The sequence below is a fragment of the Tamandua tetradactyla genome, chromosome 10, assembly GCF_023851605.1.
Source record: "Tamandua tetradactyla isolate mTamTet1 chromosome 10, mTamTet1.pri, whole genome shotgun sequence".
NCBI classification, from domain to species: Eukaryota; Metazoa; Chordata; class Mammalia; order Pilosa; family Myrmecophagidae; genus Tamandua; species Tamandua tetradactyla.
Genome location: NC_135336.1, coordinates 42,014,314 through 42,086,402, shown reverse-complemented (window position 1 = coordinate 42,086,402; position 72,089 = coordinate 42,014,314).

Below are 72,089 nucleotides of genomic sequence, written 5' to 3'. Positions count from 1 at the left end.
CATTGGAGGCTATTTTAGAGATTGCCTACCGCAGATGATGTTGAAATACTGACACACTATCTAAAGAAGAGTAGATCTAGTTGTCTGTGGAATGCCACATTGAAAAATTATATCCAGATATATTAATAACCTACACGTGAAAGATACAGGGTTTAGAAAGGATTTCTTAAACAAAACTTTAAAAACATTAACCATAAGGAGGAAAGGTATATTTTGATTATATAAAAGACTAGGAACTCTGCAATGTGAAGGATATGATAAAAAGGGTTAATTATCAGATGACCAAATGGAAAAGATATTTTTAATAGATTAGTATCTAACATATACTATGTATACTACAAACTTATCTATATCAACAGAAAAAATTACCGAAACCTTCCAAAAATTAGAAAAGGATAAGATGATGCAATTCATAAAAGAGGAAACCCAAAGGCCGACAACATATAAAAAGATGCACAAACTTATGAGTAATCAATGAAATGCAAAATTTAAATGGTAATGAGGTAACATTTTAAACATCTTAAGACTTGCAAAAATCAGAAGGCTGCGTAATGCAAAAGTTGCGAGTTGCTGGTATAGAGACTTTCTTGTAGTAGAAAGAGCAGCATAGCAATCTGGTTATATTTAGTCAAATTAAGCAAATGCATAACTTGTCACTCAGCCATTCAACTCCTTCTTCTTTATACCCCAAATAAAGTCTCATAAAATTCCTGAAGTGGACATTATGAGGATGTTTACTGCAGGATTATTGTCATGGCAGATAGTCGGAAGCAGTCTGGGCACTCATCTTGGGAGAGCAAATCAGTAGCAGAACGTGGAAAATGCATCTTAAAGAGTATTATGCAACAGTTAAATGGAATAGATCAGATGTACACATAGTCAAATTGAGGGATCTTATAAAAGAGGCTGAGTAGAAAAACTAAGGTATAAATGAAATATCTAACATAATACCCTCTGACAAATTAAAAATAGATGCACTCAAAAAACATCTTTTAGCAGGAAACACTTGCAAATGCAAATATACAAACTAGACAAATTAGAATCATTACTTAGAGAAAAGGGAAGTGAAAGAAAATGTAAAATTATATACAATAATATGTCTGCAAACAACGATCCTGTATTCAAATTTAAGGTAATTGATATTGGAGAAATAAGCAGCCAACAAGATGCTAGTGATTTCCTCATGGGAAGTTAAGAATTTGTAAAGAAAATATAGATAGATATAGATAAACTTGTTTATAGTACAATGAGAATTTCATAGGGCACTGTGAGAGATTTTGAGTGGGAACAGAGAAGTAGGAAGTTAAGAAAAAGGGATCATTGACTATTTGAGAAATACATGTAGGAATGAGTTTGATGCCTGCAGGAATTCACATTTTGGTGATGATCAAGGCAAAGGGAAGCAGCCATGATGAATTTGATCTTAATTGTTTCTTAAAAATAGGAAGCAATCTAAACTGATAGAATTCAGCCTTAGCCTGAGAAGTAGCGGTGCTAATGTGAAGTCAATATTCCTTTTCTCTTAGTCTCAGAAGGGAGGATTGCAGTGGAACCTAATCAGCCAGGGAGCCTGAGCTTTGTGGTCCAGCATTTAGGGATGGGTGGTGACTGCAGCAACATCTTCAGAAAGTAGCATACTGCAGCACTAGTCTGTGATCTTTGCATTAGCACACCTCATCTGGTTGGAAGCCCAAAGAGAACAGGAAGAACAAAAACAACCTAAAATAAAAGCCATTCGGTGGGTGGCACCACCTCTGTGTTCAACACTATCCACAAACCCTAAAGCATCAATCAAAGCAATATGTATCTACTGGATAAATGAATTCAATAGAAAAAACTGGAAACATCTTAGAATGCCAACCATTGAGGGTTTGCTCAAATACGTTATGGTACATCTTTACAATTGACGTCCATAAAATAAAATTAAAATTTGGAGGTATATTATTGATATGAAAAATGCATATGTAAAATTTAATATGAGAGGAGATTACAAGTATGATCCTATTTTGGAAAAAAAATAAGTATTCATGGAAAAAAGTTGAGAAGAATGTTTATCAAAATATTAAGTATAGTTATTTCTGAATGTTGTTTTTTTCTTAATAATATAAATTGTCTAATTTTTCAACCATTAATATGGGTTCTTATCAAGTTTTAAAAGTACAAAAGTGTAACTGGATTTTGACAGTTGATACCTACAATGTGAATGAATCAATTAAAAAACAAAATTCACGGTACTGAGAATTTATATTTAAGCTTTAATTATATGAGTTAAATATGTAAAAAATGGTTTAATAGTCTTCTAATTTGCATTTCTTCACCACATGTTTCTTGGATTAGCAGCTGCAAGCTCCTTGAGGGCAGTGATAATATTTTTATAAGTAATCTGAGTATATAAGTGTTCAATAAATGTCTGTGGAACTAAGGAGCTATTTAATAATTGTTCAGAGGATTGAACAATTGGCAAAGTATACTCTAGTTTTTGGCTATGCTATTGAAAATTTTCTCAAATACTAAATGAATAATTTATGTAATACTGAAAAGTTAAAAACATTTTTTCACTTTTCCTGAAACTGAAACCACTTCTGTGGTTTGTATTTTAATTTATTTACAACCATTCTCTTTGCAATCAAATCAAAGTTGTCTATGGTCTAATCTGTGCTCTTTTGCTGATTTGATATTTTCTATCACTTCTCTGTTTACAAAGTGACCATTCTAGAGTACTAGTTAAGCCATTTTTTTCTTTTTAGTTTTATACTTAAATTTTAATATATCTGAAGTTATTATTTTCAAAACAGAAAACTACTGCTTTTATTTTAATCACCTTATTGTATATTTTGATACATGGGGTTAACTCTCAATTCCTTTTTTCAGAAAGCTCTTTGATATTCTTATCTATTTTTGCTCCCAGATGCATTTTTGGAAATTTTTTTGACAATTTATGAGGAAGATCATATTGATGCTTTTCCTGAAACTGCATCAAAGCTATAATGAAAGTTGAGAAAATCTGACATCCTTAGAATATTATTGTCCTCATATTCTGAAAATATGGTTGCCTCTCCATTTACTTCTGTATTCTCTCAATGAGCCTTAGTAGTTTTATGCATCATTTGCAATTTGTGAATTTATTCCTAAGTATTTGATGCTTGCTTTATTATGAATTGGATACCTTTTCATTTGTTGTTCCCACATAATTTCATTTTTTATTTTTTATCATTTCCTTTTTCCTATTTGCTTTTGTTGCATTATTTTATTCTCTTCAGTAGAGGCTTAGTTCATTGTTTTCCTCTTTTGTTCCATACAAATAGAGGGATTCTGAGTGATAAATTTTTCTTAAGTGCTATTTTGGCAGCATTCCATGCTTTTTAAATATATTGTGCTTGTATTTTCATTGTGTTTTCTTGTTATTACATTCTGGATTCCTTCTCTAACATATGCACTTTTAAAGAATACCTTTTTTGTTAAGTTTTCATGCATTTGGCACATATTAATTCCTTTCTCCTTATTTGTTTCTATTTTTGATGCTTTGTAGCCTAAATTGTGATCCACAGGCTATCAGCCTTTAAAAAAAAAATCTCTCAGGTACACATTCAGTCCAGCACATGATCCTTCTGAAAAAGATCTTAGTACACTTGAAAAGAAGCTGCGTTTCCGTATCTGGCTCCTCTGTTCTTGCCAAAAAATCATTAATTGTATTCTACTAATCATGGTATTCAGATGGAGCTTTTAAGATTAATTATTTGTTTCTGTGTTAGATTGCAAGCTGCAGGAATGCGATACAACAGAACTAGAATGACTTTTAAGTAGGGGAATTTAATAAATTACAAGTTTACAGTTCTAAGGAAGTGAAACACCAACAAGAAGTCACCTTCACTTACGAAAGTTCAATGGGTCAAAAACACCTCTTGTCAGTGGGGTAGCCACGTGCTGGCATCTGGTGGTCCCTTGCTTCTAGGCTCTGTCTCAGCCTGTTTCTCTGGGGGTTCCTCATTTTACTTCTCCAGGGCTGGCTTTCATCTCTTGGCTTCCCTTGGCTCTCTTCAGGTTCTGGCTTGCTTAACATCTTATGGCAACGTCTGCTAGGCGCCAAGCATCTCCAAACATCCATGTGTCTGTTCTCTACTTGTCTACATCTGTGTCAGCTCTGCTACAAAGTTTCTGTGGACTCTGAGGTTTCTGTCATTTTGCCAATATGTCTCCCTTTTTAAAGACTCTAGTAATATATTGAAGACCCACCTAGAGTGGGTGGAGTCACATCTCTAGCTCATCAAAAGATTACACCCGGGCTGGCCATGGTGGCTTAGCACGCAGAGTTCTCACCTGCCATACCAGACACCCAGGTTTGAATCCCGGTGCCTGCCCATGCAAAAAAATGACACCAACAATTGGGCGTGCCACACCTCCATGGAGATAATTTGATCAAAAATTTCCAACCTACAGTATTGAATCAGGATTAAAAGAAATGGATGCCTCGGCAAGACTGAATCAGGATTAAAACATGGCTTTTCTGGACTGAGTAATATTTTCAAACTGGCACAGTCTCCCTGCTATCAATCTGATTAATAGAATCTTGGCATGGCAGTTTCACTATTCTTCTGTCTCTTCGATCAAGTATCGGCTAACTTAAAGCCAATGTCCTACTGGTTAGCAGTGGCCTAAAAAAAGATAATTACGTGATTTATCATCTAAACTGGGAGAATTTTAACAGTGAAAGTGATGCTGCTGTTAATTAGACTGAATCAACAGGCATAATCCAAGTCTATCAGGGCAAACCAAGGATAAGTTTATCTTACCACTAGATAATCTAGTATGCGAGATCTATCCAGTTCTATCTAGATTTAACGATTTTTGGCGAATTAATCAAATAATCTCTTGATGGATTTGAATGTAAGATAGTAAAAAATAGCAGAAGGGTGAAGAGAAGCAGAGAGAAAGGAAGCTAAATATTTTGAGGCAAAAGAAGTCATAAGAAAGAAAAAGCAACAAAGTGAAGTAGAAAGACAAGAGATTAATTTTGTGCCAAACGAAAAAGTGGAACCAGAGGAAGAGGAGACTGAAAACTCTTCCAAGAAACTGTGGATTCAGAGCAGAGAGAGCAGCAGTGTCAGCTTCTGAGTAGATGCTTCCTAGCACTAGCATTAGATTACTAGCTATCTTTGTTCCCTGAACAATGTTCCAGTTTCACATGGAACTTAGCTGCTGAGATATTTTATATGATTTGCTACTGAGACTTTTTCTATGCTTCCTTGTTTTTCTGTACTCATTCAATAAGACATTATCAACTGAATTATACTGAATATGTATCTATGATTTGAAACCTGAAAAGGTCTAACAAAATTCTATAATTGTAAGTCTTACCATGTAATGGATGTCCAGTGGATGTCAACTAGGTGGTTCCCGTGTGTTTGCTTTGTTGCAAAGATGGCAGCAGTGCTTGTTTTTGGATGGGGACATTGTTGGTGATTTGTGCTTTCTTTGGCTTATCTGTATTTTCTAAATTAAATATAATTACTTTTTTGAAAAGAGGAAAAAGATTGTCAAAATAAGGAGGTATTTTGGCAAGTCTGGATACTTGGAGTACTTCAAATTCTCAATTTTAAAAGAGTATAAGGAATTCTATGAAAAAAGAAAAGAGTAATATTGGGAGACCAAAATTATCCAGAGGCAGGCCACTAGAGTCAGATTGTCACATCACTTGTTGGATGTGCAACAGTTAGACCTATCCCACTTCCTTTCACATCTGGCAAAATGAAGATAACAGAAATTGTGAGTATTCAATGAGGTAATACTAAATAAAACGCTCAGACCAGTATGAAGCTTGTCATAAATACTCATTAAACGTTAGCGACAAACTATTAGCTAAGGGCAAACAAGGGAGCTGCAAAGTATTCAGACCAAAAAAAAGAGAGGTGGCATAAATCTAGAAAAGCAATACTTTAACTGAGGCTGTCTTCCTTCCTTCCATTAAACTTTGGTCTTCAGTAGAATTCGGACTACTCTGCAAACCCATAAGGCAAGTTCAGAGAGAAATCGTCTATTCTCAAGTGCCCACCTCCCTCTTCCCCATTTTCCAGGCTAGAGATACTGTACCGTTCTGCTCTGCCCCAAGCTGCCAGCCAGCTGTTTTGCCCCTTGGGGTTGATCGTTTGCAGTACAGAGAAAGGAAAAGCCTGCTGATTACAGAGCTGTAACGTTTCATCAAAACAACAGAAACAGTTCCTGCATGTGGCATGTGTTATTTTCTTTCTTTTTTAGCAATAAGCCAAATGGAACAATGTCTTTAAAAATGTGCTGGAAAAGAATGCACAAGGAAGAAGTATCTGGTGTACATAAATGGGAAGTTGGGAGGAAGGGATGCAGTAACGATGAGCAAAATTAGATAGTGAATATTAATACCAATTTTTGGTGTTCTACTTAACATGTTGTTTTCATGTCTTATACTATCCATACTCGCACCTTTAGATGCCCATTAAATCATCTCTACATATGAGTAATGTTTATTTTCCTTAAATTTTCTAAACTGAACTTTTCAAGACACAACCCATATCTTTACCATTTCAATATTCCCAGCCTTTGGCACAATGCCTGGCACACAGCAGATACTCAATACATATCTGTTAAATAAAAGGAGGCATAAACACATCTTTAAGGTATAATTTACAAGGTATCAAAAGTCTTTAAGATGCTTTGAGGAAAATGGGAGCTGTAATATATCTGGGCCAACAATAAAAGCTGGCTGAAATAGTAGGTATTTAGCTGAATTTATTATAGTTGTCAGTGCCTCTAACTGCCTAGTTCTTAAATCTAATATTTGACTATAAAAATCCTATCTCGGGCCTTTCACTTTTCTCACTTGTTTAATTAGTTCCAGAATTCTCCACCAGAGGTTGAAGGCAATGCATTAAATAACATCAGCAAAGCAAACAAATGCTATTATCTGAAATTTTATTTAGGGTGTTGCTCTGGGCTCAAATTCCTTCTGCTAGCTATTAAACCTTATATACATTAGCTCCCCTTATATATGACTAACGTGGTTCAGCATCTTTCATTTAACCAAAATTACAAAGTACCCACCTGTATTAGTTAGGGTTCTAGAGAAACAGAATCAACAGGAAACATCCATAAATATAAAATTTATAAAAATGTCTCATGTAACCATGGGAATGTAGAGTCCAAAATCTGTGGAGCAGGCTGTGAAGCTGACAACTCCAATGGAGGGTCTGGATGAACTCCACGGGAGAAGCTCGCCGACCAAAGCAGGAAGAGAACCTGTTTCTTCTGAATCCTCCTTGAAAGGCTTCCAGTGATTAGATTAAGCATCATTCATTGCAGAAGACACTCTCCTTGGCTGATTACAAATGAAATCAGCTGGGGATGCAGTCCATGTGATCAGGATTTATCTATGAAATGTCCTCATAGCCACAGTCAGGCCAGTACTTACCTAACCAGAAAAACAGTTACTACTATCTGGCCAAGTGACACGTGGACTTGACCATGACACCACTATATGCCAAGAATTGTGCTAGGCATTTTGGTTTCAAATATAATTAAGGCATGACTTCACACTTCTTATTTGTCTCTTTTCCTTTGTATAATTGGATCTTGACTGTTTGGTTCAGTATTGCTGCTTCACGTATTTGTCTCTTCTCAGGGGAATGCTGGCTTCTATAATCAATCTCTAAATCTGTGTTGGTGTGCTCACATAATGTTCTGATTTGATGTTCTTGATCAGTGAATGACTTCCTCAGGAATAATTCACATATCTCTTCCAGTTTGGGCTCTTTAATATTCAACATGAGCCTTACAAAGTCACCCTTGAGGTTGTCATTGTTCCATCCAGCATATGAAGGGGAAAAGAACATGGAGGATTGTGAATGGAACTTTTCGTGCCAGCCTAAATGTGGTACATGAAATTTCTATTTGCATTACTGAGTCTACTACAACCCAGTACATAACCACAACTGCCTGCAAAGAATACTTGCAAATATCGCCTAGCTGTGTGCCTAAGAAGAAAAGAAAACAGGTTTCGTAAATAGCTCTTCAATCTCTTATATATCTCTGAAATCTATGTACTGCAACTGCAGACAAAAGCCACTGTATTCCCAGTTCCCCACCTAGGCATCTGAGATACAATCCATCAATTTATCTTGTCCCACATGACCATCCCTGCCTTATGCCCTCTATCCCTGGGCCAGGGTAAGACAACTTTCCTTTGATATTTCTCTGGGTATCATCATAAAAACTATACTTGTGTGATAGGCAGCCTCTAAGATGACTCCCAATGAGCTCCATGTCCTGTTATTTATGCCCTTGAGAAATCCCCTCCCTTAGCACCACTGGGCCTAGTGACTCACTTCTACAAATGTATTAAGGCAGGAGTGCTGTGATGTCACTTCTGAGATTAGGTTACATAAAGACTGATTTTCTTGGGTGCTTACTTGCTCTCTTGCTCTGAAGAGAGCCTGCTACCATGTTGTGAAATCCCTGGAGAGGCACATGTGGCAAGGAACTAAGGAAGGCCTCATCCAATAGCCAGGGAGAAAGTGATCACTGTCAACAATTACATGAGTGAGCTTGGAAGCAACTCCTACCCTAGGTGACCCCATAGATGAGATCACAGCCCCAACAAATACCTTGACTGCAATCTCATAAGAAACCTTGAGCCAGAGGCACCCACTAAGTCTCCTGATCCACAGAAACTATGAGATAATAACTTAAGCTATGAAGTTTAGGGTAATTTTTTACATAGTAATAAGTAAATAATAAATATAGTGTGGTAGTTAGATTCAGTTGTCAACTTGGCCAGGTGAAAGTGCCTAGTTCTGTTGCTGTGGACTTGAGCCAATGGTATATGAACCTCATCTCTTGCTAATTACATCTGCAGTTGGCTAGGAGGTGGGCCTGCTGCAATGAATGATGTTTGATTTAATTGGCTGGTGCTTAAATGAGAGAGCACAACGTAGCACAGCCTAAGCAGCTTGACATTCCTCATCTTAGCACTCACAGCTCAGCCCAGGCCTTTGGAGATGCAGAAAGAAGTCACCCTGCGGAAAGTTGTTGGAACCCAGGGGCCTGGAGAGAAGACCAGCAGAGACTATCCTGTGCCTTCCCACGTAAGAAAGAACCTCAGTGGAAAGTTAGCTGCCTTTTCTCTGAAGAACTAACAAAATAAATCCCCTTTTATTAAAAACCAATCCGTTTCTGGTGTGTTGCATTCCGGCAGCTAGCAAACTAGAACACATGGTAATAAGTAACTAATAAACTTAATGCCAGCTTGCATTTTCATCTTCTTAACCCTCCTTGTAAAAGACCCATATCCACATGCCTGCAAAATTATATTTCTATACCCTACTTTCATACATGGTCTGACATTGCCATACTTACATATATACATGCATATATATTTATATCAAATTTAAACATGTATAAAAGTACACATATATAGCTTCAAAAATATTCCAATTGCATGCTCCTTTATTCTATTTTTAATAAAACTAATTTGTTCAATGTAGAAATGGTACTTGTGTGTCTTTTGTAAAAGTCAAAGATGCCACAGTCATTTATCTTCAGTTTATCTTTGCTTATAAAAAATATGATCACATATTGGACTATTGATTTTGGACATTATACATGATACCCAATGAATGGAGGTGGCTAAAGGATGCACTGACTGAGAAGTAGATTGGTGAATGACAATATATGCATTTGATCGAATAGTGTGCCACTACAAGAAGGAATGAAGTTGTGAGGCATGCCACATTGTTAATGAACCTGTGGGACATTTGGTGATGCAAAATAAGCCAGAAACAAAAGAGGAAATATTGTATGGTCTCATTTAGAAAATACTGTAAGAAAACAGGGACTTAGATTGTAAGCTTTTATAGCAGTCACATTTAGTCCAGAGTGTCAATTGCTATTTCTGGATTTTGAGAGACTGTTTTGTATATTGGTATCTTGGTATTTAGAGATAAGAATGAAGTTAATCAGGTCAGGGTTAAGGTAATTCATATTTCATCATTTCAAATATAAGGGTAAGGAAGAGATTGTCTATATTTTAAAACCTCATCTACTATTTGAGACCAAAGGAAGAAATGTTTATTTTGTCTAGAACTTTAATTATCTGTAGCACATAATCTGACTCAACCTATCTGGATAGAACATTTAAACAATTCAAATACAGGGATCCCAGAATAAGAATAAGGATGTTTAATCCTGTATAGTTTAATTTAATGCCTATATCTCCCCAAGTATATTAAGCAGATAATTCAAAGGTATTGGTTAAGACCCTTGAGGGAGGAGAGAAAAAATATGGAACTATTAAGCATTACCATTGGTGATACCCCTGATACTATGGCAAACGTTAAGGACACCCAAATAAAATGTTCAAGCCCTTGATCTTGAGGCTTGCTCCTGTGACACTTATGTATGTAGTGTAGAAGCTTAGCCTACCTATAGGTATACCTAAGAGTTACTTCTGGAGGACCTCTTCTTTTGCTCAGATGTGGCTTCTCTCTCTCTAGGCCGAACTCTGCAAATGAAACCATTGCCCTAACCCCTACGTGGGACATGACCCCCAGGGAAGAAAGGTATCCCTTGTGGCATGGAAGATGTCTCCAGGGATGAGACTGGCCCTGACACCATGGGATCAACAATGCCATCCTGACCAAAAGGGGGAAAAGAAGTGTAACTAATAAAGTATCAGTGTCTGAGAGAGTTGAAATAGAGTTGAGATGCTGCTCTGGAACTCACTTGTATGCACACTCCAGTTAGACATTGCTACCTATCATAACTTGCCAAACCCCAACCAAAACCATTCCTGTCAATCCTAAAGAACACTTAGGTCATGATATAAGATTCTAAAAATGTTCCATGCACTAGGGTAACTTTCCAGAAACTTATAACTTTCAGATGGATCCCCAGACCAGATAAGTCCTGAAATGCAAAGAGGCCAGCCTCTCCAGAACACCAACTAGTTCCATCCCCATCCCATATTATCAATAGCCCCTTCCAATATGAAAAAGTTAGGATAAACATATCCCAGATACCCCTAAAGAGTGGGAGAAAGATCAAAGATGATGGTGGAGATATACAGAGGAGGTCGGGTTCAATAAATGAATGGGAGTGCTGAATCAAATTGGTATTTCTTTTAGTCTCCAGTATTTTAGAGCAGCTAGAAGTAAAAACCTAAAATTGTGGAATTATAACCCATACCAAACTCTGAAATCTGCTCTACAACTAATTGTTGCAACATGCTTTGAAATGTATTGCTTTTCTGTATATATGTTATTTTTCACACACACACACACACACACAGAAGTCCATTGTGATAATAAACGCACAACTAGATGATAATATTGTCAACCATTGACTGTATATTTGGATTATTACATGGTATGTGAATATACAGTATAGATAAATTTTTAAAAAATTTTTAAAAATCAAAGGAGAAGGTGGAGTTATAAAAGAGAAGATAGGATTTCACAATAAGTATGGCTCCTGAATCATTATATTGATATTTCTTTTAGTCTCCAGCATCTTGGAGAAGCCAGAAAGAAAAACCTAAAATTGTGGAACTGTAACACATATCAAACTGTGAAATTTGTTCTATAACTAATTGTTGTGGTGTGCTTTGAAATTTATTCCTTTTTTGTATTGATTTATTTTTCACAATTAAAAAAAGTCTAGGACGAGTTCATGAATAAGCTTGGAATACGTCTTAAAAATATATATATATATGATCGCATATGATACATTAATCTTTAAGCATAATACGCATATATAAGGGATATCTTGCCTAATTTAGGTTTAAATGAAAAAAACACACACACACAGATAATGCAAAGTCAAATAATTAAGGGTAATAATCTCCATGATTCATTATTATATTTCCCATAACACCTAGCACAGAGCTTGGCTTATATTCTTTTAAAAGTTAGTCTGGTTTAAGGTAGATTTTCTCCCAGATTCTAACAAACCCCTGATATGAAATGAATAAAAAATCTCAAGGCCTTGCTTTTTCATCTGCACAATGTAGAAATCACATATTCTTCTATCTCCTTAAGGGTGCTCTGAGAATTAATGTGATAAAATGTGAGACCAAAACTTTGGAGAAATACCTTCAGGACATTTTTGTTTAATATAAAAACTTCTAGAGAATTTGAAAATAGAGATGGCCTAAGAGGCAGCCTTATGCAATAGAAAGAACATGGACTTTTGAATCAGAATATAAGTGGTGTCTTGCACTGGCATTTATTTATGTATGATCCTCAATATGTAGCTTCCCTTCTTTGAACTAGTTTCCCTGCCTATAATACGAGGATTATCATATATCAAAGTAGTGCATAGTGATGTTGTGAAGCTCCAGTGAATTCATGAGCTATCACTTTATAAACCACAGGACACTATATAAATGTTAGTTACAAGTGTCATCAACAAACAAATGTGTTCCTGGATAGGCTGATAGGCACGATCATGTTTGTAATAATGTCATTCTTCATATCAATAACAATAATTAGCAAAGATATCTTGCTATGACCTAGACATCATATTAAGGGCTTTGTATATATTCTTTCACAGGTTAAGGAAACAGAGGAACACAGATGACACATAACAACCCAAAGCAGCACAGCTAATAATAATTGACTGAACCTGGATTTGAACCCTGGCAATCAGGCTCTAAAGTCTGCTTCTAACCTCTATGGAATATCACTTTTACAATAATTATCATTGCAACTGCAGGGATGTGTTGCACACAAGCAGATACACATATGTGCACACATGCAATAATATGTTTGTCATCTTTTTTTTTAATGAAGACTATAGTTTACTTAGATTATCTCAGTTTTTCTCTAATGCCTATTTTCCATTCCAAGATACCACATTATATTTAGTTGTTAGGTCTCCTTGGCTCTTCTTGGCTGTGACAGTTTCTTAGACTTTCCTTGTTTTCTTATGACCTGGTAGTTTTAAGGAGTACTGATCAAGTGTTTTGTAGAATATCCTTCTATTAGGATTTGTCTAATGTTTTCCTCATGATTAGACTGGGGTTATGTGGTTCTCGGAAGATGGCCAAAGAAGTGCCATTCTCATAACAGCATATCAAGGGTATGCAATATTATCGATATGACTTATTGGTATGGATATTAATCTTGATCATCTGGCTTGAAGTAGTACTTATTAGAGTAGTAACTGTAAAGTTACTGTCTTTTTTATCTCTTTTCCAAAAGTTTTTCTTTAGAAGAAAGCCAATAAGCAGAGCCCAGATTCACCAGTTGGGGATTTTGTTCTACTTCCTCAAGTGCAAAGTACCTACATAAATTATTTGGAATTCTTCTGGGTGGGTGATCTGTTTTATCTCCCCATGTAAAACAGATACAAAAATAACATAAATTTATTTATTTATGTTAATATGGATTTGTGGATATTCACAGGGCTACTCAGAATTCACAATTTATGTTAGTATGGACTTGTGGATGTACTTTGAGTTACAATCTAATATTATTAAATTTGTTGCTCAAATTATTCCATCTTTGGCCATTGGGATCTCCTCCAGTCGTTTCCTGTGTCCCTTTGACATGTCCCTATCATTGTGGGGTTTCATTTTTGTTGTTTTATTTTGTTTTAAGCAATTTCTTACTTCCTTGCACAATTTGTTTTCCAGATTCCATTAAAATCTTAATATTTCTATAAGTCCTAACTTTACAAACTGTCATATACCAGAAAGGAGGTAGGAAATGTGAGCCTAAATACTCCAGCTCCCCTCTAGCACATTCTGAGAGTTTTTCTCAAGATCTGTTCAAGCACAGCCTCTCTTATACTTCCCCTGAGGTCATAAACACATTTAAGAATCTGGTTTTTAAAAAAGTACAAAACCTGTGATTCTCAGAAAAATACACATTAGCACTCATAGACTAAATTTTCACAAGCTCTCCTGGCTCCACAAACCATCTGAAGCTTACTTACACTTGTGCAACTCTAAGACTGGCTTCTCAGTCCACAGAGGAAACATGCAAACAAGCATCCATTCTGGAGAACCCCTTATCAACTCCAGAGGTGGAAGAAACATAATCAGTCCCTATTTAAAATCTTAGAATGCTAGAGCTGAGATTATGTTACTACAATCCTATAGATAAGCAAATGAAAGAAAATGCAGAAAGAATTTGACCTATCCCAGGATATTCTGTTCCTACACTGCTAGCCTTGCCCTCACTTTTAACTCCAAGTCCATTGCTAATTCTGTTGTACCATATAGCAAAAAAGGATTTGATCTTATAGGGATAGGGTAACATAGCATTGTTCTCTTTACTTTTTCCCCATATGATGGTTAAGTTCATGTATTAACTTGGCCAGGTTATGGTGTCCAGTTGTTTGGTCAAGCAAGCACAAGCCTGGTTGTTACAGCAGGGATATTTCGTGGATTTAAATCATCAATAACTTGGTTGCACCAATGGCTTCTTACATCTACAGTCAACTGAGAGGATTGATTGTAGAGGATTGACATAATGATGTCTCATCCAATGAGTTGGAGGCTTAAAGGGAGAAGTGATGATTTCAGCAGTCAGGAGAAAAAATTTCCATCTCTACTTTTGCCAGCCAGATTCTCCTGGGGAATCAATGAAAACCTTCACTGGAATTCCCAGCTTGTGGCCTATCTTATGAAATTTGAAATGCCCATCCCCACAGTCATATGAGTTCATTCCTATTTTTTTAATCTAATATTTGCATATATATATGTAATTTTTCCCTAGAGAGCCCTGACTAATACACCCTAGCTGCTGAATGACGGTATCCATTCATTCTGATTGACTCATTCATTTCCTTCTGATTAATGTTATTATTTACAAACCCCTTTCATCTAATTCACTTCATGTGGTAAACCACCATTTTTAGAAAAGCAGACCCAGGGTCCAGGCTCCCCCTCCATATGGAGAGTAAGTGGCTGCTCATAGCCACCTACATGACGGGGACAGAAGTTGAAGGTCAACATCTCCTTAGGGAGGAAAGAATGAAGAGATGCTTACCTTACAGAGCAGTAAAACTCGTCTCGCTGACATGCATGTTGATAACAAATCTCCGGACCCCTGAGTCATGAGACCCTGCTGAAGTTCTGTTCTCATACCCTTTGGAATGTCCGTATCCTAAACCCTTGTAACCTGCTCCTTGTATCCCCCCCCCCCCCCCTTTGAGGAGAGCTACTTCCATAGCTCTCTCTTTGAGGAGAGGCCACCACCAGACTCTCCTGTTTGTAAGTTCTAATAAAACTCATGCTTGCCTCCATCCCCAGCCTGTTCTTTGGTCTAACAGCTGTCCTGGCCTGAGCCCTCCAGAGCTGGGTTGGAACAGCCTCATCCCAAGGCTCTGCTCCTCTCTCTGAGGTTCACATTCCCTTATTCCAGTCTCGCTCTCCTCCAACAAAACATCGTTACCTCTCTCACAGAAGCTCAAGGAGTTGGAATGGATCAAAGACAGTGAGGGTTTGGGGCATACTTTCCTGCAGAAGCATTAAAGAAAATAAGCCTCTCACTTCCCTTTCAAATTCATGCCTCACCCAGCTCCCACTGTGCAGGTAAACTCCTGCCCGCACTTGGACATTCACGTTGCTGTGGTTGCTGTCCCATGGGGGGAAAGTATTTACTGGGTTTGTCATTAACCCTCCCTTGGAATGGACTGCCATCCCAGATCTAAAAATTCTTTGAATAACATCATTAACCAGCAAGACCATTTGGAAGGAAACATTCTTCAAAGGGTAATTCCACCTCAAAAAGCACTGCAGGGAAGCTTCCCTGTGCACCTTTACAGATAAAGACTGTAAACAGCCTTGTACTTTAATGCATAGAACTATTTGAACCTACTCCAATGTAATTTTCAATGAGGTTGACTTATACTCACTGGTAGAGAAACATAGGATAACAATATAAATATGCTACACATTCCAAGACAGGGATTTCATAGGGAATATGAGTCTGGAATTCACCAGTTCCCTGTTACTAGATGAAATTTAGCATATCTGTGGACAGGAGCTATAGCTATCTATCAAAAATGCCACAATCATTTCCACTCTCCTATTAATCAACTTGAGCTTCCAAGGGTTCAGAGTTGCCTCAGACAGTGAAGGAAATAAATGCTACCTCACTAAGCTGAAAATGAAAACACTGGTTAGGGGACCATGTTGCAAATGCAGATTCAATACAGTTGTTCTTCAACTTTGTCACTTTATTTCAAATTGAAAACTGGAAGCCTTAATGCTGTGGAAACATAAAGATATGACTAATGCTAAATAAGTGTCATGGGTGTTATTTTTCTTTCAGTGAGGGTAAATAATATGAAAGTCAGTATGCGTATTAGTTTGCTAAACTGCCAGAATGTAATATACCGGAAACAGAATGGCTTTTAAAAAGGGAATTTAATAAGTTACAAGTTTACAGTTCTAAGGCTGAGAAAATGTTCAAACTAAGGCAAAAAAAAAAAAAAAAGGTTACCTTAACTTGAGAAAGGGTAATCCATCTCTGTCAGCTGAGAAAACACACAGCTGGCATCTGTTGTTCTCTTGCTCCTGGGCTCTGCTGCTTTCAGCCTCTGTTCCTGTGGGGGTTCCTCACTTCACTTCTCTGGGGCTGGCTTTTATCTCTTCACTTTCCTTGCCTCTCCCCAGGTTCTGACTTGTTTAACATCTCATGGGAAACAATATGGCAACGTCAGCTGGGCACTAAGCATCTCCAAACATCCGTGTCCCTGCCAACTAATCAAGACTCACCCTGAATGGGCAGTCACATCTCCATCTAGTCAAAGTGCCATACCCACAATTGGATGCGTCACATTTCCATGGAGATAGTCTAATCAAAAGTCTCTGCCCTGCAGTATTGAATTAGCATTTATAGAATCATCTGCCCCCACAAGATTGAATCAGGATTAAAACCTGGCTTTTCTGGGGTATATAATAGTTTCAAACCGGCACAGTATGTTCTATCCAAAGCATAAAAATACTTATCTGATAAGGATCCCTGCAAGAAATCACCTAAACTCAGCAAACGGATTATTTAGTATTTTAAGAATAGGTTCACTTGAGTTAAAATTGGAGATCATAGCTGTCATCAGTAACTTTTCAAATAAAAATACTCTGTGCTCTCTTTCTAAATCGGTATTGACAAGTACTAAGTTGAAATATGATGAAAAGGGAGAATGATATCCAATAGTTATACATCCTTAATAATCAACTACAAAATTTTGAAGTTCTCACCCTTTCCAATAAGCAGACAAAATTTAAGGAATTTTTTAATCAGAAACTGGAGTATTGGCCTGTTGAAATCATGTTTCTCAGAGGGCTTTTAGGATTTTCATAAGAATTAGCTGCATTACAATGACATGGTGTGGGGGGTGGATAAAATACAGATTCTTGGATCTTACTACAGGTCTATTGGATTGAATCTGTAAAGACTTGATATCCCCGGGTGATTTCTCTAAAATCTCAAGGTGGGCAGCCCCTGTCTGCCAACGACTAAATATGAATGTGTTCGAGAGGAGGAGGGAAGAGTGACTTTTCAACTGATGGTGTGCATTCTTAGGCAAAATTGGTTTTGAATTTATGATGTTGTATAGTTCAGTTTGACCAGTCACAACACACAATAAATTTTTACAACAAAATGATTTTTGTTAAGACAAGCAACCACTGTGATAACTGAAGAGTTTTATGTCTGGAGACTTTAGAGTAATCATGTAAAATAGTCAGCTATACTCTCGGCAAAATGCTCAGTGAATTCTTTGATCAGGGCACATCTATCTAAATTATAGGGAATCTTTAGAGCAGGTGGCCAAACTGCCTTCTTATATAGGTTTCTCTCTCCCTATAAAATATCTTCAGGTCCACGTTGGCCTGGGCTTGGAGTTCTGTTGATTCAGCAAACCAAAATGTGGTTAAAACTTATTGTACAAGTTGAAGATTTTAGTTTTACAATTTTCTAGGAGGCCTGATGGTTATCGGCACAAACCTCATGCACCCCAGACATATCAATCTTAAAAATTTGTTCTTTGGCATTTCTGATCCATTCAACAACCTAAATCATATAGAGCCAGTGAATGGAAACATAAAAGAAGCTGTAAAAGTATAAACAAATCTTTTTTTAAAATATCACTAGGTTTTGAATCTTTAAACAATATTTGTAGAAGCAAAATATTTTGTGCTCCAGGAACCTTTGCTTGTGGGATGAACAGTACTCCTTCGAGTCAGTGTCAAGAGCCACTGGCCCACTCTAAGCACAAGTTCTGCTTTAACCAAGGTGAGAAAGTGTGCATGCTCTTTGCATCATAAGCAGGCAAAAGAACTGTATTTTATGGGCTTTCACACTTTATTTGTAGATTATTATAGTGTGAGAATTTCATATTGTAAAATCTCTAAACAGTAAACCCTGAGTACAGCCTGCCATGCATCATAAATGCTTCCATGAAACAAGTGTTGCCTGAATTTCTCCTGCAACATAGAAAATATCAAATGCAAAGTTAAAATTCTGTATTTTGAAATAAAAATTATTTTGCAACGAAGAAAGTCCTCCAAGATGAAGCTTATTTACATTGATCCTGTCAAGATATTTTCCTTGGTTTTAAAAATGCACTGACTTTAATAACTATTATATTTTAATACACCATCCCATTAGTGGATTTCAAGGCAGATTTGATTTACTGCAGCTTTGTGGATGGAACTTTTCTTATCAAGTATGAAACTGGGTAACCAGTATAACTAGGGAGATGCACTGCTACACATATTTATTATGTTAGCACTTAACTGATCTGTAGAAACAACAAAATGAATTCGGTAATCAAGTAGTGTTACAGCTCATTAGAGAGACCCCACAGAGAAGCACCCTACATAAAAGGGAATGTCACATACCTCTCATTTATTAACGACAGTCATTATTAGCTGCTATTTAAGAGACTATACCTCCAATTTGCTTCATTGCTACTGAACAAGACAGCTAAAAAGTGGGCAAAGACGGTTTAAAACAAAATCCCTGCTAACGCATGAGGTAAACTAATCCCCACCTGAATGAATAAATCAAAGCTTTAAAGCAGTAGACAAAGCCAGTCCAAGGAGAAATTTAACTGGGGGAAGGGGATGAAGGCAGAGAGGGAAAGAGAACAATATTTCCTCAATGCAAAGCAACTCCAAGTTGGGCAGATAAATGGCAGGATAAATGGGCTTTGTAACAGCCCAGATCATGAAATCATCTAATGGAATAAAAACCTGAACAAAGAATTAAAACAAAGATGGAAGACTTTAATTGAAAACTTGATCAATTAGCAGAGCGGCCGTAAGAAGGAGGCAGCAGAGCATGAAATTTGATTAAACAGAACCATAAGTCCCACTTCATTTCCAGGGAGGAAGTGAAACAGATGACCTTGGAAAGGAGATGATTTGGCGAGTATGAAATAGACCAGAATGGTAGCTAAAACTCCGTTCTGATGGGAAGTTTGTACAGAGGAATGCTTTAAATTAAAATTCACATTTGTATTCAAAGGAGAAAGCATTGAGAAGTAAATTTGGTTAATTGACATATAATCCAAATTTATGACCCTATATCAGAGCAGATGAGGTGCAGGAAATGGTTTCATTTCATAAATGTGAAAAACTGAGCATAACGTGGTTTGTCAACTCATCAAATTTTCTCCCATTTTGCTCTATTCTCCTGCATTCTTCAGTGGCAGAATGAAGCAGCTCCAAGTTACAAGCCTGGGCCCAATTAGAATGAAAATGTGTGATAAACCCTTTCCCAGGGAGCCCTTTTCTAATGGTGTTCAAGCTTATTCTTTCAGAAGAAGGTGGGAAAGAAGGAGAATTAGAGCAAAACTGAAGTGTTCTTTTATGTCTGCTATAATGAGAATCACTCTTTGTACTGTCCGTTGTTAAGAATATAAGCAAAAGTAGGCATGCAGACCTTTACATTCATATTGGAACACATATCAGTTCTGTACTCTTCTTTTTCCCCAGCCTTAGGGGTGAGACAGAGGAAGGCTAAAATCTGGGCTAATTACTTATGACAGGACGAGGCAAATGCTGCTGGAGAGAAGATATGAGGTCAGTAAAGGTTGTGCTGAGCAGAGGTGGGGGACATATGGGCCACCATCACTGCTCCTTCACGCTCCCATTTCCTAGTTCCTCATCTCAAAAAAAAGCAAAAATCTTCTCCCTCTTAGGCAAAATCCCAGAGGGACACCAGCCTAGAATTTTCCCAGGGGTCTCCCCATCCTCACTTTATATTTCCATGGCAGAGGGACAGCAACAGCAAATTCACTGCAGCAGGAAGGAGTCCTTGGAGGCAGCAGGGCCTTGAGTACATATCTCTGCCCCTTCTCATTACTTATTTCTTCCTCGTATTTTTCTATTTTGTCTCGACTTTCTTCCTTCCCTTTAAATTTTCTCCTACGCTCTCTCCAAGTGCTAGCATCTGAAGGTGGAGTGAACATTTGCTGTCATCTTCTGCCTATACATATGAATGGACTGTTATTTTGGGAAAAGTTGGAGTAACCCCAAAATCTCTGAACATCAGGAAATATTAAATCTATAGAAACAGAAGATCTTTGAGGACTTAAAGAATTTTTACTTCAAAAACTACTAAGAACTGTAAGGAAACCGTTTTTTTACAAAAACTAAAGACGTTCAGCTTGGATAGGCGAAGAAGAAAAAAGCCTCTGCCACACTCACACACAGACTCACCAGGTGCCGTGGAAGTGGCTGTGACTCAGGAAGGGAGCCACGAAGGGAGACAATGGCTCAGATGCACGTACTCTGCTCTTAAGCCTACTACTTTCCTCAAAACAAAAGGACATATCTTCTTCCTTATTTCAGTTGCACTGCCTCTTTCCCCCCAGTGCCTTCTTCTCTGATTCCATTCACAGCTCATTGTTTCCCCCATGATTTTGCTTGTATAAAAATGCTGAAGTGAGTGGATAGAGCAACCTACACTCCCCAGCCTACACCCCTACATCTGAATACTGCATTGAGTACTCATTCGGAATACTAAAGGAGCACCCTCAAATTGCAACAGCTTATACTTTTCAATGTAATGAAGATACTGAGAGACCTCTGCAAGTCTCACAAGTGAATTCAATTTACTTTGGTACCTCCAAGAGATTTACCTGCTCAGCCCACATTCTAGGGAGAAATTTGGACTCTTAAATCAGACAACAGATCTTAAGATGAATTTTTTGAAGTTTCTCTCACAGTGATTCTCAAACTTTAATGTGACTATGAATCACTTGAGGATCTTGTTAAATCACTGATTTTTTAGCAGTAGGTGTGGGGTGGGACCTAAGTTTCTGCATTTCTAATGAGCTCTCAGATGAGACTTGATACTGCTGATGTGAGCAGCAAGGTCCTAGTATACATATTTTTTTTGCATGAAGTAGACATTCGATAGAAATTGGTCACTGATATGTTGCTATTGATGTTTTCATTACCACGATAAGTTTTTTCTGAGACAGTTCAGGTGTGCTCCTAGAATCAATATCTACTTCCCTCATCTTGAAGGATCTTGAAGTATCCATAGCCCTAAGCGTGTTATTTTCCACGGGATACTGGCCCAATGAATGTTAAAGTTTGCCAACACAATAAACAAGTTTAACTAGAATAAACGCTGCAAGCCTGACCAGCCACACACAGCTGCTTTTTGCCTAATGAAAACTGCCTTCCTTCTGACACTGCCAACACATACCGCACACTCATACTCCCAAGTAGAACCAGTGATGATTTCTACTAAACAGCATCTAGATCAGATGGACAACCCTTTTCCCACTTCCTAGATGTCTGGGTACGATTCTATAACCCTCAACATCATCCTCACCTTGCACTTACAATTAAAGTGAGCTATAGCCAGATAAATTCCTTTTTTTTCCTTCAGAATTTCACCATCCCTTTGATTCTATGTGATAAATATGCAGCCTACTTGACAGCTTATTAGTTCTCTGTCCCTCAGGCATGTCTTTTGTGCCCCCTTCTTCTTGTATTAAAAAGGTCTCTGCTAGTCAGTAACATGAAATGCATGGCACCAAGTGAAATGTGCACTTCAGCACCACCTTCCAGGACCAACAAGATGCTCATTGTTGCAGAAACCCATTAATATAATTAATACACGTGGTAGAGTCGACAGTACAGCAGTTTCCAGTTTAAACAAAGGAAAATCAGTGTCTTGGAAAAAAATAAGACAAAATAAGCAAAAGATAGTGGTAATTTTCATGCATTTTAATTGCAGAGCTCACAGGATGAGGAAGTTTTTAATGTGTGTGGGATTTTTTTTTTTAGACCCACTTATAAGATAACCAAATTAAAAGATTCAGAGTGCGAGCAAGCGAGAAAGCGACTTTGTGAAGGGTGCCGATCTAATTACAGCACGGCATGTCCCTCAAGATTCATTGGTAGCTGCATCATCACTTATGTATGTCACCTTAAACAAGTTAACTGGGATTTTCCCACCATCTGTAAAGGAAAAGAGCATCGCCTTAAAATTCCCCCTCAGTGGCAATATTTATATTTTAAGTTTAAAGGATAGCTCTTCTTCCTTCTATGGTCACACAAATCATAATAAAATAAAATTAAAAGACTATTTACCTCTCTGTAAGGCCCAATATAAATTTACTTATTTTCAATGCAATTGTTCTTACTACTCTAGTATTCATTTGTATCTTTATTGAATGATTTAAAAGACGTTAACTGAGATACTGTTCTAAAAATCCCCCTCTCACAATTTTCTCCATTCCTCACAATCTTTCCCACAATCTTTTTCGCTTTAAGACACCTTCCTCTATCTCACAACATTCAAAAGACTTCCAGTAAAAATTGTCTTTTGTCTTCAGGTTGATCACATTATCTTTTGTGTCTGTCTATTAATTCTTTGAGTTTCTTGCCTTTACTTTACTGTCAGAATCTGGGTGTCACGCCTATAGCTTTGACCTTTGGACTTTATCTTGGTGATGTGGCATTCTGATTCATTTGCAGAGCAAATGTTGGAACCAAAACAAATACACTACAGTTCTGCGACAAAGTTTGGGGACCATAGGCATTAATATCTTATAGGGTATATGGTACAGATGGTGATCCCCAATTTAAAGTCGTGTTACAGTCAAAAAGTTGGTTTCTGAATGAACATTTGTGTATGTATGTGTGTGTTTTCTTTTTTAACATTTCCTTTTGTAAGAATTCGATTTCAAACCGAGACTGTAAGAATACAGTCCAGGTCCAGGTCCCAAAGGGAGTTGAATTGATACAGATTTGAAATTTATTTTGCTCAATTTATTAAATCCTAGAAAAAAATTCCCTATGTTAGCAATATATGTTAGCAACTCTTTGCCAGGCCACTGGGAAATTTCTAAAGCTATTTCAATACCTTTGAAAATATCCTTTTTTAATTGTATTAATTTTCCAGGAATTAATCAGATAAAATAAAAGTATGGGAGAAGGAAAATGAAGAAAAACTGGAAAAGGAAAAGAAGATACGATCGCTGAATGGAAATGCTGGAGCAAAATAAAAGAGGCAGAGACAGAAGAATAAAAGCAGAAAGAAAGGGAACTAAATACAATGTGCAGTATCCTGTTGGATCTTGGAAGAGAAAAAGAATATTAATAGAAAAACTTGTAAAAATCCAATTAAAGTCTATAGCAATAGTAATGTGGAGGGTTAATTTTTAGTTTTGACAAAATAGTATGATTATATAAGATATCAACTTAAGGGGAAACTGGGTAAAGAGTCTATAGGAACTTTCTCTGCTATCTTTGTAATTTTTCTATATGTCTGAAAGTATTTACAAATAAAAAGTTTATTTAAAAAAAAAGAAGGAAAAAAGTCAGAAGAAGGTAAAAATGAAATACAATCAACTCTTTTTTGTTAGAGGAGGCAGAAGAAAACAGTGGTAAGAGGAGAGGTTTGGTTTTGGCAGCACCATTTTATAGTGACATTGCACACTGGCTTCCCCAATCTCAGTTTCTCCATCTATGAAATGACGATTAATACTTACTAAAAATGTTTTTGTGAGTTTGAAGTGAGGTTAAGAATGTAAAGTGCTTAAAAGAGTAACTGCCGGCTATTATTATTATTATTATTCACTTAAAAAAAAAGTATTGTGATTTATCTTTAAAATAAAATTGACTTGCTAATACATTTATTCTTCATCCAAACTTGTGAAGCTTACCATTTTATTTTCTCCTCAGCTTTAAAACCCTGTCCTCATAGTAAATCTTTTCTCCTTTCTATCTATTTTAAAGTATAAGATGGCATAAGTCATTACTACGCCTATTCCCTTGTAAGCAGATCTGGTATTCAAAATACTCAACAGCTCAACCAGTTAAAACAGAGGTTACTATTAATCAGAATGAACACCAACCACAATCAATCAGTTCAGGTATACAGGTACATTCTAGTGATTATCAGCCTTGATTATAAAAGTCACAGATTATAACAATTCTCTCAGTGCTTAAGACACTGTGTATTATTCACCACCTTTCCTTTTCAGAAGGGCTCTAGAAAGGGTTGTAAATTGCTGTTCTTCCCATTTGCCTGGCCATACGATAGGTCTAAAGGTGGACACCTGATCCAAACAGAGACAATGATTATACCTCATTGCCCCTGCAGCAGTGATAAGTTGGAAGGGGGGGACACATGACTTAAACTGGGACAAAGACGTTTCCTTATCCCTACTAGCCAGGGGATAAGATTCAGAGTATTTGGTCCAGGGTACAAGGACGTGAATCGAGTTAAGCCAAACAGAACTTTCTTCCAATTTTGTTCTCTAAATAGACTTTCCAGGATCTGAGCCTGAGAACTTCTGACAGCTCAAGTTTTGTTACATTTTTAAATAGAAATAGCCTCAAAGACTGAAATTGACACATAAAAGCAGAGATGAGAGAAGAGTGAGAACTAGCCAGAAAGAGAAAATGAGAGAGTATGTGCCAGCAATTTGGTTACATGAGTGAATAAATTCCTCCTCGTTTTTGGCTCTGACTACCTCAAAATTTGAGTTTCAGTCACTTGTAACAATGAGTTCTATCTAATACACCCCTCCATCTGTGTTCCTAATTCCATCCACTGCCAATTCCCTTGGGAATCTCACAGCCACCACTTCCACCATCACCACCGCTACCATCACTACCACCACCCCCCACACGCCCTCACTGACACTATCTTCTCACGAGAAATATGCCCTCTTTTTTTATTTCAGAGACTTCTTCTATCTCCTTTGAAATAGTCACTCATCTGGAGTCCTTATCCTGAAATAAATCTTCATATGATTCTTATGTCTCTGTAGTTATCTTTATATGTAGACATCTTTATATCCAAAATATGCTTTCATTTTCTCAATTCTTATTCCTTAACCCTCTGTCCTCTAACTGTTTTTTGGTATTCTACTGAAACAGGTTTTCAAATGTCCTTTGACTTGTTTTTTTTTTTTTTATCATTATGATAGCCCTATCAAAATGTATATCCTATCTCATAAAACATCAACTATAGCACCTCTACTGCACAGGAATCAAACAGTAGGCTTAGTCATGAGCAACAGTAAATTTTGGAGCCCCATCTCCAGCTATCTACTAAGTATTTCCACATGGATAGCCCACAATTACTTTAAAATCACAATGTCTAGAAAGAACTCAGATTTACTCTAAATTTACTCCATCTGACTTTTCTATTTTAATTCCCTAGGACAGGGTTCAGCCAACTTTGCAAAGAGCCAAATGGTAATTTTTTAGATTTTGTGGACTATATGGTGTCTGATGCAATTATTCAATTCTGCCACTGAAGGTTGAAAGCAGCTATAGGCAAACATAAATGGATAAAAGTGGTTTTGTCCCCAAAAAGCTATATTTACAAAAATAGTCAGGATTTGACCCATGGCCATAGATCCTTGTCTTAGAAAACCAGCAACTGATACCTCATGGGACAACTAATTATACCTTCATGATACCTTCCATCACCTTAACACACTACTCTTAAGAATTCCTATAGAATATTTTGCCTGTGCTTCTCATTGATCCCTTTTCATATCCTAGTCTGATACTGACATATTGCAATCCATATGAAAATTGCTCATATGAGAAAGCTCACTGTGCAAAATTAATAGATTGTGAGCTCCTTGAAAGAAGGAATTATCTTTTGTTCTTTCTGCATGTCACAGTTCATTGTACAATGACTAGCACAGAGTAGACAGATAGCAATTGTCCAGAGAAACATGTAATCCATTCATTCCTTGCCTTTTCTTCAGGTGATTCAAGCAGACATCATGAAGAAAAATATCCTAAGTTTTAGACCTGGGGTTTATGTGAGAATAATTTCTTAACTGCTGTGTTTTTCTTGCAGAGAGAAGAAAATAATAATCTTTTCATTGCTAAATATGGCTTGGAGAGAGGAGTTATGTAAAGAGTGACTAGTGAAGAAAAACTTAATTTGTAAGGGGGGTGTGGGGAACACCAGGAATTCCAATGCTTCTCTGCAGGTTTCAGGATCACCCACAATCTTAACTATACTGATTCTTTCTGATGACTTCATCTAATTTTCTTGTGTCTAGTTGGTACACTCATGGCAAGTAACCATAAGTTATACATCATAAGGGCTATTCTTTCTGTGATTGAAGGTCATTGTGATTCTTCATGCTTATAAAAGTCTACATAATAAGTTCTCTAATCCTTAAAGCCTCAACTTCTTCTACAATTGCTTATAATTTCATTTTCATTCTGGATGAAATCATACCTACATAAAACAACAAGGAAGATGAGTTTGTAACCCATTTGAACCAGAATTTAATGTAGTGGAAATGAAAAGAAAATTTCATCCTCGATCACACCAATGTGAGTGACCACACTAAAAATCTAGATGAAAAATAAATAAATAAATGAAAATTAAAATAGGCAGCTTTGTTTCCTGTTAGATTTTAATTTTGGATTTCTTTTAATCTATGGCACATGTATATGCTAAGTCCAGTCGCTATTTTTAAGCATCTTATCCTTAGCATTTCCAAGTATATTAACAAAATAAGAATACATGCAAATAATGATCCTGGAGTAGGAAGAAAAGAGGTTAAGTCTTTATCTTTGCAATTTTCTGCTTTTAGACTAACTACATAGTTATCAACAAATAAACCTTAAGATGCAATTTACTAATTGCTTCCAAATGGGATACAATTTAACATTTCTCTAAAAATCGACCAGAAGGTTACAAATCTTTAAAATATTAAATCATTTATTGGGCATCTGATGACCTAATCACATTGACAATAAAATTCTTTAGAGCTCCAAGTTGCTCAAAAGTTTTTATGTTTCAACAGACTGGAGGTGGGAATTTCTATATTTCCCAGTCATTTTAATAGCCTCTAAGTCAACACAGGTCTCCAAATCTTTTAATTAATATAACTCATATGCCAATCTTTTACATATATATATATATATACCAATCATATAATTCCTACTTCCAAGCATAAATATTAAAAGATTCAAATAATATTATATGAGAACAAGAAGAGGATTTTACAATGCAGTGTTCTGCCAAATATTCTGTCATTCTATAACTCTCAGAAATGAAGTCAGAATCTATAAAGCCTTAGCATACTCTGTGACAGATGAAACTAACTAGGATAGGACACCACCTTGTACTATGTTTAGATACCAGCAACAGGAAAGATGAATAGAATCAGAAACATGGCAGAACAATTCAGACTAAGATTATGCCATGTGCAATTGGCTTAGGATAAGTCAGGAAGAAATATTAGCTTAATTCTTCTGTGACCAAATTTCCGAACTGAGTCATATTATCAGGGGAAATAAGTATCTTGATTGTTGATTCCATGATGAAAATTTGGACAAAGGCACAATCAGCTGAAAGAAAGAGAATGGGAAAATTGTTATTTTTTCTCTGTTAAAAGGACAAAAGTCAAAAAGAAAACAAGTTTCCTCTTAAATTTTCAGTAAAAAAAGAATGAGGTATTATTGAAAGGCATGAGAAATATATTCCAGGTATAATCCAAAAAGTATATTTCCTGGCCTGGGAAGGGAATCCCAGAATGCTTATTAAAGAACATGTCAGAGAACTTTCAAGTATCCTATATGTTAAAGACTAGTTCTACTAGAAAGAGCATGGAAGACATTTGAATTGACCAAATCAGGAACCAACTGGAAGACTGGAAATAGGCCAACAACTTAATATGTTGTAGGAATTCACTGCTGGAAATAAATTTTAAAAGTTACAGTCCTCATGGAAAATGGCTGGTCACGGTTGTTCACTTTTTAGACATTGTATAGAGAGTCTTTTGCCAGTCCATGGTGCTTCCCAGGGTAGGGAAAAAAAAATCACACACAAACAAAAACATGAGTTTCCTAATAATGAAATACTGTCTTAATCCAAGTTGATTAAAACTGTGAGACACTTGCCAGGTGAAGACACCCAGATTGAAAAGAATATTTACATTCTATGTTATGCTGGAAACCAGAAAGAGTGTGATGTTTTCTTCAAATCATATGGATGAAATAGAAACTATAATTTAGCAATTTGTAATGAACTATTTTTCCATCTTAGCATAAGAGTTTATGCTTTGACAGGGTTCTTTAAAAATACATTTCCAGAGATATACTTTCATAATGAGTAATTGTTTTCTATAGGGTATTTATGTGAAAGATTAGTAGGAAAACTAGCATAGACTTTATATCATAAACTCTTCCTTCTTTTACCTAGAGATTTGTGTGGTTCCCTAACAACCACTGCAAGTACCAAAGCTGTAGACTTATGTCTTAGGCATACATGTAATAAACATACTTTGATGCTCTTATTGGTTAAGAAGAATATTTTCCAGCTGCGTTTTTTGCATTAACAGAAGTGACTTGATTAGCATAAAGCTTTAGGCCATTGAAACTCTTGAGGATCCTATAGCATATTGCACATCTTCAGTGGAATGTAAAACTGCAGGTGTGATCCCATGGTTTCTTCTATGTGGAAGTGCTAAATTTACTTCATACAAATAAATGTAAATGACTTTGCCAACATTTTGGCAATATCTTTTCGTCAAGCTGGCAAACAAAATTCAACAGATGCTTCCCCAGATGACTCCACACAGATGAGCATTATATGTGCAATCTATCTGATAAGATTGTGCAACATAGATCATCATAAACATTGCATGCTTCACTGCCTGTCTATCAACTGAACTGATTCTTGAGCCTTCCTAGGCACAAAATCACTGTGCATTTGACAGTCTGTCCACTAATCCAAGTAGGACAAAGAAAGCTTGTGATTACAGCCCGCTCTTCCCTGAGTTATAAAGACAGTAAAAAAGAAAGGGATGGTTTCTGAGAAAGCTTTCATATAATGGACAGCACAGAAGTTAGAGAAGGCAAAATGTAAAGGGAAACAGTTATTGTAAAAGTAAAACTTGAAAAGTCCAGGTAATATAAGCTTCTTTATTTTGTGGTTAAAAAAAAATAAAGGCCTGTCCATCCAATTGCAGAAGTGCACGTTGACCCATTGCTGGACAAGCGTGTATCTGACCTCTACATTCTACTCCCTCCAGTCCACCTGTGAAAAGTGTGGCACAAAAGGAAAAAAAATGCTTGATGTTGGAACTCAGGTGGTCAGTTTTCAAACTCCTTATGTGCTATTTATTAGTTATGTGACTTTTTTTGCCATACAAAATTTTATTATATTATTAGTTATCATTTATTTCTCATGTACAAAAAAGAAAGAAAGAAGGAAGGGAGGAAAGAAAAAGAAAGAAGGAAAGAAAGAAAAAGAATCAAAATGAACCAACGTGCTGAAAGTGGTCGAGGAGACTGGAACTGACCGGTGACCCTTCCAGGGTTCAGCCCTGTCCTGGCCCTGGGATAGTTATGTGACTTTTTGAGTGAATTTATTGATCAACCTTAAAAGTATAATAATAGTAATAACTAGCCTTTATGGATTACTTTACTATATGCTAGTCTCTGTGCTATTTCACTGTATCATCTAAATTAAACTTCATCCTAATATAAGAAATGAGCTAATATTCTATTTAAAAAGAAGAAACTAAAGCTTAGAGTATTTAATATATTTGACCAAGGTAATATGATTAAAAAAAAATCACAAATCGTTCCCAAACTGGTCTTCTCTTGTACATCCAGGCAACCTCTACTTGAGATCAGGCCCACAACATTTCTTGCCTAAATAACTGCATCCACCACTGGAGATAAAAAAAAGAGACGATTCAAGAATGACTCCTGTTTTTCTGCCTTGGGAAGTGGTAATGCCCATAAACAAAATAGGCTGTACAGAAGCAAGAGCCTATTGGTGATGATAGAACAGAGGGAAATGATGAATTCAGTTTGGGAAATTTTTTAATGTCAGGTAGTGAATATGTTAGTGGGTTATGCTCACTGGGCAGACAGGTATATGGCCTCTGGATTCAGAAGAGAGGTCTGTTTGGGATAGAGATTGACAATACATAAAAAAAAAAGAGGATAAAAGAAAATTCACCATGAAAATGTTACCATGAAACAGTTACCATGAAAAAGACAAAGAGCCTAAACTAGAAGAAAATAAATCTTTTGGAAAAGAAGGGCATTCCCCATAATTGCTCAATGTTATTAAAAGAGAATTTAATATACATACTAATTCATTAAAACCAAAACTCAAAAAATTGAGATGGTAAAATAAAATAATAAGATACAAAGGGTGACTTAAAACCCAAGGAGAAAAATGTAACCCAAAACTCCTCTACATAACAGAAAAATATGTTAAATTAGAATAAAGAAAGCCACAGACTAGAGGCACTTAAAAAGTCAACAACAGATAGAGGAAATAATAGTATCATCAGACTAAATGCAGATAAAAAAGAAAATGAGTTTCAAGAAATTAGAGAGAAGCAAATGACCTAAAACTAGACAATTATGATGATAAGTGTGTTTACAAAGTAAGGAGCCCAACCACACAGTTATAATTGCCAAGAAGACATCATTAAGCTAAAAAAATTTCCAAGAATACATCACCCATAAGCCCTTGTCAAAATAAAAATCCATCCAATTTAGATTTGAATTAATATACACAACTCAGAAATGGAAATACTATATTAAACGAAATTGAAAAGAGCACTGAATTCATTCTACAAAAGTATAGCCATTTATGCAGTCTCAGTGAATAGCTCCAAGAGAAATAAAATTTAATTCAATAAATATTGAGTGCCTGCAATGGTCTGGGTACTACTAGGTGCTAGGGCTAAAGCAGCTAAAAGAAAAAAAGAAAGAAAGGAAAGAAAAGAAAAAAAAAAAAAACCTCTGCATAGATGAAACTGAATCCATTCAGACATAAAATTACCAAACATCCAAGGGAATTTTGATTGTAAAACTAAACAAAAATTGTATAATTCAGGAAAATTCAAAACCAATTTTATAAGGAACAAAAAAGCAGGAGGTAAAGATAGAAGAACTAAGATATGTTGAAAGTGCTAACCTTCTTCTCTGTCACAGCAGGTCTTCAATTGTTTAATTTTTTTTTTTTTTTTTTACGTGGGCAGGCACCGGGAATCGAACCCGGGTCCTTGGGCATGGTAGGCAAGCACTCTTACCTGCTGAGCCACCACGGCCCACCCTCAATTGTTTAAATTTTAATCCTGTTGTTTTATAAGACACAACTCCACATTCTTAATTATTTTCATAATTTTTTCCTTAACTTGAAGACATTTTATTTATTTATTTATTTTTGCATGGGCAGGCACCGGGAATCGAACCTGGGTCTCCGGCTTGGCAGGCGATAACTCTGCCTGCTCAGCCACCGTGCCTGCCCTGAAGACATTTTAAAATAAAATAATCTTTTGTTTAGAACAAATTTTTCTGTTTCAACAATTGATTTAGTTTCATTTCAGTTACTTTTTCTTCCCTTGATTTCAAGTAAAAGCAAAATTAATCATCTTTTAATCTTAAAAAATCTATAGTACAATCCAGTATTTTTAAAATGATTTTTTAATCTTTGCCTGGATTATGTCTAGAATGATGTTTGCCTAGAGTAATGAGGATCATTCCTAAATAATGGGATTTTAATTTTTTTCTTAATTTTATTTTATACTTTTCTGTGCTATTTAAATTCTCTACAATAAGCATGAGTTATTTTTACAAGAAAAAATACAGTGATTTATCTTTCAAAATGGCAAGTTGTTATTAGGTGGTAGGAGTATGAGTAACGTTTTTTTTTTCTTCGCTTTTTCATAGTTTTAATTTCCAAAAAATAATTAACAATGTAAAATGACAAGTAAAATTAAATGTGAAAATGATTAAAAAAATAAGAAGAAAAAGGAATAACTAGCAGGCTGGTGGAGAAATAAGTCCCTGAGGGAACAGAGCAAGATCTACCACAATTACCTGGTGAAGGGTCAGGTAAGAACAATTCCGTCTCTGTTCAACATGGAAAGACGGGGAACTTTGCTAGGTGGTTAAACTTACTAGGGCTAGAATATGTAAAAATAAATGGGGGAACATGCCTTGAAGGATGACCTTTTGAAAGAAATGTTCCACGTCTGAGACCTAAAGATACTGAGACCTGAAATACTTTGACTTATTTAGGAATAATGATGGACCAAAAAACTGCGTGGCCAAGAAGGGCAGCTGGATCTACCTGTCAGGCTTGTTCCAAGAGCTCATCCGAAATATTAGTGTTTCTCACCAATACAAATGGTCTATATTGTCTCTATTTTGCTAATAGGATTCAAATTCTGAATTGGTGGACCAGACTAATAATCAAGCTTTAAAAAATAAAAGAACATCGGAGGAGGAAAACAAATAACTTCCTTTAAAATCTTACTGTTTAATATGCCTAAAAGATACTGAATGGAAACTTCTGCCCATATCTCTCAGAGATGTTAATGGCTGCAATTGCCTCTTCCAGGAAATAGTTGAAAGGAAAAAGGGAATGAGTCCAGGTTCCTTTTCATTGTTTTTGTCAACTGATAGCACAAATCCCCTTGAAACCTGCAGCCCATTCTGTTCATTATCTAAAGTGGAACAAAAACTGCCATTAGTGTTAAAAAAGAGAGGCTAGGGTGGGAGGGTAGAGAAAAAAGAGGCTTTATCATGTGGAACATTTAGTTTAGACCAGAAAGTGTCTAAGTAGGTTTAAAAAATGAATCGTAGTCAAAAATAGATTGCATATTTTCATAAAGTAAATTTTCTGGGTAAGATATAGATGTAAAAGGAAGAAGTTCTTGTTACCTTCATGATATGCCTTATGTTCTGAATACACCCGCTGTCAGATTTTGTCTGTACATGAATAGCAGCCCTTCAAATTCTATAGCTGTAAGAAGATTTCTTTTAAAACAATAGTGAAGTCATCAATTAGCAATAAAAAAAAATGAAAGCCATTCATCATCCAGCAGGGATGCCTTTTAATGCTTTCTTTTCAGACCCCTATGGCTTATGCACTCTGTCAGTTACTTTAGGTCTCAGACATGGAATGGTTCTTTCAAAAGGTCACCCCTTCAAGTCATGATCCCCCATTTATTTTTAGATATTCTAACCCTAGTAACTTTAACCACCTAGCAGCCTGAGATCTACCTCACATTATTGAGCTGAAGCTAGGGCTGGATTAAACACCCACCTTCATGGATGTTTTCCACATGACAGTTCTGTGGCTGCAACGACCAACTCAAAACATCACTTGTTTTCAAGTCACTGAGGTTGGTACTCTATCACAAAAATTAAGGAGTGCATTCTTTGAGTTTAAATTGATGCTCGAAGTGTGACATAATATAAATATGATGCATTTTTATCCAAACAGGAGTCAGTCATCACTGCTGAAGCATGAGCACGTGTACAACCCTGGAGCACTGCAGAATAAAATTTGGACAATTCGCCCTCTACTTCAGATGCACCTTGCCGGAAAGCTCACCTTTTAAGTCATTGTGAGTCTTTTCCATTGTAGAGAAAGGGAAGGATGCTGCAAAGCTTTAAATACGTTCCAAGGATTCGGGAACCTGAAACTACTCAGATCCTACTCGAGGACAGTGAGGTTGGGGAGGCTTGAGCTTGTAAGTCCATGCAGAATTTGACATCCGAGCTGAGACAAGCTCAAGAAATCTCCAGCCAATGGTTGTTTAATACACAGGAAAAGTCATGAGTTAACCTCTTTGTTATATTCTGAGGAGGACTAGAAGGAGCCTCTGCTCATAATGATTTCACTGTCAAGTCTGAAGTAGGGTCTAACAGCTCCATTGTTAATACACCTGTTTTGTAGCCCTATCTCAGTGTGTGTGCGTGTGTATACATGCATGCGAGGTATGACATGTTTATGTGTTTAAATTAAGAGGTAAGGCATGAGAAGGAGCTGGAAATCAGCACATCAAGAACCACATGTAATTAAACTCAGTAAATATTCATAAGGTAAGATGTCTGCATGTATACCATGTACAAGTACTACGGTTCATGCTGGAGGGAGTGAGGTACTAAAATATTTATGACATTTAAAGAGCTTACAATGTGAAGAAATGCAGGTAAATTGTGTTTTTATTTTAACAAGAAGAATTTATAATGACAGCTTAAATTTGTATTTACTAAACGTAAGGTATCCATAGCTCATGCTTTAGCATTATTAATATGTGGAAGAAAAAGTGAAGAGCAAAGGAAGGCAGAATGAGATGGAAAGAGAAAGAGTGAACAGAAGGAGAAAGGGAGAAATCTGAAAGACACACATGGAGAGAGGTTATCACAGAAGACAAAAGAAAACACATAAGAAAGAAGAAAGTACAGTAGATAAGAAAGAAGGAAAATGGAAAAGACAAAGGGCAAAAAAGGAAGAAAAGCCAGAATGATAGAGAAGACAAAGGTAAAAGAGAGAAATTGGAGCATAGAATCTGATGAAGGTGAAGGAGATATAGAAAAGTACAATAGATTCTGAAGTATTAGAGATAAGCTGCTCACGTCCTACCTTGCAATTCTTTCGTTCTGTGGACTTCATAATACATAATCATTTCCATGTTTCTCTTTGAAATCCTGACTGAGCCTTGGCCACAGCCCAGAAGCTATCCTCTGTATTTATTGCCACAGCAGGCCAGTAAAAAGCATTTTTTTTCTCTGGATTGCCAAAGGGTGGCTGGGTGAGATTATACTTCAGAGGGTACCTTCCACCAAAGAAAAGGCAGGATCTAGATTTGACTGGGGGAGTTCATACTTCTAATTCCAGCAAGGTCTTCAGAAGGCTCTATGAACAGGCATTCTTTCTAATTCAGGGTTTCTCAACTGTGATGCTACTGACATTTTTGACTGGATGCTTCTTTAGATGGTGGTGGGAGGTTTTTCTGCATATTGTAGGATGAAGGTAGAACCCCTGGCCTCCATCTGTTAGATGCCAGTGGCACCTACCAATCATAACAATCAGAAATATCTACAGATATTGCTAAAAGTCCATGGGGGATGGGGCAAAATTGCTCCTGGTTGAGAGCTACTACTGTAATGCCTTAACATCAGTGCAATTACAAAATTAGATATGAAAGAGTAGGAAGTGGTTGTTTCTTTGGTAAGGTGTCATACTACATGGAAATTAAACATATTTAAAATACGATTTTGTACTAATTTCTCCTCACCCACCTTTATGAACGCATAATGTTAGCTGAGTTTATGTAATCCTTCTAGGATGCCCTGGGACCTCGTGTCTAGCTAGAGTTTGGAGTAGAGTCTCCAGAGCACCCAACCCAGTTGCTCGGGTCCTTCTTATCAAATTAGCATTGAGGGTGCTGGCCGCAGATCAGATAGGCAAAGGCTTTAGAGTCAAATTAATTATGGGACAGCAGGGGAACATTATTTTCTGGCACAGAATCCTTCATTAGAGTGCCATTTTCCTCTTTCAGACCTTCTATTTGAAAACCCCCAGAGAATATTAAAAACCTTTCACTGCTGACTAGCTTTGCCTTCATCCTTCACTTAGGATGCACAACTTCTAAATAGCCTCCTTGGATACCAGCCACAGGCTGCTGAGACACAAGCCAGTCAGGAGGTAAGCCAGATTCTGAGGATGCAGGTTGATCCCATGAAGGTACTTTGGCCCCCAGTGACCCTTGAACTTTACCATAGCCAGGTCCTTTATTTAGTTCTGGTATTTTAGTTAGTGTTATGATGAGGTATGCCCAGCAGATGCTCCAACATCGTCTTTTCATAAATAACTGCTGTGCTTGTGTCAGTTTTATATCAGCTTTTATCTCCATGTTTTTGTTCATTGACTGATTTTTTAGTCCAACTTTTTTTTTTTTTTTAATATAGAGATGATCTAACTACCCAGATAACTCTGTTGTATTTGCTAGGGGGAAAAATAAAAGTAATAACATGTGTGAGGTTAGAAAGTTCAAACTCAACCAAAAAGCTATAAAATGAAAAGTGAAAATCTCTCTCCACACACTCCCTTATCCTTCTTCCCGAGGGCAATATCTGTTTACAGTTTCTAGTGAATCTGGCCGTGGAGCATACTGTACATGAATACAAGTTTTTTCATGTATTTTGCATTATTACAAATATTTTACGTTATGAATCCTCTTACCTACTTTGCTTTAAAAGTCTATTTTTGAAATTATACAATCTGTATATACAGTGACCTAGCTCATTCTTTCCAAAGACTGTTTTGCATGAAATCATGCAGAGATAGCATAGCTTATTCAATCACTACTCTATTGAAAGAAATGTCCTGTTTTTTTAATTATTTCTGTTGTTTTGGTTTTGTTTGTGCCATTACATACAAAGCAACAATGAATGCCTTTGTATATAAATACTCAGTGAAGTTCTGCAAGTGTATCTTTAGTAAACTTATTTTCTAAAGATTTCAGAGGGATATGTCTAGGTCCTCTGCCAGAATCATTCATTCTGAGAAAATGTCGAAGAGAGCTTTCATTTCTTCAATAAACAAGAACTTACTGAATATTGTATTTTGTAGCAATCTGATCCAGCAAAGATCTGGAAATTCCATATCATAATGTTTGAATGTATATTTTAAGTACTTGCTATAATATGAACATATGGGGGAAAGCTTGTTATTTTAGTAGACTAAGTGGAATAAGTTTGTAATCCTTTCCTAAGAAATCGAACATACTAATAACTGTAAGCATCATTCATATCAAAAATGTAAAAATATGTTTTATTAAAATATACCTAATACCTTATATATTGCTGTAGAATGGCGCATCTGCTTTGAAAACAATTTGGCAGTTACTCAAAAAGTTTAACACAGAGTTACCATATGACCCAGCAATTCCAGTCCTAGCTATATACTCAAGAGAACTGAAAACATATGTCCAAACAAAAACTTGTATCCAAATGTTCATAGCAGCACTTCACATAACAGAAAAAAAGTGGGAACAGTCAAATGTCCATCAATTAATGAATAGATAAACAAGTGTAGTCTATCCATACAATGAACGCTTATTTGGCCATAAAAAGACATGAAGCACTGATGCACGCTAAAACATGGATGACCTTAAAAACACTGTGCCAAGCGAAAGAGGCCAGAATCAAAAGGCCACATATTATATGACCCCATTTATATAAGCTGTCCAAAATAAACAAGTACGTAAGGACAAAAACTAGATAAATGGTAGTCAGGGGTTTGGCCTAGGGGAATGGAGAGTGTCTGCTCATGGGTATGGAGTTTCTTTTGGAGGGGATGAAAATGTTCTGGAATTATAAAGTGGTGATAGTTGCCCAACTCTGTGAATGTATTTTAATATACTTTAAAAGGGTAAACTTTAGGGTCTGTGAATTAATATCTCAATAAAGGTTTTATTAAAATTAATAAATAGATGTATATACTTACATATATTTCTTCAGAAATAAACACGCAAATATTTTGGCAGAGAAATAGGAATAAGAACAAACTTTGAAATCTCGACCTGGTTGGCACTAGGGAAAATTGATACTGACCCCATCTACAGAAGCGATCAGCCTGCATTCCAGGACCCCATACGATCTGTGTGCGTGTGTGTGTATGGTAATCATGATTTTCTGAACCATTCCTCAGAGACCAGATACAAATGGTACAGGTTTATTACACAGGGATAATCAGACAGAATGCTTGGGAATAGATCTGCTCTGGAGGAACCAAGAAGCGAAGTTTTAATAAACATGTAGATAAGCCTTTTAAAGCCAGTTTTACACGGATAGTAATAAGAATTAGTACTTCAAACTAATACTAAATGACTTCTTATTAAATGTCCATAAGGAAATTCTAATTGTCTCCTTCATTTAGAAGGAGCAATTGAGATACAGACATGTTAAAATAAAAGCTGCCCAAGCCACAGCAGTCAACACAAAGATGAGGTTAAACATCGGGATTAAAGCATGTATATATCCCTGGTATGTTATTTCAGAAGGACATTAAAAAAAAGATTCTTTTACCATTATTGTGAAAGTCTTTGACAGTCATTTGATTTACATAAAATCAAATTTGGAAACTGAAAAGAAAGGCATAATTATATGCAATTACTTTGCCATGGAATATGGTTCCTATTACTAAATAGACTTAATTTTCTTTTTTTTCCCCAATTATCACTACCTGAAAAGAAAAAGTCCTTCACATTAACATTCTTGTGTAAACCGCATTTATTCCAGAATAAAGGAGAGATCCTCTTGCAAGATTCACTCTCAGCTGATAATGAGGCTTTGAACACACTGCACATTGTCAGAAAATAAAAGCCAGTTTTTTACTATTTGAGGTACACGTGCTGTTTTGGATCAGGTCTGTGCTTCTTAGATCAAGTACCTATTTCTAAAGGTGTTTTAATGGCTGCAAGGTGATAAAGGAGTGGGTTCTCCAACAGTCTTGCATTTTCTCCAGACCAGAAGATTTCCTGAATCAGAGGAGGAAAAAGTTACCATATTCTTTATGGAGATTTGAAGAAGAAAAGGAAACAATAGCAACAATCTGAGAAAGGCAAGTTTGGCATTATTACAATTTTAAAAGATGTAAAATGATCTTGAAATCCAAGGAATACATTGCATGTACATGTTTGTGTATGCATGTGCTAAAATTTTAGAGATATTTTCCTTGCTCATTGGAACAAGTTTAAAAGCTTTTTGCATTCTATCTGGATTAATTATAAATTATAAATAAATCTTTTAAAACTATTTATTAATAGATTACACACACACAATCAGAGTTGTGAAATGACTTCTTTCACTAAGAAAAAAAAAGATACAGAGTATGCCGTGTTCTAGATTATGTTCTTAAAAGGTTATCTCACTGCTTACAAACCAGTATAACTCATATATCATGCCTTATAATTTATATGAAAATTACAATTACACTTTTCATCCATATCCCAAAGGGTTAAGTCAATAACCTATTCTTTAGTTTTTAGAAAATGAAAAACTATACTTGCATGGAGTTCATTGAATTAAAAAAAATCATTATCATGTTTTAAGTTTTTATTCTTTCCAAAACTGAGTTGTTTGAAATTTGGAAGGTGAACAGGGAACTCAGAATAAAGCAAAGAGAATAAAGTTAATTTAAAATGCTTAATCTGATCATAGAAAAATCTACTATTCTTAATTAAGTCAGATCAAACATAGCTTGATTTTCCCAGTCATGGGGAAGCAACAAGAGAGGGTAGAAAGAATAAGCAATCAGAAAACAAGGCTAGACTCTTGAAGCGTCTTATGTTGTGTGGGGCAAGAGAATGGTTTCCCTAATCCTGGGCATTGTGCATTTATGGAAACTAGACAGTCCCCAAGAATAATCCTGGCCTTGAAACCAGGTCCACAGAGGGTAGGGGAAGAAAAATGAATTCTTCAAGCTCTACTTTCCTTGACTATGAAATGAACTTTCTTTTCTAAGAAAATTCCAAAGAATTCCATCCTGACAGTTATTCCATAGTTGAAATTGGACTTCCAATTTCAATTTACAGGCATCCCTGTAGTATCTTTATCAAAGTTTTGTTCCCCTCTGTACTAGCCTCAAATTGATATATACATATATATAAATTACTTAATTTATCATAGATATTTTGTGCGTATATATTATATTAACTTATCCATGCTGATATCATAAGTTAAGTCAGAACAATTAGACTGAAACATCAAGAAGATTTTCATCTGTCAGGAAAATCAGAGAACATCTTTCCATTATCATTATTATCAGTATAACTTTTTTTACTAAATTATTTTATTCACATGAGATGAAAGAAGGTAGCAGTATTGTTGCCGGCACATAAGGGCAGATTAACACAGCCTTGAAAATTACTACAAGCCTATAGTTGCAGGGACACCACCATTCATAAGCAAATTAAAATTTTCATAAATATGGAAAATGCACAAATTCAGACTTCTTCACTAAGGCTAATTTAATCATTGCTTAGATTCCAATAAGTGTTAGAAGCATCTACTGAGAACAATCGGTTATGTTCTACCAGGATCAATAATAAAAGTATATTTTGTGAGAAAAACGATGAAGATTTGTAAAATACCTCACATTTTGTAGAGCAATTCTGTCATATGTTCTTTCTTCTTATTCTCATACAGAGAAGGTTATTATACCTAAATTGTGCATAAGGAAATGGAGAGGTGGTGTGATTTGCTCAAGATCATACAGCTATAATGATGGCTTCATTCAAGATCTCAACCCAGGACTTTTCATTCCAAATGACATATTACTAAAAGCACTGAAAAAAATGTGCTTTAAATATCAGTTTTTGTACTCTATACTCATATATATAGCATCATAGTGGTCATTTTGTAGAATAGACATCACCAATTGGCCAGAAATGGTTACTAAGAAATTATTTGAACTGACATGTAAATTCAGCCCCAAATTGGAAATTCCTTTTTGTCTGTGGGAATAGCCTGAATCACTGCTCTAAATTCTCAGAAAATGTAATAGAATCATCATCTCACAAATTTAGGCAAAAGAAGTTGGTTTTCTTTCTTGTTGGTTAGGAGTTACTTGAAACTTTTTAATGACATTGACTTTCAGATAAACTTCAAGCTAAGAGGATGGTATCTGCAAAGACAGAAAAGGAAGAGAATTCAGAGTTATCCAAGACCTAAAGGAAAAGCCTTCACTCTAATTTCAGTTTGACTACTGAGTTCCCTTGGATTCAGTTTTCCATGGGACCATTTCCCCAAGGTGAATCTCAGACATATTATACCCCCTTCACAACTGGGAATACTATGAATAATAAATAAGAGTTGTGGACACTTAACAACTAAGTGCTAGGTAAGTAAATGTTTTTAAGAGGAAGAAAAATGTTCATGTTCATCTGGGAATGGAATAAGATTTCCTTTTAGTGTCATGTGGTGATTAGTGAAAAGAATAACCTTATTAATTTTTAAATTGAAATAAAATTTTGGTTTATTCAAAACAGGATCACACTACAATGGAAATAATCTAGAATATCACAGCAGCAAAAAATAACTATAAGTCACCGGATAATATACATTGAAAGTCATGAATTCAAACGTAAGAACAACAACACGATTAGGATAGAAATGTGACAAGGTTCCTGTATTAGTTAGGGTTCTCTAGAGAAACAGAATTGACAAGAAACACTTACAAATATAAAATTTATAAAAGTGTCTCACGTGACTGTGGGAACTCAGAGCACAAAATCCGCAGGGCGGGCTGTGAAGCCAACGATTCCGATGGAGGGTCTGGATGAACTCCACAGCGAGACCCACCAGCCAAAGCAGGAAGAGAGTCTGTCTCTTCTGAATCCTCCTTAAAAAGGCTTCCAGTGATTAGATTGAGCATCAGTCATTGCAGTAGACACTCCCCTTGGCTGATTACAAATGGAATCAGCTGTGGATGCAGCTGACATGATCAAGATTTAATTCTATAAAATGTCCTCATTGCAACTGACAGGCCAGTACTTGCCCAACCACACAAACAGGTACCACCACTTGGCCAAGTTGACACATAAACCTGACCATGACAGTACACATCCAGAGTAATGAAATTTCTTTCTATAAACCCCAAAATAGAAATTGTGTCATTCACACAATGTGTGTAGAGTAATTCTTGACTAAAAAGGAAGTAAATCATAATTATTACTAACTCATAAAGCAATAAACCAAAGAATGAGTTCAGGAGATTGCTTTCCCGGTGTGATTAGGTTCAAGGTACCTTCTAGTAAACCAATATTTGACTAACTCAAATCATTACATTTTAGGGATGAAGAGCTATATTTTTAAGCATCACCCAATCTTTTATAGGTTAAGGACACATTTAAGAATCTGTGAATTGATTCCCAATGAACACAATAATTAACTTTTGGATATTATTTCAAGGGACTCCTGGCACCTGTAGTGTATTTAGGAACCATTAGAAGTCAAAATCCTCATCTAATGCTTGCATTCTCTGCCTCACCTACCCTCCTCCTACATAATTAGTGAAGAATGGCTCAAAAAGGGCTCAGAGAAGGGGAGCAGTGAAAGGACAAAAAAGATTAATAAGATATAAATTGCTAACTAGTATATGCAGATTCAGAGAATTAAATAATTAAATAGTAGTGATCCAAGCCACTGTTGCCTGGGAGATGCTTAATAGTGTTGCACAAGCAGTGTCAAGGTACTTTACAAATGGAGAAACTGCTTTCATCTCCCACTCATTACTGACAAAGGAACTTTTAACCTTCTCTCTTCACAGCACACACACAAACTAGTTGGTAGCAGAAACTTTTTGTTCCTGAAAGGGAATGAAGTGATTCAAAGCACTTAGATAGAGAGCACTCAGATATGAGTGACAGAGTTATAATATCACACAGCTATTGACGAAGTTAGCTATTAAGGACTAAAAAATATCAGTTTCCTTTTAAGGGTCCAAAAGCTGGAAGAAGACATGTCACCATACACAAGACATCATGGGAAAAAAAGAAGCCAGAAGAGAATTTAGGTAAGATCAAGTCAGTGACTGTTCCACTAACCACACTAGTAAGGAAAAAATACAACTTCATTTGAGGGGCAGAATTACAGACTGATACCAGAGCCCACTGCATATTCTTTAAAACACACTGGGTATTGTATTTTAAGCTATGTTTTATATAGGCATAATAAATTGTGTAGTTTTCAATAAAGTGTTGGTTCACTAATTTTCAGCAAATTCTTTGTGCCATCATCATTAAAGATTTAACATCATTAGGTGTAAAGAATGCTTTGAAGTATTGTTATAGTTGAATGCTTTTGTTAACTGATCCATCCAACTTATATTTCCATTTTCCTTAATAATTTCTTCATTAAAATTATTTAGATCCTTCAATACATGCATTTAATTTTGAGTTTTTTAAATCTTTTAAGCCGTAGAACTAAGATGTCATAGGTTCATAGCTCTAATGTATAAAATCTTACAATAATTCATTGGAAAAATCAAAGGCAACCTAAAAGGATAATTTTCTACCTACCTGTTATTGACCTCTACTTTTAAGAGCCTAGTTTATATCCCTACCGAATGTTTTTTTCAAATGTAATAGCACCAAAACCACCTTTAGGGGAAAAGGAGTGAAAAATAATTACAATAGGAGATAAATTGAATACACAGAAAAGAAGAACAGCATAAAATACCATTATCTGTAATTCTTTCCACTTTATGTTTTATCAAATACACTAACCTTTTGTTCTCTATTCATGAGTTTTTGTAAAAGTAGTGTCATTATTTGGATCAGGTCCATTCAAAACATCAAGAAAGTGTATGCAGACATCTTTTAGAATTCTGTAAGGACAATAAGACACTAGTGGTTTTCAAAAGAATTTACACTAGGTCTTAAATAAGAGGAAAATTAAGTAGTAAGTTTAATTCTTAAAATTGGTATTTTAGCTCTTGAAGATTATATTTTTCAATCTCTATAGTAGTGGAGGGTGATTTATTTTCTGTCTTCTATCACCTTCTTAAGTAATAGAATTTCTCAGAACCTCCCATAGGGAAATCCATTACATATATTTTGAAAAAAAAAGTTTATTTTGTGAAGTTAGAAAGGTAAAATAGCTTTACTAATCATCTTAATTCGCTTAAACTTCCATTTTTACTCAGGAAAGTGAAAAGAAGAAACAAAAAGCAACTGAGGCAGGCTGACATACCAAGGATCCTGTGTGGTGCTAATTAAGACCGCTGCCTCCATGGGGAAGGAGGAACTGTGATAAATAGGCATGCTAACACCAGCAATTCTGCTTATCCTCACCAGATAAGCCTATTCCTACATAAACATCCTGGTGAAGTAGTTTTTGCAAATTTATGGTCCATGACCCAAAGACGTCCTGCCCCAGATAACTCACATAGCTCCCATCTTCCTTGCCTCCCCCTCCTCATTCCCCCACACGCTTTCTTTGTTCTAAGCAGGTATATAAACTGTTTTCCTTCCACTTGGCCTTGCAGTAACTTTCTTTTAGTTCTGTTCCCATGCGTGCTGCTTAGCTCAATAACTTATTCTACACCATGATTTTCAGTCTGTTTTCAATTTTTACAATCTTAAGCCACTATCCACCCCTAAAGCACAGTAGACTTGTGAGTATGTTTGGCCAATCAGAATATTTTACCCTCCTTGGTAAATTAGCTCAAGGTTTGGTATATGATCTCAAGCAGAGCGAACTCACAACTTTCCCACCAGAGCTGTCAGAGAGGTACTTCTTTTGCTTGCACTATTTTGAGTTGAAAATCTATTGCTTGCAACCCAGAGATTTGACTAATACCTCAGTTCAATCTTTTCTCCATGTAAAACGAACACATTGTTATGAGTTGGATATTGACTTTGAATAGAAGTGAAGATATTGTTTTGAATTATACATAACTTTAGTCCATTTTCTTTTACAGCAGTTGGTGCATATTTACAAGATAGATAGTTGGGGGTAAGAGCACATCTGTATTTATGGGATTTTTGTTTTATGTCATAAGAACCAGCATTCTAAGCCACAACCAAGAAATCAAAAGAATATAAAATCCTCACCGGCACGTCAGTGAAAATGAGCACACATCTGTGTGGTAATGAATGTTTGAGACATCAGTGTTTCAAATTGAGAAGGTGAATCATCATAAGCACCCACCTTTGTTGCAAGCACTAAGATGTTTTATACAAATCTGTAAAACTGGTCACCTATTTGTCTCATTTTAAAATAATAATGAATAAAAAATAAGAATATGTTAAAATATATAAATTAAAAAATGAACAAAATGCATTACTCTGAGTTCAACAAATTAATGCAAGTAAAGAAACTCATGAAAATATAGTAAAAAATGGGAAAGGAATTTTTCAAATTTCAGTTACTTAATAACATGAACTATACATTGGCTTGGCTCTCTACCCCAAAATATAGCCAATTCTTTATTGACAAATTCAAATGCATTTTTCATTTTGTATTTTGGAAACAGCAGTCAAATGCTGCCTGCTCTGGCAAATGAACAGATAAGCTTCTTGGAGAAAAATTATGGAGGGCTGGCTGCCACATTCTCAGAATTGATGCTTCATAAATTGGTGAGCATAAGTCAATTTGACGAAGAAATGCCTTTTAATCATAAGATCTTCCACTGTGGCCCAACATTATTTTCAAACATATAGTAGACATTTTCAGATTAAGAAGAGAAAAAAAATTGTTTCAATTTCTTAAAGCCCAAACATGGCAATAGATAATTTGGATTTCTCTGTTTAAAGCAAACAAGATAAATTGTCAATTAATAAAGGTAGTAAGAACAACATTGCCAAAAGCAAAAAAGTTTTTAAATTTGTTTAAATATATAACTTTCAAAAAGTGTTTTAAGCCTAGCATGTACCATCTCATTCTGTCCAAAATGAGATGTGAGGAAGCTTCAAAAGTGTGAACACCAGTTTACCCACGTGGCAAACAAGTCTTTCACAGTGCATTTTGAATAAGTCCTTTTAGAAATAACAAATTTCTCTGATTCAGATAAAGACTACACAAAATGAGTACACTCAGCATTCAACGTACACGCAACAATTGCACTTTAACAATTTGCTTTAAGAATTGTCCAAGAAAGCATGAAGTCTAAAATAAAATGAATTAAATAAAACAGAGAAATTAAAAGGAAACTGATAATTATGATTCTTTTCTATTAATAAAATTAGTACAGTGCCGAGCATATTACAGAGGTTAAGAAATGGTGAATGAATGAATGGATTAGTGAATGAATAAAATTACTCAAAGAAACTTGGCCATATCTGAAGAAAGAAGGTGGAAGAAGATGATGAAGAGAGAAAGAAGGCAGAAGAAAAGGAGAAAAATTTTACTACTTTAGAAAAAAATAGATGTCATGCTTACTTTAATGAACATTTAAATTAAGTTAAAAATCAATATTACAACTTTTTGTGAAAACATACAACATTTGTGTGCATATTTGTGTATGTGCATGAATGTCTGCCTAAGGGTAAAGACTAGAAGATGATATCTCTGATATTGATCACTATAAGGATATGTGTAACAAACTCATACCAGTAAAGTATTTTGCCACAAAGCATACATAGAAATGTGTATTGGCCTTGAAATTGTGACTACAGCTAGTATCACATAGATGGAAGTTTCCTAACTGGTTTTTCTGGGTCCCATCTGCCACCTTCTAATCCACCTTCCACATTGAGTTTGCATTTTTGAAATGCATATTTGATCAAAAAGCTTTCCAGCTTGAAAAACTATATTAATATGCCCATTATACTCAGTGGTGATATTTGTAAGAAAGTTGGATGATGTTTTGACGAACACCTTCTGTTTCAGTGCTTCTATTTCCATTGCGGCTGGGATGAAGATGGTAACTGTGGAGTCGGAAGGACAGGACAGATTACACCGAGATGTTGGCAGTAACCTAGTTTAGAGAATTATGCACTCATTCTTTGTGTGTGGAGGTTCAGTCAGTGGCAAGGATTTGGCCTGGGAGCTCAAACCTAAACCGCCCGTGTTGTAGATTGTGGGAAAAGTGGGTCAACTGGTTGACAAGGTACCAAAACTGGAGTTGATAGAAACTCAGCATAGCCCCAGCAGTGGCCTTGTCTTTTCCTCTGCCACAAATCCCCGGTTATGTTAGTATGACTTCCATTCAACATATTTGGCACTAAGATCTGGTTGTTTCTTCCTCCACAACCCTATTTTCACCTGGTCAACCTAGGGCAGAGTATTTGCTCAGCAGTGGCAGTAGTCCCACCAAGCACATCCAGGCTATTACTACATGCTGAAAAAATGAGTCAACACAGTCCTGCTACAAACCAACCCTGACTTCAGAAAACTGGTTCTACTAAGTACCCCAGCACTGATATTAGCTCTTTTAAAAACCACTAACTTTTTTTTAAGAAATTTTAGATACTCCAAGAGCTCTTAAAATTGTTTATAGGAATTTGGGTGTAGAAATTTGCAGAAATGTTTGTTCCTGGAGAAAGGACTCACAGAATTCATATAATAATTGATTGAGTTACAGAGCCTAAAAGTTTAAGAAGCACCCAGGTGCTTACTGTTAGAGATCTCTTTCCCACAGCCTCTTCGTAGTTGTCTGTGCTCAAAGCAGGGATGAACCTGAAGAGCTCCCCTTTTCTCTCAGGCATGGGAGGGGAAAGACTCTCTAGTCTTTAGTGTAATTTTAGTTTGCTAAAGCTGCTCGAATGCAATAAACCTGAGACAGATTGGCTTTTATAAAGAGGATTTATTTACTTACAAAGTTACGGTTCCACAGAGGAAAGGTAGCTTGCTTTCCTTTGGGTTTCTCTGTCACATGGGAAGAGACACAGATGCCTGTTGGCCTTCCCTCCTGCCTTCTGGGTTCAAATGGCTTTCCCTACTGCATCACAGAATCCCTGGGTCTGTGTCAGCTTTGAGTTCTGAGTTGTGCTGGGCTGTGCTGAGTTCCTGAGCCCTCTTTTTTTTAATATTATTTCTTTTAAATATTTTTTTGTAAACAACAAACAAACATACAAATTTTTTTTTCATACAAACATTCTTGACATGGTTACAATCAGTGGCTCATAATATCATCACATTGTTATGTATTCATCACCATGATCATTTTTTTAACATTTGCATCTCTCCAGAAAAAGAAAAAGGAAAAACTCATACATGCCATACCCCTTACCCCTTCCTCTCATTGACCACTAGTATTTTGATCTACTCAATTCATTTTAACATCTGTTCCCCTTATTATTTGTTTATTTCCTATCCTTATTTTTTACTCATATGCCCATACCATAGATAAAAGGAGCATCAGACACAAGGTTTTCACAATCACACAGTCACATTTCAAAAGTTAGATCATTATACAATCATCTTCAAGAAACATGGCTACTGGAACACAGCACTACAGTTTCAGATACTTCCCTCTAGCCAATCTAATAAATCATAAAGTTAAAAGGGGATATCTATAGAATACATAAGAATAACCTCCAGGATAACCTCTGTGTTTGGTTGGAATCTCCCAGCCACCGAACTTTATTTTGTCTCATTTCTCTCTTCCCTATTCTGGTCGAGAAGGTTTTCTCAATTCCTTGATGCTTAGTCCCAGCTTGTTCATTCAGTGTACTTACATTATTGTGCTACCATCAGGTAGTATTGTGCCATTGTGCTGGTTTGAAAGGAAGTATGCCCCCTAAGAAAAGCCATATTTTAATGTAAATCCATTTCTTAAAGGTAGAATAATCCCTATTCAATATTGTATATTTGAAACGGTAACGAGATCATCTCCCTGGTTGATGTGATTTAGTTAAGAATGGTTGTTAAACTGGATTAGGGGATGACATGTCTCCACCCATTTGAGTGGGCCTTGATTAGTTTCTGAAGTTCTGTAAAATTGGAAACATTTTGGAGAATGAGAGATTCAAAGAGATTCAGAGAGTGCAACACTACAAAGCAGAGTCCACCAGCCAGCGACCTTTGGAGATGAAGAAGGAAGACACCTCCCGGGGAGCTTCATGAAATAGGAAGCCAGGAGAGAAAGCTAGCAGATGATGCCGTGTTCGCCATGTGCCCTTCCAGCTGAGAGAGAAGCCCTGACTGTGTTTGCCATGTGCCTTCTCACTTGAGAGAGAAACCCTGAACTTCATTGGCCTTCTTGAACCAAGGTATCTTTCCCTAGATGCCTTTGATTGGACATTTCTTTAGACTTGTTTTAATTGGGACATTTTCTCGGCCTTAGAATTGTAAACTAGCAACTCATTAAATTCCCCTTTTTAAAAGTCATTCTGTTTCTGGTATATTGCATTCCAGCAGCTAGCAAACTAGAACAGCTATGCATTTCTGAATTTTTATAATCACTCCTGTTGCACAATTTGTATCCCTTCAGCATGAATTACCCATCTCTACACTATTTCTATCTCCTTCTCCATTACTGTTAGTTCATATCAGTGAGACCATATAGTATCTGTCCTTTTGTTTCTGGCTAATTTCACTCAGCATAACATCCTCAAGATTCTGACCTCTCTTTCAAGCCCCCAGCTAATTAAATTAAAGGTCACTCATTTCAGAATACACTCCCCTTAATTGACTATAGACGTAATCTGGCATAGTTGAATTTCACATGCTAATGATTTAAATCCACAGCAACAGAACAAGTAGGCACCATCACCTGGCCACGTTGACACCTGAACCTAACTACTGCAAGGTCCAAGGGGATCCCCAGGGTGGTTATCTCAGATAACCTGACAATATAAATACGGACTTGCCCCTGTCCTTCAATCAGACTCTCATTCCTATTCTTCCTTGGGCTTTACGAAAACAACGAAACAAAAAAGGTAAACTATATTACTTAAATAACTTGATCTTGTAATAAATTAATAAGAGAACATATTCTAACATCTGAAGCTTTAAAAGAGGTTTATAAAATAACAATGAAACTACTGGTGTTGTGCATATGGTCACTCACAACTTGGCCCTAACCCGTGTTACAGGTTCAGTTGGAACCATTTGTCCCCTACCTTTGAATAAGCAGAATTCCCTGAACAGAGAATTATTTTTTCATTCATTTATGTATATGCTCATTCTATTCTCTTTATGGTACGTACTTCTCTACTTTCTACCAGAAACATCTATCCCACCCATGATATAAGCTCAATTATGGAATTTCCCATGAAGATTCTTGAAAATTCAGACAATTGGTTGTTAATCTTCTATGAGCTCTCAAATGTCCATACATATTTCTTTTATAGCATTGATACTATTGAATCATAATTTTTATTTTAATATCTGTTTCCTGCAGAATTCAGGTGGTGTTTTGAGAAGTTCATCCCTAGGGTTATGAGTTGGTTGTGTTCTATTATTCTAGCACAAAGTTCCTAGGAAGTATAGAAATAGAAATCTTCTAGAAGATGAAGACTTTGTTTCATTAATCTTGGGTATCCAAGGGTCTAAATCAGTTGTTCTCAACCACAGCTGAACATTAGAATCACCTAAGGAATTCTGCAAAAAATACAGCTTCCGTAAATTTAACATCATCCCCACCTTGATATCCTGCTATAACAGATGTAGGGTGAACCCAGATATTTGTATTTCTTAAAAGGTCCCCAGGTAATTTTAACGTGTAGCCAGGATTAGAGATAAGCAAGGATAAGCTTGGTTTAGACAGACTTATAGTAAGTAGCTACTCAACAAGTTTTATTTAGTGAGTAAACAAATAATCAATAAAAATAGAGCAATATATTGCATTTTCCCAGAACAATGCTCCTTACAGCACATTCGTTCCTAATGATGCATCACTTTGCACAACTATATTTAGATTTGTCCTTATTGTCCCCTGGTAGTCACAATTATGCTATATCATATAACATGATAAGGCAGCATGTTTTCAAGTAGTCCTTCTTCCACCTTGATTGTGACTATCCATTGTCTGCCAATATTATGCTCATGGAATGAGAACATCATGGATATAATTCCCACTTCACAACAGACAGGAAAATTATTAAAACTACTGCTCTCTAAAAGCTTGAGAAAATAATCATCTGTCTCAGATACTAGGACTGGGAACTTCAGTTTAAGAAATTAAAGGAAACATAATTTGGGGAGAAGTGATGTTGCAAAAGAAAGAAAAATATCTCCCACACAAAATTACAAAATCTTTGAGTATAATGACCATGGTTTATTTGCAAATAGTAAATAAATATTTGCTAAAGTTAGAAAGTAAAGGAATGGAATCTTTCAAAAGGATAACCATTCGGTCTAATCTAGATTTCAAAAAATACATATTTAGAAATTAAAACATTTCAAATTTTATTTCCATTTAAAAATACACTATATATTTTTATAGATATACTAATTTACATTAAAATTCTTATGCAATATTTTAGAAGAGAAAGCAGTGTTAAAAAGAACCGTGACCAGCAAGATAGTCCATCATTAAGCCATAATATTGCCTTGGTATTTTTCCACTTAGATGGATAACAAAGCATTTCACTTTATTTCTTGGTCACCAAATATGATCTCATAGTTTATGTCGTCTTGTACAATGCAAGTCAACAAAATATGCCCTGATCAGCTATGCCCATCCATCTTATCTTTCCTTGGACTTGGGATAGTTTTTTGTCTTTCTGTCAACCAAATGTACAGCAGCAGCCCAATATTATGAAACACACTCACCCTCTCAGGACAACAGTTGTTTTCAAAATGTTAAAATGTTCAAAATCATGCAATATACCCAGCTGCAAATTAATGTCAGGCTAACATATTTGTACAGTAACTAAGTTCCCATACAGAAATGCGTGCTGGTACATATATATATATACACACACACATGCATATACAATTTATGTGTGCATAGGTGTATGTGTTACCTGGGGACCTTTTAAGAATACATATTATTTTAGAGTCTCAGAACTTAGAGAAACAGTCAAAAGAATGATAGAAACCAGAATAGCCCCTAATGGCAAAATAAAATACAGGATTATAATTTACCTAGTTTAATTTGTAAACTCTCTAGATTTCTCTAATAAAGAAGTCTTCCAAATACCACCAGGGAAAAAAGAAAATTTTAAATCTTCCTGTGATTCTCTGCTAATATGAAAATATTTCCAGTGATACTTTGATATGAAAAGCCCCTAGGGCACATCTCTTTTATATGAAAATGATATCAGCTATATCAAAAAACAAACTCTTCACAAAACACATAAACGCAGACTTTCCTCTATTTGAATTTGTTTGAAGAGATATGTGTGTATATTCAAAGCTTGTTTTATCCTAGTCCAGGGAAATGTAGACAAGATTCACCCTAATCAAATTTATTAAGTCTTTAAAATTTGTCATCTTTTTATTTCAATTTATCCCAAGTATGAAAATCTCTTTTCAAAATAAGTATCCATGCACCTCACCTTTTTACCCTTTTTCCTCTGCTGAAGAAGCAAGACTCCACAATCAATCACCTTTGGCTATTAGATCCTTTATACATTCAGCAACTTGTGAATTTAAAAACTGTTTTCAATTGTTAAAGGAATGGCAGTTCTCAATAAGCAGATGGGAAAATTTTGTAGGCAAGGAACCTCTCATAAATACCACAAGTTTAATATTCTTAAGCATGAGTAAAAGCTGATTAATATATTTTATGGACAGGAGTTCTAATTTGCAGTCCATGGACCCTTAAATTGTATAAGAATCAACCTCATTGTATTGAGGAAATTCCCAAACCTGAAGCTTCTCATGTTTTTTTGCATGCAAAAATTGTATAACTGGAGAGTCAGAAAAGTAGCAATAGCTTAATGATATTCTCATAACTGCATTTGACCTATAAAATTTAATGTTTGCTATTTTTTTTCATATAGACTACACAATCCAGGTCAAAGTTTGTGTAAGTTTAATCATATTTAATGGCCTTTTTTTTTTTTTTTTTGCATGGCCTGGCACTGGGAATAGAACCCTGGTCTCCAGCGCGGCAGGCAAGAACTCTGCCTGCTGAGCCACCATGGCCTACCCTTACTGGCCTTTTTAACAGTTTTTGTTTTGTTTATTTTTTCCTAATTTACATACAAAAAATCTCAATTTTTGCATGTGTGTAACTTTGTGAATTTTGAAAAATGCATAGTCATGTCGCTGCCACCACAATCAGGATACAATCAGTTACCTCACTCCCGCAAATTTCTTCATGCTGCCCCTTAGTGACTAAAACCTTCCCCCATGCCTACACACTGATAAATCTGGTGTGTTCTGTATCACTACAGACTGGCTTTTTCCAGAATGTTGTAAAAATTTAAAATGCATTTTGTCAGCTTTTGTTTCTGGCTTGTTTCACTTAGCATAATATGTTGAGGTTAAGCGATGATGTTTATAGCAAGAGTCTGTTCCTTGTTCTTGGTGGGCATGATTCCATTGTATAAATGTACCAACTTTTTTGTTCATTCACCTAAGAAAGCCACTTCATTGTTTACAGATATTGGCAATTATGTATAATGCACAGTCATGCATGGGTAAATACACAGGAGTGAGATTGCCAGATTATATGGTAAGTATAGGTTTAACTTTTTAAGAAACTGCCAAACTGTTTTCCATAAATCTATACAATTTTTCATTGACATCAGGAATGTAAAAGAATCCAAGTTAACTCACATCCTCCTCAGCAATTGATATTATCAAGTCTTATATTTTAGCCATCTGATAGTGTGTATTAGTTTCACATTGTGATTTTAATTTATAATTCCCTAATGATGAATGTTCTTGAACATCTTTCATGAGGTATTTGCCTTCTCTTTGGTGAAGTATCTCTTCAAGTCTTTTACTCATTTTTTTACATGGTTGTTTCCTTATTATTGAATTGCAAGGGATCTTTATATATGCTAGGTACAAGTCCTTTTGTGAATATATGGTTTGTAAATATGACCTCCAGTCTTCTCAATATCTTAACAGTGTCTTTTGCAAAGCAAAAGCTTTTAATTTTGATAAAATCTAATATATCTTTTTTTTTCTTGCATGAATATTGCTTTGGGAATATGTAAGGACTCTTTGCCTAAACTTATGCACAAGAATTTTCTCTTTTTTTTGCGGGGGAGGGATTGCATGGTTCAGGAATCATACCTGAGTCTCCCATATTGAAGGCAAACATTCAATCACCTGTGCACCCAAATTTTCTTTTTTATTCTAAAAATTGTAATTTTACATTCCACATTTAAGATATCATCATTTTTAGTTAATTTTTATAAGGCATAAGATGTATGTTGAAACTCATATTTTTGTATACGGATCTCCAATTGTATCAATACCATTTGTTGAACACTATACTTTCTGTTTTGAATTGAATTTACATCTTTGTAGAATTTTAGTTATATTCATTTGTATGGGTCTATTTCTGTACTTTATTCTGTTCCATTGATCGTATATCCATTCCTTTGCCAATACCGCACTATCTTCATTGATGTAGCTTTAAGTAAGACTTAAAATCAGTTAGTGAGGCTCCAGAACCTTACTTATTCTTCAAAATTGCTTTAGATCTTCTGATTCTTTTGCTTTTCTAAATGAATATTATGTCAGTTTGTCAGGAAGTACAAATAAAGGTGCTGACATTTTTGTCAGAGTAGCTTTCAATGGATTGATCAATTAGGAAGAAATGACATCTGAAAAATATTGAGACTTCCAAAACATAAACATTATATATCTCTCCATTTATTTGGTCTTCTTTGATTTTTCATCAGTTTTGTAGTTTTTGCAATGCAATATACAAATGCTGCACGTATTTTTTTATATTTCTACACAAGTTTTTTCTGCATTTATTGAGAGCTACTGTAAATGGAACTTTAACAATCTTTTATTTCTGTGGTAGATTGAATTATGTACCCCCAAAAGACATGTTCTTATCTTAAACTGAAATCCTGTGGGAGTGAACTCACTTGTAAATAGGGCCCTTTGAAGATGAATTATCAGTTAAGGAATGGATGTATTTGTGAATAGGATTTTCTAAGATCCTATTTAGGTGTGACCAAACTGAATAATGGTGAGCCTCAACCCATATGACTGGAGGCTTATTAGGAGGGGAAAAGAAGATGCATCCAGGGAAGCCAGAAGCCAGAAATGAGCAGAAACCAAAAGAGCAGGCAGAGTTGCACTCAAGGAACCCCGGAGGATTATGGCCAGCCAGCACCGGGACACTGCAGACATTGTGGAGAAAGCATGATCCTGCTCAACACCTTTATCTGGGACTTCTAGCCTCTGAAACAATGAGATAATAAATGTGTATTGTTGACCAACTCATTGCGCGATTTGTTATAACAGTGAACTTAGTGAACTAATACGTGAACTAAGTGAGCTAAGACAGCTTCCAATTGTGCTTTGCAAACATATAGAAGTATGATTGATGTATTTTTTATCTTAACCTTGTATTCTGTAATGTTGATAGGCTAAATAATAATAAGTTCTAAAAGGCTTTGTAGATTCCTTGGACTTTTCTATTTAGACGTTCATGTCATTTGTGAATAAAGACAGTTTAATATGTTTATTTAGTATCTGCATGACTTTCCCTTCTTTTTCTTTCTTTATTACACTGGTTAGGACTTCCAGTAGGATTGGAGAGCAGTGGTGAGTGTGGTCATCTTGTTTATTGATTTTTCCAAGCAAAGAGGAAAACAGTCAGTCTTTCTCTGTTGAGTATGATGTTAAATATGAGTTTTGAGTAGCTACCTGTTATAAGGTTAAGGAAGTTCCCCTAGTCTGTTCCTATTTTACTAAAAAGTCAATTGATATGATGATATCTTTTCTTCCTTATTCAGCTATTATGGCATAGATTGACTTCATACATTTTTTTTTTTTTTACCAACGTTACATTGCTGGGATAAACCCCACTTAGCTATCAGATATAATTTTTATGTATCATGGATTTGAATTCTAGTATTTTATTGAATTTTATCTATGTCCATGCACAATGTAGTTTTGTTTCCTTCTGTTTTTATCTTGTTTTGATATTAGGATACTTCCATCCTTGTAAAATGATTTGGGAACCATTTCCTCCTCTTCTATGCTCTAAAAGAACTTGTGTGGAATTGGTATTATTTCTTCCTTAAATTTTGGTAGAATTTGCAATGAAACGAGGTTTTCTTTGTTGAAAGGTTTTTAACTAGGCACTCAATTTCTTTAATACATATAGAACTATTTTGTTTATTTGTTTCTTCTTGAGTGAGTTTTGGTAATTTGTGTCTTTCAAGGAATTAGCCCATTATATCTAAGTTGTAGAATTAACATTGCAGAGTTGTTCATAGTGCTTCTTCATTGTCTTTTAGAGTCTATGGAGTCACTAGTAATATCCTTCTCTCTTCTTGATGTTTCTTGTGTCTTCTTACATGCCGTTTTTTCTTGATCAACCTGGATAGAGGTTTATCAATTTTATTGTTCTCTTCAAAGAACTAGATTTTAGTTTATTGATATTTTCCCTATTTTTTTCTGTTTTCAATTTCATTGATTTGTGACATAACTTACCTTCTGCTCAGTTTGAGTTTAGTTTGTTCAGTTTACCTAGTTTCTCATGGTTGAAGCTTAGATTATTGATTTGAGAAGTTTTTCATTTTTTTTCATTCTTAATATAAGCTTTCAATGACATAAATTTACCTGTAAAATCTTCATTAGCTGCATCCTACAAATTTTGATGTTATATTTTCATTTCCATTTACTTCAAAATATTTTCTCAACTTCTTGAGAAAGTTGAGTAGCACTGCCTCCCTGAACCTAGATTATTTATATGTACGTTGTTTATTTATAAATGTTTGGGGAATTTTCCTATACCTTTCTGTTATTTAGTTCTAATTTAAATCTGATATTGTCAGAAAACATAATTTGTATAAAGTAAATTCTTTAAAAATTTTAAAAATTCTTTTAAATTTCCTAAAAATGTCTTGTAACACAAAAGATTGTCTATCTTGGTGAATGCTATATTTGTACTTGAGAAGAATGTGCATTCTGCTATTGCTGGGTGGAGGGTTGAATAAATTTCAAGTGGACCAATTTGGTTGATTATGTTATAAAGTTCTCCTATAGTCTCCCCTATTTTTTTCATCTATTTGTTCTATGGATTTCTAGAGGAATATTCAGTTTACCAAGTAAAACCTCCTTTCAGTTCTACCAGTTTTTGCTTCATGTATTTTGAAGCTCTGTTATTAAATAAATGCAAACTTTGAATTATTATGTTGTGTTAATCCAAAGAAACAGAGCCTAATTGTGTGTGTACATGTGCACACATGTGTATGTGTGTGTATGTATATATATATATATATATATATATATATATATATATTTGGCTCTTGCAACCATGGAGGTTTGCAGGTCCAAAGTGCATAGGGAAGTCCACAATCTGGAAACTACTACAAGGATGATGAGTCCCTAGTTCAAATTCCCCAGGAGAATCTGGCTAATAGGAATTCTGGCAAGAACCAATGCTGAAGTTGTGTCCAAATTCCTCTTCTGACCTCTGAATACTCAATTCTGTTTTTTAAGATCTCCAACTGATCAGATGAGGAGACTGCCAAGATTTCTGAGGGAAATATCCTCTATTGATCATAGATCAATCAACTGATTAAGGATACAAATTTTATCTTGACATACCCTCACATTTTAACATGTAGGTTACCCTTGACCAAACAACTTGATACCATAAACTAGCCAAGGTGACACATGAAATTAACTGTCACAAAGTTCTTCTCGGTCTACTGATCTGCTTATAAATGTAATATCCTTCTTCAGCCCTAGTACTTTCTTGTCCTGATGTTAATTTTTTTTGACATTAGTGTAACCAATCCTGCTTTCTTTTAAACAGTTTTGTCTATTGTATAATTCCCACTGCTATTATTTTTATCTTATCTACATCATTGCTTCTAAAGTGTGTTTTCTACAGACAGCATAAAACAATTTTGATTTTTTGTTTGCTTTTGGCTTTATTTTGTTTTTTATTCAAATATGAGAATCTCTGTCTTTCAATTGATGTATTTAGAACATTTCATGTAATGTAATTATTGATATAGGTCTATTTATTTCTATAAATTTATTATTACTTTTCTGCTACCTCTCTTGGACTTAAATTCCTCTGTTTTGGTTCTCTTGCCTTCTTTTTGAGCATTCAAAAAAAATTTAGTGTTGCATGGTAGATCATTTCTGATATTGCTCCCAATATCCCAGACTCTTGGTATTGATATCTAAGATGGTTTAAAAGATTCCATACCCTAATACCCATAACCTGTGAATATGATGACATATCACTCCTTAATTGCTATGTTATAGGCATGGTTAACACTATTATAGGAGAATTATCTTGGTGGGCTTAATGTAATTGCATGAGCCCCTTCAAAAGCAGAATGTTTTCTCCAGGTAGTATCAGAAGAGAAGTCAGATACATGAAGAATAAAGGGAATTTCATGTGCTGGTGCTGATTTGAAGATGGAGGGGACATTTGAGAAAGGAATGCAGGTATTCTTAAGCAGCTGAGATAAGCCCCCAGCTGACAACCAGCAAGGAAATGGAGACCTCAGATCCACAACTACAAGAAAGTGAATTCAACCAGCAATCTGAATGACTGTGCAAGTAGATTATGGAAAATAGAGTCTGAGGTTAAGAGCCTAACCCAGGCTGCACCTTAATTTTGACTTTGTGACATCCTAAACACAGAATCCACAATTCCAGAATTCTGACCTATAGAACTGGAAAGTAATAAATTTGTCTTGATTTAAGCCACCACGTTAGTATAATTTGCTAAACAACAAGGAAAAATTTAAAACAATGTGTTTGTATAATCCCCTTTTCTGCACTATGTGTTGAATCTAGTGACATGTTTCTAATGAACAGAATACAACAAAAGTGATGGAATGTGAATTCCAAGATTAGGATATGAAAGACTGTGACTTCCATATTGCTGGCATATTCTATTTCCTTCTTGACTTGTATGCTTTGATGAAGTAAACTGCTATAGTACAGAGGCTAATGTGGCAAGGCACCAAGGGCAGCTCAGGTGAACAGACAGTGAGTAACTGAGACTCTCAGTCCAACAACCAATGAACAACTGAATGCTGCCAACAATACTTGAGCTTGGAAGGAGATCTGACCCAGCTGCCTCTTCACATGAGGCCTCAGGCTTGGTGGACATCTTGATTGAAGCCTTGTGAGTGACCCTCAAACACAGGGCACAGCTAATCATATATGTTTTCTGATAATAAATTTTGTGTGGCTTAAGCTGCTAAATTTAAGGGTTATTTTTTAGGCAGCAGAAGAAAACATATATATTCTATTTTAATTTATCAGCTTTTAAACTATATTTCTTCATATGGTTTTTTTCTTTTTTAAGAATTGCAATGTACATTTATAAATTATCACAGCCAATTTAGGATTAGCATTATACCATATCAAGTAAAAGGTATAATTTTTTCTTTCTTTCTTTTTTTTTTGACATGGGCAGGAGGCACCGGGAATTGGACCCAGGTCTCTGGCATGGCAGGCGAGAACTCTGCCACTGTTCCAGCATGGCCCATGCTGTATAAATTTCACAACAGATAAATTGTTCAATCTCCCCTACTATGTTGTAGTTTCTTATATCATTGCAGGCAGAATAATGCCACTCCACCAAAGATATCCATAACCTAATCCCTGGAATTTATGGATGCATTACCTTATATGGTAAAGGGACTTTGAAGATGTGATTAAGTTTAAAGACCTGGAGATATCTTCAATTACCCTGGATTATTCAGATGGGCTCAATCTAATCATATGAATCCTTAAAAGTGGTGACCCGTTCCTGGCTGCAGATGGAGAGATGTGATGCAAGAAGTAAGAGGGAAGACTAAAATCATGACAGGATATAATCATGAGAGGACCCATTGTAGCTGGCTTTGAAGATGGAGAAAAGAGGTTCATGAGAAGGAATATGAGTATCCTCTAGAAACTGGGAACGACCCTCAGCTGATAACAAGAACTTCATTGCTTCAATGCTGCAAACTTCATTGCTGCAAACAAGAGCAATTGAATTCTGACAATAGTCTGAACAAGCAAGGAAATGAATTCATCTCTAGATCATCATAAAAGAAACACAACACTGCTTACACTGTGGTTTTAGACCAGCGAGACTCCTGTCGGACTTCTGACCTACGGAACTGTGACATAACAAATCATTATTGTTTAATATGCTAAATTTGTTCCAATTGCTTACTGTAGCAGCAGAATTCTAGTGCATATAAATCATATCTAGATGTGTTAAAAAAATCCCACCATACAATATTATGTTTTGCTTTCAACAATCATATATATTTTTAAATATTTAAGAGGACAGAAATAGCCTTCTGTATTTATAGATAGATAAATATATCTATTTATTTATGATAAATAGAAATTTATCATAATTTCTATTGCTGTTTCTTTTTCATTCTTAAATTTCCATGTTTTCCTCTGTTAACATTTTTCATCAGCAGAAGTATTTTCTCTAGCTTTTCTTTTAGAGCAGATCTATCAGCAATGAATTTTCTTAGTTTTCCTTCATCTGAAAAGTCTTCATTTGGTGCTTTTGCTAGTTGTAGAATTCTGTGTTGACAGTTCTTTTCATTTAATAACTTGAAAACTGTTGTATTGTCTACTGGCCTCCATGCTTCTGATGAGAAAGCTACAGTATTATAATTGTTTGTTCCCATATGTGTAATGTTTCGTTTTCCTATAGCTGCTTTCACAACTATTTTCTCTATTTTTGGTTTACAGCAGTTTAATTATAATGCATATGACCGAGGTTTTCTTATGTTTTATCTTATTTAGGTATCACTGAGCCTCTTGAATCTGTAAATTTATGTTCTTTTCTAAATTTGGGATATTTTCAAGCAGTATTTCTTCAAATTTAATTTTTTGCGTCAATACATTTCTACTCCTTTCAAACTTCAATGACATGAATGTTAGAACTTTTATTATTTTCCCACAAGTACCCAAGACTCAATTTATTTATTTTTGTTTGTTTTTATTTTTGTTTTTGTTTTTTTCGCATGAACAGGCACCAGGAATCGAACCCGGGTCTCCATGGCAGGCGAGAACTCAAAAGCTCAATTTATTTTTAGCTTGTTTCTTCCTATGTTGTACAATATGAATAATTTATATTATTTCATCTTTAAATTCATGATTCTCTGTCATCTACTTTCTGTTATTGAGCACTCGCAGTGATTTTTTTTTTCTGTTATTGGAGGTTATCATTCTAAAACTTCCACTGGGTTCTTTTTTGTAGGTTCCATTTCTTTGCTCAGAATGTCTATCTTTTCGTGTTTCAAGAGTGCATCCCTTTACTTGATGGAGAATGACTCTAGTAGTTGCTTTAAAGTCTTTGTCTGATAATTCCAACATCAGGGTCATCTCACGTTTGGCATTTGCTGATTATATTTTCCCTTGCAATTTGTTGAAATTTCCCTAATTCTCTGTACATCAGTAATTTTGGAATGTATCATGGATAGTTTAAGCAGTATAAGACTGTGGGTCCTGTTAGAATACACCCAGAGAATACTGATTTTGTTGCTGGTTTGTTTTAGCAGGCAAGCAGTGCACTTAGGTTCAGACCACAAGACCTAATCTGTCTCCTCTGGGTTACAGGCACAGTATCAGTTAAGTTTTCAAAGTCTTTCCTGTACTACTCTGGGTCACCTTGCATGTTTACCACCCAGGAAAAAATCTGGGACCTGAGCAGTGGCCTCCACCATAGTTTACCTCTCCAAGTATTGTTACATGGTTTGGTTCAGTTCCACAGTATTTCCTGGACTTCAGACACAGACTTCAAAGATCTACCTCCCTCCTCTCCATGGTTTTCCTCACACTTTCTGACTTCCAGGAGTTCCTTTTCTTGTGTCCTGATGAGATAGATAATGTTTTAGCCTTTCATAATGAGCATGTTGTAACTAGATCCTCCTTGGTGCAAAGAGAACAAAAATAATGGGTATTCCTCTCACACCTGTTAGGTGATGTACATCTCTTTTCTCAGTTCCTCTGATCATAGAAAAGAATTTTCTCTCAAAATTTTAAACATCTCTGCATCCACCAATACCACCAAAACTGCCACCATGGCAGTATAACTTTATGAATGAGACTTGTCTTGGCTCAGGATTACAGAAGAAGAGAAAGAAAAAGTTTGGGGATTCCTGCACACATTCTCCATCCCACAAAGAGCCTCTACTTAGCCCTAAGGTCTAAAAGAGAGGATTTTTCTTGGAGATTTTCCTGTTCATGTCTACTGTGAAATTTCAGCATTCAGGCTTCCTACAATGTAAGCCATGCGATATGGGAAAGAAAAAAAATAAAACTCTTGTTATTGATCATTTTTTAGAGTTTCATCTTCCATCCTGAACATGCCTGTTATACTTTACTTTTCATGGTCATCAGATATTGTAGGTGTTTTGTCAAGAGATTTTAGTTTTCATCAGTGAGAGAAATATGGTTGTGTTGGCTTATTCATCTTAGCTTAAACAGGAAATTGCTATTTTAAGATGACGTTAGCATGGACTACATTCTTTTCCCCCTCTCATTAGTCTAAGTTTCAAAATTAGTAATTTCTTGCTCTGGAGCTCAGTTGTATTAGCCAATGGCTACAATTCATTCCCTGACTTTCTTGTACACATCCCAAAGGTATTCCCATTTTTAATGATGAAAATCTTTTTTAAAAGAAGTGATGAATCTGTGTTGTCTAATCTAGATTGGGAAGTGCTTGGTTAGAAAAATTAAACAATTCCTTGACTACAGAACGTCTCAAGGCTTTTAATATGTTAATCTGCACTGAGAATTTCAAAAACGGAGATTCTGTGTATTTCATTTCCCAAACTTATTTAGACTCTGAGGCCATTTTTTTCCCCACAAAACTGAAATTCCTCAGAAATATGCTAACCACTAACACTAACTCTTCATATCTTAGATTGCTCATGCTATTCACCCCAATGTCTATTCTTTCTATGCTTATTAAATGCTATTTTGGAACCTCTGTGGGGTGTATCTTTTGTGGATTTAAAGAGCTATTCCAGATTTTTGCTAAAATGGCTCTGCTTTTAACAACATTAAACATATGCTGTCACCTAACACTGCCAAGTATTCTGAAGACAATTTGCAGAAGGAATGTATAAAATGACTTAATTTTAAGCATAGTCTGTGAAAGCTGTAGTTAACTTAAATAGAGATAGGCACATTTACTAAGCTTTATGGAAATAGATAGCCATGAAATTAAAGAGACAAAGATTGGAGCATATTGGCATTGTTTTTATCTTCTTGAAGTGAGATAGTAATGAAAGATTAGATGACTGGTGAACATCAACAAAATACACGAGAAAATATTTGACACTGAGGATAAAGTGGAGAAAATAGTAATAATCATAATGACTGGTATGTACAAAAACTTCCATATATCAATGTTTTGCCAAGTGTTTGTAGTGGAAATCTGGTGTTAAATACAGTCTGCTTTTCCTGAAAGCCCCTTATAAAGGTTTGGGAATTTTGTGGTTCCTAGAATGGGACACATATACCAAGATAAGCTAAAGATTACCTTCCATATCCCTGGACACAAAGATTATTTCAGGGTGGACATGTGGCATAAGCCATCTCAATTATAGATTCTTTCTAGTAATGCTGGAGAAGAAATGATCTCTTGGACCTGGACTGTATTTAAACAGATGTAAAGCAGTGGACTGAGTGTAACCATTTTCTTCTATGAGTGGATAAAGCCAACACAAAAAGGAGACCAGAATTGAAAAAAAAAAGAATCACAGAAAAATATAGCCACATCCATGATCAAATCATGAATACAGCTTGTACTGCTTCTGATGGATTTTTTTCAGTAATGTAGGCTGTATTTGTTGCCTATGGCTACATAACAAATTGCCCTAAAATTTAGTGCTTTAAAGTGACAATGGTTATTTATTGTTTCTAAAGGTCAGGAGTTCTGATGGCAAGTACCCTGTGAAGATGGCATGTTTCTGCTCCACAATTAGAAGGCTACCACTGAAAGGCTTGAAGTTTGCAGGCTGTAGACATTAGAAAGCACATCCACTCACATATTTGGAGACTGATGCTGTCTTGTCAGCTGAGGACCTAGCCGGGGCTGTTAGCTGGAACACCTACACATAGCTTCATCATGTAACTTTCTCCCACTGTTGAATTCAGTTTCAAATGACAGTATACAGAAAGAAAGGAGTGAGATAGGGTGATAAAAAGAGAGAACTCAGTGCATATGTTCTTTTATGACCTAACCTCAAAATTCAGGCAACATCATTTCTGTTATATTCTATTGGTCGAGGTTACTACAGAGGTGTACCTAGTTTTAAGAACTGGGGGCATAAACTTCCAACTCTTTATGAACGTGTGTTAATGATTCATTTTATAAATAACATTTAATGTTGCATTGTGTATGTACGCATTGGCAGGGCCATCTTTGGAAAAAAAAAATCTGCCATGCAAGCTATTAAGATTCCTTTACTATATAAATTCACTTGAATTAGATTATTTGTTTTTTCAAAGCATCCAACTTGCATCACACTTATGCATGTTATTTCATTTAATGTGAATAATATCAATAGGGAGAAAGTACTTTTAGGCCCCATTTTGAAAATAAAGATAATGGGAATTTGAGTGTTTAAGGACTGTGCTGGTTTGAAATGATATATGTACCCTAGAAAAGCCATGTTTTAATCCTAATCCTATTTTGTAAAGGCAGCTGTTTCTTCTAATCCCTATTCGGTATTTTGTGTTTGAAGCTGTAATTAGATCATCTCCTTGGAAATGTGATTTAAGCAAGAGTGGTTGTTAAACTGGGTTAGGTAGAGGTGTGTCTCCACCCATTTGGGTGGGCTTGATCAGCTTCTGAAGTCCTATAAAAGAGGAAACATTTTGGAGAATGAAGGAGATGCAGAGAGAGCAGAACACAATGTCATAGCCATGAGAAGCAGAGTCCATCAGCTAGCAACCTTTGGAGGTGAAGAAGGAAAATGTCTCCCAGAGAGCTTCATGAAACAGGAGGCCAGGAGAAGAAGCTAGCAGATGACACCGTGTTCACCATGTGCCCTTCCAGATGAGAGAGAAACTCTGATAGTGCTCGCCATGTGTCTTTCCACTTGAGAGGGAAACCCTGAACTTCATGGGTCTTTTGAACCAAGGTATCTTTCCTTGGATACCTTATATTGGACATTTCTATAGACTGGTTTTAATTGAGACATTTTCTTGGCCTTGGAACTGTAAACTAGCAATTTATTAAATTCCCTTTTTTAAAGTCATTCCGTTTCTGGGGTATTGCATTCTGGCAGCTAGCAAACTAGAACAAGAACCTTGCCCAGAATTACCCAACTGATATATAGAAGGGTCAGAATTTGAAGGGCAAGTTCTCTGATAAAATATCTTCTTTAATAATTCAATGAGGTTCATTGAGTCTTAGAGTTTCAAAAGGCTCTGAGCGTTTCGGCTGCATCCATATTTGATTCTGCTTACTCAATGGACTTCTTAACAGTTTTGGAATTTCTCCATTTATCTTTAGAGACCCACTCTGTATCTATCTCCACCCTCTTCTTTGTCCTGGATATTGACTTTGTGGACTGCATAAGCCAGCTGACTTCTGGCTAGGGGTAGCATCAGAGAGATGCAAACGTGGGCAAAATAGAAATCAAACTCTTTTTCCTTGGCTCCTTCATTCATGTTCTACAATGTGTTGGTGCCTATTTTTCTTTGATATTTCCTAAACTATCCCTCTCCTAGACTGCAGTTTTCACTGGACCATAGTAACTCTTCTTCCCTTTAACCTTCATCTCTGTTACTGTAAGGGTCAAACTTTTTATTCAAACAAAGCATCAGGAATGGATCTTGATGGGATAAAGGAGTAGCCTGTGATGGAAATTCTGTTCTACCAGATTTGTCCTCTGTCCTTCTCACCTGCCCCTTTGCTCTACAGAGCTCCCTTACCTGTGATTTCTGGTTGGGTTTTCTTAATAGCAGGTACCAGGAGGAGATCTGAGGGCATGAAGAGAGAGATTAGCAGTGGCTATTTCCTCTCCCACAGCCCACAGCTCATCAGACCACCTGTTCTCATGCCTATAATTGTCCCTGGGTTCTGGTAACCACCCTCACCCCTTATCCTTTAGGCCCAGGGGTGACAATATCTTCTCGCTGTTGCTAGCTCCAGGGCGTTGCACCATTCTTGTTAGTTTTTCTTAATCTTGCCCACAAATGAAAGCAGTCCCTTTGTTCAACTTTCCTCATTCACCCTTTGAAAGGGTCATCTATTTCAAAAAGGAACCCCCATTATTTCAGGAACTGATCTGCTACCTTCTAAGAAGGTTTATCCTCGCATGTAAACTTCCTCCCTCACCTGAAGCTGCTGTAGGTATATGAATATAGGTAGACCATTCCTACCCTAATATTCTAGAGTCTGCCTAGGTCTGCAAAACACAAAAAGTGGATTAAAATATCATCACTACTTCAGGGCCTTAGAGAGTTCTTTCCTCCTCTCAAATGAGCCATGATCCCAAAGACCAACAAGCAAAGCCAAAGTATTACAAATGAAAATTAAAGAAATTCAAGTCTAAAGGGATCTTAAGTCATCACGCTTATAAATTAGAAAGATAAGAAGTTTGAATTTGTAATTTAGAAATATTACATATTCAGAATGTCCAAATGTTAATCTAAAATAAAACAATGAATTACTAAAATAGTAGCAAATTAAATTGAAAACATATATAAATATAAAAAGTTTTTTTTAATGTTAAAGTTTAATGTTAACAAAAAACTTTTAGAGAAAATTAATTCCAGGACTGTAGCTTAATGTTCTAAAAAAAATATCCACATCAAATATAATGCACCATGTGGGATTTTCCATGCCATTACCTATTCTGTAACTGCTGACAGAGAAGCATCAGCACAGAGGACACGAAATAAATTCCCCTCTGAAAATATGATAAATGTTTTCAATAATGCATTTTTATGAACAAAGGAGTGCCGTGATCTAAATTATTGTCCAGCTTTGCCCTACCTCCCACCCAAAGATGAAACAGCAGGAAAAATCTGAAAATTCTCACTAACTGCATCAAATCATGGATTTCTATCCAATTCCATAGCAGGCAGGAATCAAGAACAAATGTTGTATCACAACATTTATGAAACAAATCAAGGAATAAACTTCTAGGATAAACACTCTTCTTTCAGATTATCAGATGGAAAACAATTTACATTTTATTTTCTTATTTGTTTTAAAGTCAAACACTTTGAGTCTAGCAGAAGCTGAACTTTGTTGACAATTTATATCTATTAAGACAGGGTGAAATGAGAATCCCTCAAAATGAGTGTTTTAAAAAGTATCAAAGCAGGAACTTATATGGAGCCAGATATAGTCACAAATGACCAAATAACCTTTTCTTTTTAAAGTGGTGATTTTAAATAACAGTCTGTAATCAGCATTGAATATTATTTGAAGAAAAAATTCAAGAAATCATACATTTACCTTCCTCCATGTCATGTTTAATTCTTAAACATCATAAGTAATATTCACTTTTCTTATTCATGGCCGAATACATAATTCAGGAATACATAATATAAATGGCAATCTATGGCAAGTGGTCGGGTCTTTTCCTTTTCTCTGCCATCCCCTGCAGCATTTTTATGTAGCAAAATGTACCGAAAGGTCCATCAATGGAAGCCTTTAATGAGAGAAAGATTGACACAAAAGACTGGGTGGAGACTATGAAATGAGAGTTTGGCAGTTTTATCCATTTCAATTGATGATGAAATGAGAGATTTTCTTATTGATACTATATAGTAATTGTTAAAATAATACATATGTGAGTTCTAGGGAGATCATATTTAGCCATCTCTTATGGATTTTCTTATAACATTTGTCTTCTGATTCTTTAATAAAAGCAGAAAATCTCATGAGATGCTTAAAAGGTTTTCTAGAATGAATGTTCATTAGTGGCAAAAGAAAATTCCTGCTGCTTCTGGTACAGATTGTTATGTGGAAATAAAATTTCTAGGACTAAGATGCCCTTATCAATTTTTTTGATAATTTTTATGGAATGGATCATTTTCTCCACTAATCTTTCTAGGTCTTTTTTTTTTTAATTCGATCATGTGATAATATGACAATTGGTAGAATATTTTCTATTAGAATTTTTGTGTTTGTAAAAACCAAAATCTTACATATCTTAAGTCAGTGCTTTTCTAGAGTGAGTGTTGAGATATATATATTGCTTTGTGGGGATAAATTTTATCAGTTTCCTTCTTAATTCTTTCCAAAGAACTAAATTAAAAATTTTCAAGGAATAAATGAAAACAGCATGAAATATTATTTTACAGCATGCTTGTTTTAGTCTCTCAGCCACTGAAAACTGGAATATAAGAAACAAAAGCCAAACTAAATCACAGTGATTGTGAAAAAGCATCAACAGTGGCTAAGCATTTTCAAAAACAATTGTCAATGACATAATGCATACTAAGCCTTTTAGTTTCTAAGGGATTACAGAAAATGGAAAGTGATTGATGAAATGCCTACACAATGTCCTATACAATATAGTAAATTAAAAATTGACTGCTGGATGTTTTGAAACAACCAGTAATAACTAGCTTAGAGACAGAGGAAAAAAATTCCAAATGCTTGACTTCCTAAGTTTTTATAAAATTGCAAAGTTTGGTGACAATGTTTTTTTATTTGTTCTATTGAAAATCATCTTAGACATCATTTAGAGAAAACCTTTAAATTTAAAGATTTAAGTTATAGTCGAAAACATTAAATTGGTAACATAACTAGTCTTTAATCAGCTATCTACTTATGTATTTAGTAATTCATAAAAATCTTAGTTAATTCCCATGTGTGTATGTGTGTGTGTGTGTGTGTGTGTGTGTGTGTGTGTATCCAATAAATTAAAAAGAGGAGGGAAAAGAAGAAGTGGATTGGAAGAAGGAAGAGGAGACAAAGGTGGACACACAAAGTAGAGGCAGAAATACAGCTAAAATACATGCTATAAAACCAATCCTACACAGTCTATAGGTTAACCATTAATTTGCCTCTATATTTTCTAGTAACCAAACCAAAATAGAAAACATGAACACTTATACTTACCATGTCCATGGAATTTTTTTAAAAATCAAATTCTCAGAAAAAGAACAATTTTTCTTGGCATTTAGACCAATGAGGAATTGGATAAGTAAGAAGCAATTCAAGAAACTTGGGTTAACTGATTTGCATGCAGTTAGTAAAGAAAAAAAACAAAAGCCAAGTCCAGTGCTCTTCATATTGTTTTCAGTCTGGTTAGTCTTCAAAATTTAAACTGGTAAGTATAAGTGTTCATGTTTTCTATTTTGGTTTGGTTACTAGAAAATATAGAGGCAAATTAATTAGAGCATCGAATCTTCAGATCCTGTCAGTTAACAAGATAAGTTTTGCATGAAATGAATCGAAGATCATTTGCTTTTGTGAGCCCTGAAGATAAACACAGAGGACTTTAATACAGTCTGCATTTAGATCATCTAAATGATCTAAAAGCTTTAAGATAGTCTGTAGGCAAGTCTTCAGCAGAAGGACTATCCATAAACAAACATCAAAAAATAAGAAAAAAATTGGGAAACTAATTGAAATGTTTCCTCCTTTTCCCCATGACAATTCACTCCTGAATCACACAAGAGTAACTTTTAGCTGAATTCTCAAACTCAACAAATAGTTCAACTTTTGCATTAAATTTAAATTGTGTATATCATAAGACTCTATAAATTCTATGTAACTCCTTAAGTATACAATTAATACATTTTATACACCTGGCACCAAGCTAAGGACTCACATACTGAAAAAAATAAGATAAGGTACAATGCTACCGCTGTGCATTTGATCTGCTCTAGACTACTCTGAATAAATTTATCAGAATTCTGTGGCAAGAAAATGAGAAGAACAAATCATAGCTGGCAGTAGTAAAACATGCCTGGGGTTTGATGGATTAGACTTGCAGTCATACACAAGACAGGCTTTCCTTCAGTGTTTATTATGAGAACATTAATAAAAATATAACACAGGAATGATCAACTGTAGACTGCTGACAAAATATAAAGAAAACGTAGGTAATTCTTCTGCAGGTATCATTAACCACCATTACTCATCTTTTTCTTTCTGGGCAAGTACATTTATGCCCACACTTTGGTGCTTGTCATACTTTGTAGTTTATGTATGTTCTTGAAAAGACCTGGATTCACATTTGGTAGAACAACTCTTGCCTGTATTACATAGGTCTAGTGATTTTAATTTCTTTTGACTCTCTTCCTCCTGGAGTGTATTTCTTCATTTTCTACACAAAACCCTCTAGCGTAGTGCTTCTCAGTGTTTGGCACACATTAGAATCCCCAGGAGAACTTGTTTAAACACAGATTTCAGGGCCCTATCCCTAGATATTCTGATTCATTAGGTCAAGGATGAAGATCAAGAATTTGTATTTCTGACCAGTGATACTCACGCTGTCAATCCATCTACCATGTCAAGAATCACTGCTCTAGTGGTTTGTTACCCAAAGTGTGCTCTGCAAACCAGCAGCATCAGCAGTACCTCTAACTGTACTAAAATACAGAATACTGGACCACACTAGAGATCATCAGAACACTTTCCCCAAACAGTACCATAAGCTCTGTCACAATGTCTGTCATCACTAGACAAAACATGGCATAGAAACTTTAAGTCCCTAGAATGCATGCTTAATTGCTTTTACTTAGACATCTGCTGTCAAATACAGCTCATAAGACCTTGTGTTAGATTGTAAAATTGATCACAACCATAGTTCCTCTCACAAAGATGTGGAGTTATTTGGCTCCTTCTTGACTCTGGGCTGGCCTTTTAACTTGTTTTGACCAGTAGAATGCATTGAAATTGGCACTGTGTGCATTATAAACCAAGGCCTCAACAGGACTTGCACCTTCTTCTCGTGCTGTTTTTGAGGCTTCTGCCACTCCCACACATGCAGAAGCTCTGGCTAGTCTGCAGAATGATGAGGGGTACGTGGTCCACTGTTGCCCCAGTCAACTGCCAGCCAAATCCCAGAAGGAGAGCTGCGTAGTTGACTGGCAGCTGACTGCACATACATGAGCAAATCCAGCCAAGACCAAAAGAAGGACCATCCAGCTGAGCCCTGCCCATATGGCCAGGCTAAGAAAGTGTGAGTTAAATTCATTGTTTGTTTTAATCACTAATATTTGTGGTTGTTTGTACACAGGGAAAGATGCTGATACCTGGGTCTTGTTCTGAACTTTATTTCTATAGAACTATCTAGTTCTATATAGAACTACATAAAATTAGCCTTCTAGAACTATAATTGGATGTCCTCTGAGACCTGAGAAGACTAATTAAAGGAGAATTATGATAGATGAGTTCTGAGATTTCTATTTTTAACAGCTTTGCTTTATTTTTCTGCACTATGCTAGAAATAATCACTGGCAATAATTAGTAAACTGTCAATAAATGACCCAGTTGGCAATATCCTTTGACCAAACACCAAGTTATAATTCTTCTAGAAAATAAAATGAACAAATAGAAATCGCTTCTTACTTTTACAAATCTCATAAAAGATAATGATATTTGAATGTGTTCCTGAAGAGAATAGAAAAATTATTTTAGGTATTCCATGAAATGCAAGTCAGTACCAAGAAAGCATCTCAAGGATAACTGACATATAGCACACATAACCTCTGTTTCTTTTAGTCTCTTCTGTATCGAGGGCCTGCAAACTCTTACTGATATATTCACATTAGTTTGGGAAGTTCAGCCTCCAGGACTGGTCATGAGTCTCCTATAAGTATAAAAAGATACCAATCTCTCTCAAACAATTCTTTTCAAAATTTACAACCAACATTCTATTGAGATTTTTTCTCAATTAGATAAATTAATATTGGAGTTCATTTGGTAAAATAAATGTGCAAATAACTAAGAAAAAATATTTTTAAACAATAATGATGATTGAAACTAACTCAAGGAAATTTTTCAAATAACCTGAAACTACTAAAATTGTATCAGTGAAAAACATTCACAAGAATAGAATGATCGGGCGGGCCACGGTGGTTCAGCAGGGAAGAATGCTGCTATGCCCGGGTTCGATTCCCGGTGCCTGCCTATGTTAAAAAAATAATAATAATAATAATAATAATAAAAGAATAGAATAGAATGATCAGTGTTTAAAAAATAATTCTCAATATATGCCCTATATGAAAATTTAATATATGGTAAAGGAAATATCATAAATCAGTAAACTCTAGCACATATTCAATATATTATGAAATCATACATATATAA